At 47.2% G+C, this 72089-nt stretch overlaps 1 protein-coding gene and 1 pseudogene across 4 annotated transcripts in view; both read right to left on the bottom strand.

Moving 5' to 3' along the window:
* The window catches only part of LOC138764701 (zinc finger protein 135-like), a 19721-nt gene extending 9283 nt beyond the window's left edge, over nucleotides 1-10438 (bottom strand). The window contains exons 1-2 of one of the 4 annotated variants that reach the window (XM_069940949.1): nucleotides 10249-10438; nucleotides 8811-8937 (exon numbers count right to left, since the gene is read on the bottom strand). The gene's annotated coding sequence lies outside the window, so the exon portion shown is untranslated. Of the gene's footprint in view, nucleotides 1-8810; nucleotides 8938-10144 lie in introns of all 4 variants that reach the window. The other 3 variants (XM_069940946.1, XM_069940948.1, XM_069940947.1) reach the window with 3 other exon arrangements.
* A 20584-nt stretch (nucleotides 10439-31022) lies between these two features.
* Nucleotides 31023-68581, bottom strand: LOC138764735 (zinc finger protein 208-like; annotated as a pseudogene).
* Nucleotides 68582-72089: the final 3508 nt, after the last annotated feature.

Here is a 72089-nt window from a genome sequence, read left to right as displayed (position 1 = left end):
AGGAGGTGCATTGACGAACTCACCAGGTAGTGCCAGCGGCACACCTAGACCAGCTCAGCTGATGATGCCTGAAGATCTTCCTTGGGAGTGGAGCGGATGCCCAGGAGCACCTAAGGCAGTTCGTCTGTCCAGTTGGGACCGGTGAGGCGGACCATGAGCGCCGACTCAAGGTGGTGTTGCAAATGTTTGACCAGTCCATTGGCCTGCGGGTGGTAGGCTGTGGTGCAGTGAAGTTGTATCCCCAACCTGTTGGCGAGCTGTGCCCAGAGCGCAGGTGTGAACTGGGCGCCCCGATCGCTGGTGAGGTGAGCCAGGACGCCGAACCGGGCAACCCAACCATGCAACAGGGCTCAGGAGCAGGAGTCGGTGGAGGCATATGGCATCGGGATCACCTTGGCCAGCGAGTAGTACGGTCCACCATTGTAAAGAGGTAACGGTTGCCCCGGGAAACGGGTAAAGGTCTGATGATGTCAACGTGAATGTGGCTGAACCATTCCCGGACATGCTCGAACTCCTGTACAGGCACACTGGTGTGCCTGTGCACCACGGATGTCTGGCAATGGGTGCATGTTCTGGCCCAGCCTGCGATCTGCTTCCGCAGCCCATGCCATACGAACCATTCTGCCACCATCCGGTCCGTGGACCTGATGGACGGATGTGAAAGGTCGTGGATGTGACAGAAGACTTGCCTGCACCACTGCTGCAGAATCATTGGCCACGGGGTGCTCAAGGAGATATCACACAGGATGGTGCCTTCGCCGCTCGGAGTCGGGAGGTCTCGGAACCACAGGCTCCTGATGGCAGTCTTGAAGGCCCTCATCTCTTCATCAGCTTCCTGGTCCCGGGTGAGCTGGTCGAAGTCGAAGCTAGGCGTCAGCACACAGATGGCCAGTCGCAAGAGTGCATCGGCAACCACATTGTCCTTCCCCGCTTGTGCCGAATGTCGGTGGTAAATTCCGACACAAAGGAAAGGTGGCACTGCTAGCAGGCCGACCAGGGTGAGGGGTTTATGGATTGTGGTCGGTGAAGATGGTAAAAGTCCTCCCCTCCAAAAAGTAGTGAAAATGCCACACCGCCAGGTAAATGCCAAGTAACTCGCAGTCCATATAACCATAACCATTTATGGAGCGGAAACAGGCCATGATGGCCTTTCGAGTCCGCACCGGGTCATTGATTTTGTGCGCCCTCTTCAGGCATTGGTCCCGGTCGAAGGCACTATACTTGCGTTCCGGCGGGTGGAGCAGGCAGCTGAAGAATGCCAGCGGCTTCCAATGCCCATTCACCTGCTGCTCTAGGACGGCACTGACGGCTGTGGCAGAGGCATCAATAAAGAGCGCCATATGCAGGTCGGTGTGTGGGTGGGCGAGCATGGCGGCCCTCGCAAGGGCGTCCTTGGTGTCCTCAAATGCGGTGCTGGCTTCTGGGTTCCAAGCGAGTGTCTTGTGCTTGGCTGCGATGTAGGCGAACAGCGGCTGCATGATGTGCGCAGCTCCCGGGATGAAGCGGTTGTAAAAGTTGACCATACCCGCGAACTCCTGCAGCCCCTTGAGGCTGTTCGGATGTGGGAACTCCCTGATGGCGGCAACCTTCACAGCGGCAGGCATGGCTCCTTCGGCCGTGATGGTATGGCCGAGGAACTGCATGGACTCTTTCCTGAACTGGCACTTGGCCGGGTTGATGGTAAGGCCGAAGTCGGCCAGCCGGGAAAAAAGGACACGTAGGTGGGCCTTGTGTTGCGCCCTGTCCTTGCTGGCGACAAGGATGTCATTCAAATAAATAGACGAAATCCAAGTCCCTGCCCACAGAGTCCATGAGGCGCTGGAAGGTCTGAGTGGCGTTCTTGAGCCCAAACAGCATGTGCAGTGTCTTGGGTAAACTTGTACCTCTCACTTTGTTCGTTTTAGATTGGTCACAGTGTTCGAGCTACCGAAAGAAAATAGACCGAGAGCAGTTCAGTTTATACAAGTTTTTATTACTAAATCTAAAGCTGAATTCACACTGCAACATGCAAGCCATTCCCAATTATACTTATCAATGCCTGGACTGGTCCCAACTGCCAAAGCGAGGTGATGACCACACACTTGTAGTAGGTTGTCTGGGCGCCGGTAGCAGCTTCTCCACCTCCCCGGACTGGGATGTCGGTTTGGAATCTTGAAGTTCTTCTTCTTGTTGAGAGATGTTGCCACCTCTTGGAGAGTCTCAAACTTCAGCAGTGGGACCATGGCTTATATTACCCAAAAATTGTTTACTTCAGATCTTATCTCTTTGAACAAATGATTTAATTATCTTCAAGGTCTCCTGACAGTCTGCGACCAACAAAAGACAACTGCATCTCTTGGCCTCATGGTGGAAGTTGGATAATGTCTACTAATTCATATGCATCCCTGGGCCCCACAGTGTAATTTCGATTGTCTTCTGATGCAACTGCATCCCTTCTTGCATAAATAAGCTGGTCTAAATCCTCCATTACATGCAGTATTTCGAACAGGCCAAAGGGGTTGATGATGGCCATCTTGGGTATATCCTCAGGGTGCACCGGGATCTGGTGATATCCGCGCACCAGGTCAACCTTGGAGAAGACCCTCGCGCCGTGCAGGTTGGCCGTAAAGTCCTGGATGTGAGGGATGTGGTAACAGTCAGGAACGGTTGCCTCGTTGAGCCGTCAATAGTCTCCGCAGGGATGCCAGCCACCGGAGGCTTTCGAGACCAGGTGGAGCGGTGAGGCCCATGGGCTGTCAGATCGCCGAATGATCCCCAGCTCCAACAGTTGCGAAAACTCCTCCTTCGCTACCTGGAGCTTGTCAGGCGGGAGACGGCATGCCTTGGCTTGAACCGGCAGGCCTTCAGTGGGGATGTGGTGGAACACACCGTGGCATGGCGAGGTAATGGAGAACTGTGGCTTGAGGACTGTCGGGAACTTGTCCAGGATCTGATGGAACTTGTCTCTGGATGTGCTGATCATGGCCATCTGATGTTGCTCCGAGTGGGAGGCATCGATGCGTCCACCAGGTGCCTACATCGAAAGTCCACCAGAAGCCCGTGTGCGAGGAGGAAGTCTGCACCCAGGATGGCAGTCGGGAGGGACGAGATGGTGAACCTCCACATGAAATTCTGTTGGCCGATCTGGAAGTTGATTGTCTTGTCTCCATACGTCCGGATTGCTGTTGCGCTGGCCGCACAGAGGGGAGGTCAACGAGGTCGGTTCCTGGATTCAATGGCTGTGGCCGGTATGACGCTGATCTGGGGTCCAGTGTCAACAAGGAACCGTCAGCCGCTGACTGAGTCCCACAGATGGAGAAGGATGTGTCCTTGGCCAGCCGCCACAGCCATTAACAGCGGCCAGCCTGGTCGTTTTCCAGGAACGAGCAGGGCTGGCAACACTTCTGAGCCTTGGCTCCCCAGCGCTGGGTCTGGGTCTGCAGAGGTCTGAAGCAGATGCTGTGGCCTTGGTTATGCTCTTGGGGGCCGCTACAAGGGCCGGGTGCTCTACCGCAGCACTAGGGGCGGGCTTGGCATAGTCGTGCCCGTGCCTCATGACCTGCTGGACCACTGAACCTTCCGAGAATCATGCCTTCTGGGTGACCTTCCTCGGGTCAGTGAAGCTCTCCTGAACCAGCAGCAGGCAGATATCCCCGAGCACATGTTCGAGGAAGATGCGCTTAAAAAGTGGGCAGTTAGTGTGCTCACCCATGAAAACGAGCATCTCGTCCATCAATTCCATCTGGGTCCTGTCCCCCAGGGCGTCGAGGTGCAGCACGCGAGCAGTATGCTGGTGTCTGGATAGTCCGAGGGACCCGGTAAGCACTCGCTTGATGGTCTCATAATTGTCCTTGGCAGGTGCGTGCTGAACAAGGTGCACCATGCGTCTGGCAGTGGCCTGGTCCACGACAGCAACCACATGGTAGAATTTGGTCGTGTCGGACGAAATCTGGCGGAGGTGAAACTGTACCTCCATATGGCCGAACCAGGTCTCCGGTTCCTGAACCCAGAATTCAGGTAGTTTCATGGCTATAGCGCTGATCCCAGGCTCACTCATGATGGGTTCAAAGACGTTTGAACAAGTCAGGGGTCACCAATTGTAGCGGCGGCTACACTGCTCCTGCAATAACACACGCTCAGTGAGCAGACTTCTTTATTTCAGGCTGCTGGGCTGCACTTATACTCCCAGCCCGGACCTGGCTGAGAACTGCGGTGGAGGGCGCTGGTCACGTGGTCCCCAAGCGCGGGTTTCTGTGCCCCGAGCTGGAAGGAAGGGAAACCCCTGACAGCGCCATTTTGGCCGGCTGCCCCGCCGCGTGGCTTACAAGTGGGGCCGATTCGCCTGCCTTGTGGTGAGCCACCACACAGTGTTAAATATAATTTACATAACAAACCTATTGGTTCTGTCAAGTAGATCAAAACATCATCAGCAAATAAATTAGTTTTATATTCCTCTTGAATAACTTTAAATCCTTTAATATCAGGATCAGATTGAATCAATTCTGCAAGTGGCTCTATTGTTAAAATAATAAGAGCAGATGATAATGGACATTCTTGTCTATTAGATTTGGTTATCTGAAACCTGCCCATTTTTTACAACTTTAGCCTTAAGTTCATCATACAAGGCTCTAACCCAATTTGAAAATACCCGTTCCATCCTGAATCTTTCAAAAACCTTAAACAAAACGTCATCTGCAAACTTGATTACTCTGTTGGAACTGGATCTGGCGATGCAGTCGTGGGTCAGTAACGTGAACAGGATGAAGCTGAGCACACAGCCCAGAGGTGCTCCAGTGCTCAGCATGTCTTACTCCTGACCCAGACACTGTGTTCTGCACCATTTTAATGCCATTTTCCTGTTCAATAGTAACTGTAAATATTATCTCTTTTCACTTACATGGAACTTAAAATGGAAGATTATGCAGTGGGGATATTCTAGTCAATTTTACCGGCACAACACTGTGGGCTGAAGGGCCTATATTGTGCAGTAGCTTTTTTTTAAATGTAATTCACTGTATACTATGGTTTCATTATGAAGTCTCTGTTTGTCTGCGGCAAATACAAATTTCAGAGCATTTGTACATTGTAAATTACAATAGACATTTTTATTATCTCCCCATCTGTATCCAGAAAACTGGTCTCCACCTGGCATCCTGGTGTGAGGCCTTGCACCGTGAAGCCGCGTGCTGCACTGATGCTGTGGTTCCCTGCAGGACCTTGTCCGAGACTTGTTCTTCCACTCTGGTGACCTGCATTGTTCCACTTCTTCCTCTGAGTCCATAACACTCGATGTCTAGGCTGTTGAACCAAGGGCATGGCCATCCAGGGAACCCATTCTGTGGATCTTTGATGTTCAGTAAAACTGCTGCCAGCCCCATTCTACGGGCAGTTGAAACTTGCAGAGCCATTGATGGAAACACCCGGCAGTTGGACTCCGTGGAGGAATGCTAACAGATGCGTAACTGACTGGTATGGTCACCTCAACTCTCAGACAAGAATAAACTCCAGAAGGTTGTTAACTCAGCCTATGACATTAGAGGCATCAGATTTCACTCCACTGAGGACATCTACATGAGGTGATCTCTTAAAAACCAGCCTCTACCCTCAAGACCCCCACAATCCAAGCCATGCCCTCTTCACTCTGCTACCATCGGGAAAAGGATACAGGAGCATAAAGGTGAGTATTCAATGGCACAACGACAGCTTCTTTCCCGCTACCATCAGATTCCTGATTAATCAATGAACCAAAGACCCTGCCTAACTTTTCGTGCACTGCTATACATTTCTTTATTTATAGTAATGTTGTAAGGTGGTTATAATATGAATGTTTGCACTGTGACGCTGCTGCAAAACACTGAATTTCAAGATAATAAATTCTGATTCTGCTGTTCCTGCTCCTCCCGGATCTGTACCATCAACAGCAGTTGCAGTAGCGCTGCCATCCTGAGGTGTCCACTGGTCTGCTCACAAAACAACCCCTATCTCTGCCACTGGATTCCCACGACAATAATTTTGAACAGGTTCTGCTTTTTTTCCCTATTGTTGTGGAGGACATTTAACAAGCTCTTGGTCTCTGCTGTTCTGCAAGAGGGCGATGGCTTCAACATTACCCACAATGCCGGGTGCTCCGGAAACTGCTCCATCTGCCTTACTTTGGAAAAACAACATGCACTGCAACGTGGTTAAACTGGAAAGTCTGCTGTTGCTGTGATTGTAGTGCAACTCACAAAAGTGCTGGAGAAACTCAGAGGTCATCGCCTATCACCACATAGTATACAGCTCAGCTTTCAACACCACCATACCCTCAGTATTGGTCAACAAGCTCCAAACCCTGGGACTCTACACTCCCCCTCCCCCCGCAACTGGATCCTTGATTTCCTCATCAGAAGTCTGTATAAATCAGAAACAACATATCCTCCTCACTGACAATCAACACAGGTGCACCTCAAGGGTGCTTGCCCACTGCTCTACTCACTCAACACACATGTACGTGGGACTAGAGACAATTCAAATGCCATCTACAAATTAACCGATGACACTACAGTCGTCGGCAGAATCACAGAAGGCAACGAGGAAGTGTACAAAGAGTTGTGAACTCAGCCAGCACCATCATGGGCATCAGTCTTCACTCTATCGAGGATATCCACAAGAGACAGTGTCTTAAGACAGCAGCCTCTATCCTCAAGGACCCTCACCACGCAGGCCATGCCCTTTTCACTGTTTCCATCAGGAAGGAGGTACAGGTCCCTGAAGACACGCATCCAGCTCCTTCCCCTTGGTCATCAGATTTCTGAATGGACAATGAACCACAGACACTACCTCACTTTCTCTTCTTTTAGTATTAAATGTATTTATTTTTAAGTGTAATTTATAGCAGTATTTGTACCTGTGATGCTGCTGCACAGCAAAGACTTTTTTGACATTTCTGATTCTGACCCCTGCACTGTCCTGTGAGGGCACAAACCAATAGAACACACAACCCTGGACAACAAAGCATTACAATGCACGGATCCTGACCTCAGCAGCCCCAGGACTGCACTGTAGGGATACTGATTTATAGCAGCAACTCCTTGCAGGACAGAGAAAGACATGAACAAGCCCAGCACTGCAGTGTGAAGTCACAGACCACTCTAATCCCACTGTGGACTGACAACTCTGGACCAGTCAACCCCACACTGGAGTGGGGGGTGGGGGGGAAACGACACAGACTTGTACAACCCAGCTTGGGACACAACTGCACTGCCCAGTCCAGCTCCAGTACTGTACAGCAGAGAGATACGACAAGGAGAAACAAACCATAGTCCTTCAAGGACACGGAATGATTCAACTTCAGCACAGGGGAGGGGCAGGTAAATCTCTGGAATGTTCTATCCTTGTGGGTTGGGAAGGACAGATCACAGAGGGATTTGGAGAGAGGGATGATCATGTTGTGAATGATCGAGAAATGTGAGTGAAGTGGAAATGACAGGGAAGAGGAGGTCAGTCCTGGGGCAGATCAGCAATGATTCCACTGAATGGTGAGGCAGATCTGAGGGCACAGGAGGAAAACTCCTGCTTCTGTTTCTGTGGTGATGAGTGGACACAGGACTGTGTCAGTGCCCATCCAATTGTGGGTGGAATTGGGAAACCATTGTGGAGAATAGTCAGGGAGATGACCGACAGTTTGGTTAAAGTGGGAGGGTGCAAGGACATCTCAAAGACCAAGGAGTTTTGTGAGGCAAGCTCAAAGCTGAGGATCCCAGCCACCAAAGCAACTGCAGGCAGGGGTGGAGTCTCATCGTCAGAGAGTTGTAGAGTTGAGAAACAAACCCTTTGGCCCATTACATCTGTGCTGATCATCAACCTGATCCACACTTATCCTGGACACCAACTGCTTTGTGAGAAACATTTATCCCTCAGTTTCCCTTTAAACCTCCTCCCTCTCACCTTTAACCGATTCCCTCCAGTTTTACACACTCCCCCCCATGGGAAACAAAACCCTGTCTGTCAACCCCATCTGTATCTCTCATTATTTTATATCCCCCCTTGCATTTCTTCCCCCTTCCCCCCCCCCCCCAACCCCCAAACCTACTCAGTCTCCTTCCCTCTTGGGTAACCAGGAAAATCTGATCCAATTCCTCTTCATAACCCAGGCCCTCCAATCCAGGCATCACTTGGTGAATCTTTTCAGCACACTGCCCAATTAGATGCAGTGTGTCAACCAGAATTGCACATCACACTCCAAGTGTGGACCAGTGGACCAACCAGTAGTTTGTACAACTGGAAGAGCACATTCCAATTTCTCCACACATTGATTTAGCTGAAGGCAAGTATGCCATTCACCTTCTTCCCCACCGTATCCCCTTGTGTCACCACTTTCAGGGAAATGTGAACTTGCATTCCAAGGTCTCTATGTTCCACAACACCCCAGCTCTGATTTAAATTCACAAAATGCATAATTTTGCACGTCTGAGTTTAATACCATCTGCCATTCCTTTGCTCACATTCTCAGTAAATTTCTATCCTGTTGACACTTGAGACTTCACTGTCCACTGTGACATTTTCTGCAAACTTATTGATCCTGTCCCCTACATTCTCATGGAAGTCATTAATTAATCAATAGAGGACACAACACCAATCCCTGCAGAACACAACTGCTCACAGGCTCTAATCCAAAAGGAGAAATAAAAAGAATGCAAACTGGGGTCACAGATCAGGGAGGAGAGATTTCAGAAGGTCACAAGACTGGGGAGGTTGAGGGGATGAGCTCCAAGGCAGGATGTGAACACCAACATGGGAATGCTAATATAGAGGAAGGGAGCTGGAGGAGTGAGGCCATGACAGATACTCACTGTTCAGTGCCCAGCAGGCAGAAAGAGCAATCACTGGGGTCCACAGTGGAGGGGCAGTCAGGTCACAGATCCACATGGGAATGGCAGAGAGCAAAGACTAATTGATATAATCGCCACCTCTCCACATCTGCAAAGCACAAGAGAAGCCGATTAGATCACCTCTCATCATTCTAAATTCCTGCAAGTGCAGACTGACTCCACTTCAGTTCAGATCTTAACCTCAGCTCTGATATTTAGATGAAAAATAAAAAACCTGCAATTGCAGGCAATGTCTGTGAAGAGGGAAACAGAGTTAAGACATGTATCTGAAACCCTGCTTCTCTCCCTGGAGATGCTGTGCGACCTGCCCTGAGTTTTTCCAGACTGGTCTGCCCCTACCTCTAGATGCAAGTCCCTGTCGGTTGATCTTGGAATCACCAACTAGAGGGAATCGTTTCTCCAGATTGATCCTTACAGTTCAGCTGAAGATGAGTCAATGCTTCCCTTCCCAGCCCATGGGATCAGATCCCAGTGTGGGGTATAAACCCCACGGCCCTGTATCCTCAGGCTGAGATTAGGACCAGACCCAACACTTCAATTCCAGGACAGCTATGCTCCAACCACCCTTTGATCAATGCCCCAGAACCTCACTGATTTTCTCCACTTTGCCCCGATAACAAAGGGGAGGATCTGACTACCTTCTTTCCCACCCATGTCTCCCTTCATAGTGGTGGAATCCCAGAGACAGACAGCACAGAAACAGACCCTGCAGCCCAATTCATTCCAACCAAGATGCCTACCTGAGCCAGTCCCAGTTGTGTGTGTTTGGACCAGGAACCTCTGAACCTTTCCCATCCATGTGCCTATTTATATATCTTATTACCTTTGCATTTTCCCCTGGCAGCTCCTGTCAGATCCACACCACCCTCTCTGGGCAAAGTTGCCCCTTGTTTGTCCATGATCTCCCCAACACTGGGGCAACTGTCATCACTATTCACTGTTTATTGGGATCCCCCCTCCCCCTAAAGGTCACCGTCACCCTCCAACAGTTCAGGGAATGCAGTCCCTCCTCATGACACAACCTCTCCCGGTGCCATGACCAGGACATGTTTGCAGCCAGTTTGGCCCCTCACACCCTCCTCGCTGCTTCACTTGTCGCTGTCTGTGCTGCCCACTGAACAGCTTCCATTGCACCTGGATGCTGCCCTCACTCCCTGCCGGACTCGCCCCAGCCCGGACCTTTGTGCCGCTCGCCCCCCCTCCCCGAAGCCGCTGATCGCCAAAGGCCGCACTGAACCCCCGGCAGCGCGGCTCAAACCAAGGCCGGGCCTGCGCCCCCAGAACACTGAACTTACCTGCTCCCCAGGCCCCGAGAACATGGCACTCACCCCCCTCCCCGGGTCCCGAGAACGCGGACACCCGCCCACTCCGGGCCCGCAGAGCCCACGGGAAATCTCACCTCCACGACCAGCCTCAGTGGGCCGGCCCGTCACTGAGGGAACGGCGCTCATGACGCTATGTGTCTCTATGACGTCAGCGCGCACTCCTCTGCCAGCGGCAGGGCGGCCGCGACCCGGGAAGAGACGGATTGAGCTGTCAATCAGAGAGGAGCGGCCCGGGGCAACTCGAGTTTGGGCTTCACAGAGACATTCCTCGTTAAATCTGCAACGGGAAGCGAAGTATTAATTCCAACTGGGAACAAGATGGAACAATGCAGCGAGGAAGGGGTGACAGTCTGAGCGACAGTCAGGAAGGGGAAGAACAGCAGTCAGACAAGGGCACCGCTGTGGCCATTCCTCAATAACATGTGTCCCATTTCCATCCTGTATGGGGGACGCAGCGGCCAGGGACAAGTCCTATCTCTCTGGGCGCTCTTCGCATTGGTGTCTCAGGAGAGATGGTGGCAGCCAAAAGACTGGTTCATGTATAAAATCACTATTATGCCTGTGTTGTGACTATCACTGACAATACTTTTCCTGAGTAATCAGGGGGGCGTACCTGCCCCAGATCGACGGGTGGCGAGTACCATTTGTTGCATCTTTTAACTGTTTTTAATAGTAATGAGTGCTGGTTGTTAGTGCGGTCGGATGAGTTTACTCAGCTGCCCTTTCCCAACCCCGAGGCCCAAAATCCCTGTTGCAGTTCAAAGAAAAGTGACTCTGACGACTTGTGACCCCGGAAAATCTGTCAGAAGTGGGGTTTCCCACTTTCTGGACATGCCGTTTGTAGAAAAGTTAAAGATTTAGCAGTTTCCCCCTTCCCAGCCCTTCCCTTGTTGTTCTCTTTCCTCTCCCCCTATCCCTCAGTCTCGGGAAAGGGCCCCGACCCGAAATATTTCCTGTCCGTTCACCCAAGGGACAAACACAGGGTCAAGTTTATTGTCACATGAATCCTAAAGGGAGAAGACAAATAGACATCTCGTTCATAGTACAAGAAGACACAGTGCATGAGTGCAAAATGCAGAGTTACAGAAGGATCAATTGATTTGGGGCAAAGGCAACATAATGTGGGGATTTGTTGGTGAGTCTGATGACGGTGGCAAATAAACTGTCCTTGAACCTGGTGGTGTGTGATGTCAAACTTCTTCTGAATGGCCAGGGTGGGAAATATTTAATTCTAAATATTTCTACAGACCCAGGCACCAGGTCTTCGTACTTCCAGCCACAATCAGACACTGTCCCCAGCCCATAAAAACAAAAAACAGTCTCCCCTTCGATAAGGCCCCAGCAGCCCCTGACACCCCCCAACCACCCCTCCCACACACATACAATACTCGGGACACATCACTAACCTCCCAATACTGAACCTTCCCAGGACCGAAACTGTTCCCACAACCAGGCTCCGACCCCAATCCTCGCCCATTCCCCCCTCCCCCCCCCTCCCACACACACACCTTGAATGACGACAATGAGAGTTTATTATCATACACAGAAGTGACACCAAAATTCCTACTTACTGCTTCCACACAAGTACACAAGGCACAAAAGAGGTATGTAGACAAAGTACCGGCTAATTCCAGCCTAATTAACGTTCAACCCCGTTGGAGGTTGAAGGAATCCAGAGCACCTGGGGAACCCCTCGCAGACTCGGAAACGAACTCCTTTCAAACAGTGCCGGATTCGAACCTGATTCGACAGTAATGTACCAGTGTCGCGCTGACAGCCACGCCAACCGTGCCCCGTGTTTAGGAATCGTATTTCTGAAAGTGTGGTCCGTAGAGGAAAAACCAATGGCTCTGAACGCTGCTGTAATTTGTGCCTCTTCATAAAGCTCGCAATCTTCATTTACTTTTACCCCCTCTCGGGTCTCTCCTTTTCTCTGCACCATTTTATGAATTCTGCTCTCCAGATGAAATCTTTCTCTCCACTTTCTTCACAGCAAAATCGTTCCCTCGTGGATTCTGTAACGTGCTGATCAAGGAGATGAGCGCGGATACATTCCATCAACCCCTCGTCAGGGCTCCTCAGACTATATCTCTCTGTTCCCCATGTTTCATCCCCCACGTCTCCGCCCGTCCCACCAGACCATTCGACTGGTCTACAACTGGGCAGAACTGGGATCAATGTCTCGGCTGGATTGTTTGCCAGAGCTGTTGGGGTTGGTGAGACGACTATGGCAGGGGAATGGCATCATCTGCAGGATGACAGAAGGAAATAAAATAGAGACAGAAGCAAAAAGTAGAAAGGGAAAAATCAAAGTGAAGAAAGGAAAAAAAATCAATGCAATAAATTTTAAAAAGGCCACATTGAGGGCAGTTTATCTGAACACCCAGAGTATTGGAAACCAGGTCAATAAACTGTTGGCACAAATCAGTCCAAATGGTGTCATTTAGTTGTCATTACATAAATATGGTTGCAGGTTGGAGATGATTGGGAATTAAATACCATGGGGTATCAGGTAATTCGGAAGGAGAGGCAAGGTTGGGGAAAAAAACATGGCGGTGCTGCTGTAACATCAGTTTTGCCGATGGTGCGGACCCATGGAGAGCGGGCAGCGGAGACACGTGGATCTCCCGTGGAGTCCAACCACCCAGTTCAACTGCTGTCAGCTCCGTACAGTCTTTGAACGGCCCGTTAAAGAAGCCGGCGGTAGTTTTAATCAAAATCCTACGACTGCGAGGTCTGGACCCAAGATGGCGGCACCGATGATCGGCAGCAGTACAAGGGGCTGCAGATTCCAGGGAAGTGGAGGACTGGCACAGGTACCAGAAAACAGGGAGACTCCCCCCCTCCCCCCCCCCCCCCCCCACTACACAACCCCCGTCTGAGAAGGAGAAGCAGAGGAGACAACCTGTGGGACGGTGACCATGACAGCGGACCAGTGAGGGGTTCTATGGCTGAAGGAATCATACAGGTGGTGGGCTGCTAGTGACTGGAGGAAAGAAACTCATGGAGGCTGCAGGCTGCTGGAGGCTGGCTCGAAACTGGTTGAATGGGTACCATGTATCAGAACCGGGATGCCAAAGGGTGCCGAGGGCATTGAAGGGTTGCTAATCGTATTGGAGGTTCAGATCAGGAGCTCGGATTGCCGATGGGTTTGGACTGCACTCTGTGTGGCTGCTGAAGGCAAATCCATGGACACTAAGTGACTCTGGGGAGAGCTCCCTTTTATTTCACTGAAAAAATGACGAATCTGTTTGCCTTACTCAGACAAAGCAATTTAGTGTAATATGACACTTGCTTCAGAACAAGACAATAAATTGAATCTGGAAGATGCGGGAGGTGGAGTAGCACTGTTGATTCAGGATGAGATCAGGGTATAGTGAGAGATGATGTAGTTTTTAGTGAGCAGAAAGTTGACCGATCTGGGGACAGATTAGAAATGAAGTCACTTTATGGGCTCGTGGGGTTCGCAGTGCCACCTGCTGGCCGGCTGTTGTATGTGCTGTTCAGGTTTAGGATCAATCTGATTGGTCAGTTACACTCACGTGTTAGGGCAGCCATGTTGGAACACTTCAGCGCTGTGTGCATAGGAAATGTTTGCTTGAAAGTTCGTTTATTTTGCTAAATTATGTGTATATGGAAGAACATGAACTTAATATGTAAGTAAATAAACTTAACTCTACCTGGGGTGGGGAAATGGACAGGGAGTCAGGGGACTCAGAATATTGGGGGTGGGGAATTAGACAGGGAGTCAGGGGACAGTCTATTTGTGCTAGAAAGTTGGACAGGGAATTAGGGGATTTAGTCTATGGGGGTGGGGAACTGGACAGTGAGTCAGGGGGCTCAGTCTATGGGGATGGGGAACTGGACAATGAGTCAGGGGACAGTCTATGGGGGGTGGGGAATTGGACAGGGAGTCAGGGGACAGTCTGTAGGGGTGGGGAGTTGGACAGGGAGTCAGGGAACAGTATGGGGAGGTGGGAATTTTGGATAGAGAGTCAGGGGACAGTTTATTGGAGGTGGAAAATTGGACAGGGAGTCGGGGGACAGTCTGTAGGGTTGGGGAATTGGTCAGGGAATCAAGAGACAGTTTATATGGCGTGGGGGATTGGACGGATTCAGGGGATAGTCTATGCGGGTGGGGAATTGGACAGTGAGTCAGGGAACAGTCTATGTGGGGGTGGGGACTTGGACAGGGAGTCAGGGGACAGTCTATTGGGTGGAATTGTGTAATGAGTCAGGGTGATAGTCCATTGGGTGGGGAATTGGACAGTGAGTCAGGGGACAGTCTATTGGGGAGGTGGGGAATTGGACATTTTCTCAGGAGTCCGACTATTTATGGAATTGGGCTGAGCACTCGGTCTATTCACAGTGGAGATAACTGATCAGCGAGTTCATATCATTCGGTGCAGTGTAGTTATTAGATTAAAGAGGAGATGGTACAGATGCAGATACAGAGAAATTTTCTGTGGCAGCCAGGGGAATACAGAGCTAAGTTCAGCACTGACTAGCTGGGTTCAGAAGAATGGCCTGTGGGAAGGGAGAGCAAGCTGACCGACCTTGTTGACAAAGATCAAAACTGGAAAGAAAAAGCACAAGAAAGAAAGGGCCGGTTCATGCTAGTAGGAAAGATTGCCGTGGGATCCATACTCCATGGCTGGCTTACTGACATTGTTTGAGGGAAGTGATTTTGGAACAGACTGATGATTGTATTGCCCCATCTCCACGAGGTGTTTGTGATTTCCCTGTTGTATCTCTGGTCCCCTGGTGCTTTCCCTGCTTTGACAGCTTCAGTTTCCCCTGTTCCTTCACACACAGAGAACTTTCCTCCAACTGCATCCCACTGTGTGACTAATTTAACCCTTTATGTGGATGGCAGCTCTTTAATTGATGATAGCGGTCAGCGATGCTTTGTGCTGTTGTTACTGATTCTGAATGTCCTGAAAGTTTTTTTTCTGCTCAAAAATCGGAACTTTTTGCCCTCACCCATGCTTGCATTTTAAGTGCCGGTTGTTCTGTTAACCTCTATACTGATTCTCCTATTAATAATGCCCCCTTTGTCAAAATCTTTTAAAAGCTCTTCAGCTCCCTATAAAACTAGCTGAGAATATGTTAACTGAACACACAAGAGCCACTTTCTAAATTCATTAAAAGTTGTTTTTGGAGCAAATTCAGGCCCACCTTCAACAAAATTCTAGCATTACAGTGGCACAGGGACTGGTTGAGGTGTTTTAAAGGACATTCAGGGAGTGACATGATGTTGGGTGTAGAGATAATGTCATCCAGAAGGTGCTGTGGAGGTCAAGAATGAGGCCAAAATTTTCCAGTCACAACCATTTTTATTCGATGTCCATCAAGGTACAGGTCAGACAGGGTCCATTCGTACCAGCTAGCCTAGCAACTCCTGTCAGAGAGAAACCCTCTGCCCTCTCCCCTGTCACTTCTCGGCTTCTTTTTCTTCTCCCCTCCCACCTGTATTCACCTCTTACCAGTTTGCCAGTGCTGCTCCTTTTCATTTGGGCGACTGCCTATTTTTCCACATTCCTATAGAAGGGCCCAAATCTGAAACGTCAACTGCTTTTCACTCCCTGTGGCCGCTGTGTGTCCTGCTGAGTTTCTCCAGCACTATTATGCATTGCATCTTATATTCCGTCCTGACACTCTCCAACCAGGTGGCATCAATATCAACCTGTCCAGTCTCTGTTATCCCTATGTTTCATCTCCTCTAGCTCCCCTCCCCCTTCACTTCCTTCTCCCATCAGAGAGCTACCATTCTTAGCCCTCTCACTCAGCTTCTCCCACTTTTACCCTCCCACCAGTATCCACGTCAGCCCATACTCCTCCCCTTTCCCCTCACCTTTTCATATGGACATCTGTCTCATATTTGACACTCCTTAAGGGCTTAAGCACAAAATGTCGACTGCCTTTTATTTTCTATGGATGCTGCATGACTTTGAGTTCCTCCAGCACTCGGCAGCACAGTTCGTATAGCAGTTAGCGCAATGCTGTTACAGCACCAGTGACCTGGGTTCAAATCCCATGTTGTCTGAGGTGTTTGTTTGTTCTCCCCATGTCTGCGTGGGTTTTCCCCAGCACCTTCAGTTTACTTCCACCATTGGAAACTTACCAGGGGTTGAAGGTAAATTGGGTGCAATTGGGCAGCACGAAATGTAAAATATATATTTAAAAATTTTAATGTATTTTCTGTCCTGCATTAGATCCCAGCATCACCATGCCCTTGTCATCTGAAAATCCAGAGGTTGCAGCGTCGAGGTTCAAACTTAATCAATTGCAAACACCAAAGGGTGAACTCTTTCCTACACACACGGCAGGTGAACTCCTTCCCATACACATGGCAGGTGAACGGACTCTCTCTCCCCAGGGAGAACTCACCCAGTCCTTGGAGGTTTGAAAGCTCTTCCCACAGTCAGAGCAGGGGAATGGGCTCCCCCTAGTGGGGACACACTGGTGCTGCAACAGGGCCTCAGAGCTGGTAAATCCCTCCCCACACTTGGAACGGGGGAAAGGTCTCTCCCCAGTGTCACTGCACTCATCATAAGGGGTTTGTGTGCAGCCTCACTGGTCAACAATCGTTTTGGACCTCAGCGCTTCTTCAAGGTATGAGCAAAAAGCCAGCAAGTGCTTGAATTAAAAGGCTGAACAGAAGGAAAGGAAAAGCCAGAGGAGTACAGTCCAACAGACAAAAGGTGTTGATTGCATATGGAATGGTGAGAATTGATGGGGGAGGGTACTGAGTTTTGTAAAAGCAGAGATGGGTGGAAAGGAGAAAGAGAAAAGGGGTTCCTTTTAGGCACTCCAACCATATTGTATTAACATCAATTTCTCCAGTTTCCCCTAAGTCCACCCCCCCCCCACACCTCTATCTATCCCTCCACCAATGTTTTGCTTCTTGAACTCTGTCTCTCTCTCTCTCTCTCTTTCCTTTTTCAACTGTCTCCTTCCAGACATCTGCTTGCTTTTTACTCACACCTTGAAGAAGGGCTCAGACCTGAAGTGTCAGTGATATATCTTTACCTCCTGTGGATGTTAAGAGTCCTGCTGTGATCCTCCAGCATTTCAAAGTTCTTATTACAGTTGTAACATCTGCAGACTTTAGCGTTTCACTCCAAGTCTGGCCTATTCCCATGAGGACCTGTTTTGTAGCCGGAGGTGTCAACATCCAGGTCTACGTATTCTCCCCATACCTTTTCCATTACCCATCCCAAATCTGACTTTACTCAGCTGTCGAACACAGCTGAATTCCTGCCGCCAACACCATCTTTGCAAAGGAATTCCCCCCCCCCCACTTTCCCATCCTCCCACCATTGATGCTTGGGGAATCCTGAGCAGTTATGAGCGAACGTGATTGACACATGGACAGTGTCTCATGGGATGACAGCAGTTGAGTGACAGGTCTCCAATGTGGGTCAGGTGGTTCTGATTGGTTGGAAGTTATTCATCCTTTTGACGTCACAATGGAAAGTTGATGTGGGGATTTACTTTATCTGTATGTTATTGAAGCTCGTTGGACAGAGCGGTTTCTGGATATTTGAGGATTCTGGATAATAATGTGGTTATTGACCTCAGAAAGAAAAGTTGCCATAAGCATTCTGCTTAAAAGTCTGAAACAAAGCATTCTGCTTAAAAGTCTGAAACAATTCCTGTGCTCTCTCTGATCATCACATGTTTACTAAAATGTGGTTCACAAAACTAGAACCCCTATAACAGTTAATCCTGGGTTCATCATAAGTTGTTCTCCACTTTGTGTTACCTCTCCTCATTTCCATCAAAACGTATCACACACTGGCTATATCGATGACCTCTCGAGCAGCTTTCTCAACCCCATAATTTTTGGGAAAAGGATCATAGAGTATCATTCGGTTTTGGAAATAGCTCATTTCCTTTTTGTCAGGATTATTGAGTGATTAGCTATTTCCCAAAAGTGACAGATAGCATCCCTGCCAGTGAGGGCAACCAGGGGTAAGGCCTTATCCAATTATTTAAAAATAGCTTGCATATGTACAATATGGGATGTTTACTGTCTTCTGTTTGATTATTGTGACATCTCCAAGCTTGGTGCTCCATTTGATGAAATTGTATTGCTATCATAGGAACTCCCTGACTACTCTGGAAAGGTAACTGGATACAAGCCCAATACTGAGACACTCCCATGGTCTTAACATATAGGAGAGATGTACACAAATATGTGTTGTCATGCCATTCTCGCTTGGACTCATACGGAGGGACCCCGTAATCCCAATTACCTGAAGTATAACAAAAATCCCAGAATAAAACCCCACAAACCATCATGTTTATAAGCGACTCTGGTTTTGGTGACATCATGAATTCTCCCTTCTCTCGCGGATAAAATGTATCTGCTGGGATTGCCCTTTGACTTTTACTACCATGGATGTGGTAAGTAATACCTGGAACAGACCCTTCCACATAGGTACTAACTTCTGCTCCCAATTCCTGATCAAAACATATCTCCTGGCTGGATACCAGGTAATGTTGTTTCAGGTTGGACTTCCTTCCTTTAAGCATTCCAAACCTGTAAATGTAAAGTCTCAAGAATTTCAGTTAGTTGTCGAACATAGCTAATCATCTTTTAACTCAGCATTTAAATCCAAATAAGCTTCTATATTCTTAGCAGCTGTCCAAGAGGTACGTAATGGTTTCCCAAATAAAACTTCAGATAGTGTTAATCCTGTACCGCTGTGAGGTGTAATTCTCAATTCAAAGAGAACCAAAGGAGTACCTTTAGCCCAAATGGTTTTCAAACTGCACTTCCTAAACTCACATTCCACCTTAAGCATTCCCCATGCCATAGGTACTTTGTGATTGGTAAGAGATTGCTTAAGGTGATATGTGAATAGGAAGGGAAGGTTGAGAACCATTGCTCCAGACCCAATTATTACTGAAATATTTTGCTTGAGAAAAATTGTCATTGCCCATTTCCTTTGGAGTTATGGAACTGTGTATATAATGAGTCAATTAGATACGATTAAAACAATGGTTTTCAAATCTCATGATCTTGACTGCATTCACCCCTTCCGAGAAAGCTGTGACTTCCACAGTGAAGACATCCAAAATATTCATTCATTCTGCCATCTTCTTGTCTTCCATTACAATTTCTCCAGCATTGTTTTCTATTCCTCCTATGTCTCTCTTTTACTCTTCATATATTAAAAAAAGCTTTTCAGATTTATTGTCAGAGTACATACATGGCATCACATCGACCTTGAGATTCCTTTATCCTGTGTACATGGCAGAATTTACCACCAAATGGTAATGCAAAAAATAAACTACACAGTGTTAGTGAAACAAAGTAAAGGTTTTAATTGAATATGGATGGAAGGATAGGTGTGAAAAAGGTGAGAATTGATAGGGGGAGGGGGTTGGGGAGGGGTATTGGCTGTGTGAAAGCAGAGCTGGGCGAAAGGAAACAGAGATAAAAAGGAAGAGAGAGGGAGATTCTGCTGGGGGTGCCAACATCCAAATCTGTGTACTCTCTCCGAACCTTGCCTGTCTCCGCCCCTGACCGTACTCAGCTCTTGGATGCGTCTGAATTCCTGCCAGCACCATCTTTACAAAGGAATACCCATTCCCAAACCCCCCCACCATTGCTGCTCAGGGAGCCCTGAGTGCTGTTGTGAGCAAACGTGATTGACACTAAGATGTTGTCACAAGGGTGATAGCGATTTAGTGACAGGTTTCTAATGCGACTGTTGGTGGGTTCCGATTGGTTGAAAGATGTATATCTTTTTGACATTACATTGCAAAGTTGACGTGGGGGGGGCGGGGGGGGGGGGGGGAAGATGCAGTTTACATGCTCGTTGTTGAGCAGTTTCTGGACCGTCAAGGGTTCTGGCTAATAATGTGGTCATCGTCCTCTGAAACAAAAACTACCATGAGCCTTCTGCTTAAAAATCTTAATTCCTGCTATTTCTCATCATCATCTGTTTAATGTTGTTCACAGAACTGGACCCCATATAACAGTAAATGCTGGGTTTATAATAAGTTCCTTACGCTGTAAAGTTTATTACCTCTTTTTTTCAACAAAATGCATCCCGCTTGTTTCCTTGTGCTAAATTTCACCCACCATGTGTCCACCTGTCCGTACTGATCCTCCTCCAGTTCAGGACACTTCCACGATTTGTCATGTTGCTGGCCCTGCCTCCAGGGTGTGTCGTCCTGGAACATTGGCTGCAGAAAATGCCTTTCCCCTGCTCACTCCACCATCTTCTCTTCACAGGGTAAAGAAAGTGGTGTGTTTCCAGACAGGAAGCATCGAAAAATGGCACATTGAGGTCTGACACTCCGACTGGATTCCTCGGAGTTGTAGTTTCAGCCAGCCTTATCGGTGGATTAGAAGCACAGGGATCACAGCACAGAGAAACCCGACACTATTGAATGCATGAAGTGGACTTCAGCTGATTGGCCAAGATGGAGGGTCAGGTGACCAGTGATACGGCAGATAAAACACTCCAAAGTGAAGTGTGTGGTGAGGCGGGGCTTTCTGTGGACTTGATGGAAACACATCCCTGCGCTCACACTGGGGAGAGAACATTCCCCTGTTCTGAGTGTGGGGAGGGCTTCGCCAGCTCTGAGGCACTGCTGCAAGACCAGTGTGTCCCCACTAGGGGGAGCCCATTCCCCTGCTCTGACTGTGGGAAGAGCTTTCAAACCTCCAAGGACCTGGTGGAGCACAGGTGTGTTCCCCCTGGGGAGAGTTCATTCACCTGCCGTGTGTGTGGGAAGGGGCTCACCCAGTCCTCCAGCCTTCTGCAACACCAGAACATTCACTCCGGGGAGAGAACCTTTAAATGCTGTGCTTGTGGAAAGGAGTTCACTCAATCCTTGCACCTGCTACAACACCAGAGAGATCACACCGGGGAGAAACCATTCACCTGTTCCCTGTGCAAGAAGCAGTTCACTCGAGCATCGCATCTCCTGAGGCACCAGAGAATTCACACTGGGGAGAAACCGTTCACCTGCTCCCTGTGCGGAAAGGGGTTCTCTCAGTCCTCCGGCCTGCAGGCACATCAGTGGGTTCACAGTGGACAAAAACTGTTCACCTGCTCCCTGTGTGGGAAGGGGTTCTCTAATCCCTCCAGCCTACAGGCACACCAGCGGGTTCACAGTGGGGAGAAACCATTCACCTGCTCCCAGTGTGGGAAGGGGTTCTCTCACTCCTCCAGCCTACAAGCACACCAACGGGTTCACACTGGGGAGAAACCATTCACCTGCTCCCTATGTGGGAAGGGGTTCTCTCACTCCTCCAGCCTACAGGTACACCAGCGGGTTCACACTGGGGAGAAACCATTCACCTGTTCCCTCTGTGGAAAGGGGTTCTCTCAGTCATCTGGCCTGCAGGCACACGAGCGGGTTCACACTGGGGAGAAACCATTCAGTTGCTCCCTTTGTGGGATCAGATTCACTCATTCCACCAGCCTGCAGGCACACCAACGTGTTCACACTGGGGAGAAGCCATTCACCTGCTCCCTATGTGGAAAGAGATTCTCTCAGCATTCCGGCCTGCGGGCACATCAGCGAGTTCACACTGTGGTGAAAGAGTTCACCTGCTCCCTGTGTGGGAAAGGGTTCTCTCAGCCCTCCGGCCTGCAGGAACACCAGTGGATTCACACTGGAGAGAAACCATTCACCTGCTCCCAGTGCGGGAAGTGTTTTTCTTGGCCTTCCCAGCTGCAGGTACATCAGCGGGTTCACACTGGAGAGAAACCATTCACCTGTTCCCTGTGTGGGAAGGGATTCTCTCACTTCTCTGACCTGAGGATACACCAGCGGGTTCACACAGGGGAGAAGCCATTCACCTGCTCCCTCTGTGGGAAGGGGTTTTCTCAGTCCTCCACCCTGCTGAGACACCAGAGAATTCACACCGGGGAGAAACCATTCACTTGCTCCTTGTGCGGGAAGCGTTTTTCTCGGCCCTATGGCCTGCAGGTACACCAACGAGTTCATACTGGGGAGAAACCATTCACCTGCTCCCTGTGTGGGAAGTGTTTTTCACGGCCCTCCGGCCTGCAGGTACACCAGCGGGTTCACACTGGGGAGAAACCATTCATATGCTCCCTGTGTGGGATCCGATTCAATGATTCCCCCAACCTGCGGAGGCACCAGAGAGTTCACACTGGGGAGAAACCGTTCACCTGCTCCCTCTGTGGGAAGGGATTCTCTCAGCCATCTAGCCTGCAGGCACACCAGCGAGTTCACACTGGGGAGAAACCATTCTCCCCCAGCAAGTGCAGAGAGGGATTCACCGATTCCTCCTCTCTGCAAGCCCATTGTTGAATTTGCACCAAGGAGAGACTGTTCACCTTCTCCCTGTGTGAGGAGGTGTTCATTCTGTCCTACAGTCTGTGGCTGGGCTTTTGTGCTGAGATCATAAACCAGACAACAGACATCAATGTTATTAACTGCTGGACGAAACTTAGCTGTGCAAGTTCCCTTTGGTGTTTTCAATTGATTAAATTTGAAACTGCGCTGCAACCTCTGGATTGTCAGATGATGAGGGAAGGTCACACAGCATCCATAGAAAGGAAAAGACAGTTGACATTTTGGGGCTGAACCCTTCGCAAAGAGTTTCAAAAATGAGGCAGGGGCCGCAGCGAATAAAAAGGTGAAGGGGGTAGCAGAAGCTTAAATGTGGACACTGATGGGAGGGTAGAAGAGAGAGAAGCTGAAAAGTGCAGGAGAGAGGGTTAAGGACATCTGATGGGAGAAAGAAGTGAAGGGGTTGAGGAGCTGGAGGAGATGAAAGAGGGATAACAGAAACTGGAGGATGCTATTGATGCCACCTGGTTGGAGAGGGTTGGGACGGAATATAAGATACAATGTACAATAGTGCTGGAGAAACTCAGCAGGACACACAGCGGCCACAAGAAGGGAAAGGCAGTCGACGCTTTGGACTTGGGCCCTTTATCAGGAATGTGGAAAAACAGGCAGTTGTCTGAATAAAAAGAAGGAAGGAGCAGGGGGAGCAGCACAGATGAACTGTTAGGAGGTTATAGGTGGATACAGGTGAGGGGAGAAGAGAAAAGCAGAGAAGTGACAGGGGAGAGGGCAGAGGGTTTCTCTCTGACAGGAAAAGGCAGGGAAGGGGGTGGAGGAAAGGAGACAGAAATGAGGGAAAGAGACTTGGAAAAGGTGGGGTGAACAGATAATGGAAGTTAATGTTCTTGGAGATGGGATACAAGGTGTCCCTTCAGTTTCAACAATTAGGGTTCCGATGGGGATTTTCCTTGCAGCTCCAGCTCTCTGTGTTTGTACAATCCCCAGTTGACCTATTACACCTGTTCATCAGATTTTTCATCTAAACTACATCAGATCTCCTGGGTCACTTCCCCTTTGTACTTACTGGGCTGGCTGGTACGGATGGGCCCTGTCTGACCCGTACCTTGATGAACATTGAATAAAAATGGCTGTAACTGGAAGATTTTGGCCTTGTTCTTGGCTTCTGAAGCACCTTCTGGGCAACATTATCTCGAGACCCAACAGCACATAGAAGCCTAAATGTCCTATAAAACTCCTCAACCAGTGCTGTGCCACTGTAATGCTTTTATTTGGGACCTGTGGACTTCTCCCACCAGCAATTTATGTCCCCTTATTATTCCTACTCTCTACCCAGATCAATTTAATATTCTGCTCCTTTGAATTCCCTGATATTCCTGGGTATTTACTGCATATAGTCATATAATCATTAATACCATGTAATATGCGACCCCCTGCTTTTTTTTGTGCCCAAAATCGAGTGTTTTTATATAACTCATGTAAGAGTGCACTCCTCTGTTTTTGACACTGACCACCTAGCCAAGCTCCCAAGGAGCAGTGGAGTTGGCCTCAGTAAATATATTTAAGACAAGGTTGAATAGTTTTTATGCATAGTTGGGTAATGAAGAGTTATAGGGAAAAGGTAGGTAGGTGGAGATGAGCCTAGCATCAAATCAGCCATGATCTCTGTGATCTCGGCTGGATGGCCGACTCCTGCTCCTATTTCTTATGTTATTAGAAGGAAGCACAAACAAGCTGACTGTACAATACAGAAAATAAATGTTCAATCGCAAATAAAATGCAAAGTAAGAGTCTTTAAATGAGTCTGTTGTTTAATGCTTCTAAATCTGCTGGCATGAGTCTAATGGCACTGGTATATGACCAATGTGTTGGACCTGTGCCACTGTACTGCCCAGCTGAGGCTGCCCACAGATTGGAAGAACAGAACCTCCTATCCCTCTGGGCACCCTCCAACTCGATGGCATTAACATCAACTTCTCCAGTTTCCATTGGACCCAGTCTCTCTCTTTCTCTTACCTGTCTCTTCCAGTTCTGCATTCACAGAATGAGCCCCCTCCCCAGCCCAATTCTCAGCTTTTCTCCCCTGCCCTGCTCTCCATGTCCATTCTGGCTTCTTGGCTGTTGTCCTTTGCTCCTCCCTCTGCCCCTTCTTCCCTCCTCCCTCCCACCTTTTTATTCAGGGGTCTACCTGTTTTTTACTCATACCATGATGAAGGGCTCAGGTCCCAAACGTTGGTCATGTATCTTTGCCTCCTCTGGACGCTGCGGCCCCTGCTGAATTTCTCCAGACCTTTTGTGTATTTACTACAATCACATCGTCTGCAGACTTTGTTTCACACTTTGATTAACGGTTGCTTTGACCATAGTAAGTGAGGACTCGTTGAGTGAGAGTTTAGGGGTGGGGTGAGGGGGGGAAATAAAACACCTAGTCGGGACTACCACTTGCAGCACTGTTGAGGGGACGGGGTGCACTGGCATTGGTGGGGAGGAGAAGTTAATTGTGACGTACTGAAGGCAGGAGCACAGCATGAATTGGAATTTGTTTATTTTAAGCCGGGACAGTGAGATTTCTGACTCATTGCACTGTGGGTAATATCACCGCCATTAACCTGTTGGACAGCAGAAAACGACATTCTGTTGCCCACCTGGACAAACTGTGGTCTATCCATGAGGAAGTGCAGAATCCAGTTACAGAGAGGGGTGTAGAGTCCTAGCTTCTCCACCAGCCCATCATCTGAATGACTGAGCTGGTGGATGAACAGCAAGCAGCATGGACTCTGAGGTGTCGTTCTCCAGGTGGTTCAGGACAGAGTGGTTGGACAAGACGAGCATTATCAGAAGAACCTTTTCATCTGTTGGTGAATTGAAATAGGTCAAGTGCCTCTGGGAGGTGTGCTTTGATGCATTTCATCACCAGATGCTTAAAGCATTTCATAATGGTGGAGGTTAGTGCCACAGGGTGGTAGTCACTGAGGCCCTGACTGTCGCCCTCTTTGATACCAGAATGAAGATGGCTGTCTTGAAACTCAGGGATATGGACTGATGTAGTGATGTGTTGAAGATGTATATTGTTTGTCTGTGCAGTCCTTCTGTAATCGACTAGGTATGTTGTCTGGTCCCGGTGCCATATGTGGTTCAGCTTGGAGAGGGTTCTCCTCACCTTGACCGTGGCTATGCAGGGGCCAGTTCATCAGGGAATACTGAGCTTTCTTCAGCATTGAACCATGCAGAGAAGATGTTTAGTCTTTCCGTAAGGGAGGCTTTATTGTCTTTAACTCACCAGGTTATCTTGTGATTTGTGGTCTTGATCCCTTGCTGCACGAGACTCGTGTCGCTGATGTTGTACAACTGTCTTTGGATCTTCTGTACGTACCCATGCTTTTCCTTCTGGATTCCATGGGAGAGTTCAGCCCTGCCTGTTCTTAGTGCCATCTTGCCTCATGTGAGCTGTGATAAGTGCTCGGACCTCTGCATCCAACCATAGTTTCTAGTAAACCCTGGTTGTGAAGCATTTGATCTCGGTGACATTCTCAACACATTTACTGATGTAGCCGGTCACATGATCAATGCGCGAGAGAGAAGTAGAACAGAATCCCAGTGCAGGGCCATCGATGGAAACACCAGGCAGTTGGAACCCGCGGAGGAGCGCTGACAGATGGATCTCTCCCGTTCTGCTTCTCCCAGGTCTGCATCAACGACAGCTGCTGCAGTAGTGCCGCCATCCTGAGATGTCCACTGGTCTGCTCTCAAAACAACCTCTGTCTCTGCCACTGGATCCCTGAGGCAATAAACCTGAACAGGTTGCGCTTTGTTTGGTCATGGATGTTATTTCCATTGCTCTTGGTCCCTGCTGTTCCGCAAGAGGACGATGGCATCGTGCTATGGACAATGACTGATTGGACAGCGGACTGTGACTTTAACAGAATGGATTTCTCTGCAGCCTCCTGTTTAACAAAGCTGTACTAACTGCTCAAGGTCAGGCTGCTCTCATAAGGGAGAGAAAAAGGCTTTAACAGCAGCAATTGACTGAGTCGCGAGAAGAAACCCGGAGAAAGGAAGACGAGAGAGTTCACCAGTCTAGCCGAGATGGGAGGGAACTCAGAGAAACGGGTCTCCCTGGGTTGAGAATGGTTCTGGCAGACTGAACTTGAGTGTGACAAAGAAGGTCATTTAAACGTCTTCTGGTTAAAGAGCCATTTGCAAAGCCCATTTTGGAAAAAAGACCCGTGTAAGAGTCATAAGTCTGAGGCTCCATACCCTCCTGTTATTTTCTGTGTTCAATTTTAGATATCCTGCTCGGTAGTTAGTCGAAGATCTAAACTTTGGTCTTTGAACAGGAACTCTGAGGACAGTGTTTTTTGTTTTGTTTTGACTGACTTACCTGACAGGACTGTACCATTGTGGGGTTTTGGGGGGGGGGGGGGTTCCTTTGTATTTTGGGCACAGTTTTGCCTTTTTGCACATACATTGTTTGAAAATATATTTAATTCTGGACTATAGGATAATTATGTGGCCAGGTTAATTTGGGGAAGACTATTATTAATTGTTGTTAATAAATAGTTAAAATTTAACCTAAATTGTGTTTTCCTTTGCTGCTGGTTTGGGGCGATGGTAACATCATTACCCACAATGCCAGGTGCTCCAGAAACTGCTCTGATTTCAGATTTATTGTCAGACTACACACATGACATCACATACAACCCTGAGATTCCTATTTCCTGCGGGCGTGGCAGAATTACCCCCAATTGGTATTGCAAAAATAAACTGTACACAGCATAAGCAAAACATGTAAACAAAGAAAGAACTTTAAAGAAACTAACTGTTCAATACAGAGAGAACTGAAGGATTATCAGCCAAGTGCACAAGTATGAGTTTCTGGTTGAGTTTGTTGTTGAGGAATCTGTTGGTAGAGGGGGAGCATGTCTTCCTGAACCTGGCGGTGCGAGTCTTATGGCAATGACACATCGTTCCTGATGGCAGCAGTGAGAACAGAGCGTGTGCAGGGTGGTGCGGGTCTTTGATGATCGCTGCTGCTCTCGGACTTCAGCGTTCCCTGTAGGTGTTCTCATTGGTGGGGAGGGTTTTGCCTCACTTAAAAAAAACCCAATGCAAACTGCAACATGGTCAAACAGGAAAGTCTGCGGACACTAAGATTGTAGTGCAATAGAGACCGAAGTGCTGGAGAAATTCAGAGGTCATCCAGCCATGTCCTCAGCTCAGCTTTCAACACTATCAGAATCAGAATTTATTGTCATGAACAAGTCATGAAATTCGGTGTTTTGCGGCAGCATTATACTGCAAACATTCGTATTATAACCATCTTACAACATTACTATAAATAGAAAATAAATAAAAATAGTAGAGCATGACAAGTCCAAGTGAGGCAGTGTCTTTGGTTCATCGATCATTCAGGGAGAAGCTGTCCTTGTGCCGTTGAGTGCTCGTCTTTAGGCTCCCGTACCTTTTTTTCGATGGTAGCAGAGTGAAGAGGGCATGGCCTGGGGGGTCCTTGAGGATAGAGGCTGCTTTTTTTTAAATCACCGCCTCATGTCGATGTCCTCGATGGAGTGAAGTCAGATGCCTGTGATGTCGCAGGCCGAGTTAACAACCCTTTAGAGTTTATTTTTGTCCTGAGAGTTGGTGCTTCCACACCAAGCAGTGATACAACCAGCCAGAATGCTTTCCATGGGGCACCTGGTGAAGTTTTCAAGAGTTTTCGGTGAAATATCTCAGATTGAGTTCACAGCATTCTCAGGGTGAACAGCCAGATGTTGTGGTCCATGTAGGAACCAATTATGATGAGGTCCTGTAAAGAGAATTCAGGGAGCTATGCTGAAGGACAGGACCTCCAGGGTTGTGATCTCAGGATTGTTACATGTGCCAGGTGTTGGTGAGGTGTGAAGTAGGAGGATAATTATGTGGCCAAAGACATGGTGCAGGAGGGAGGGCTTCAGGTTTGGGGATCACTGAGCTCTCATCCAGGGAAGGGGGGACTGGTTCTGATGAGATGGTTTGCACTTGAATTGTTGGGGAACTAATAACCTCGCAGGAAGGTTTGCTGGTGCTGCTTCGGGCTAGTTTTAACTAGATGTGCAGGTGGATGGGAACCAGAGTGCCAGAGCTAATAGTGGAGGAAGAAAAAGATGAAGAGAAGATTGCAGGTAACGTCACAAGTCCAAGGGTTGCATGTGGTGGACATGTTCTCAGGTACATCTATTTCAATGCAAGTATTGTAGGAAAGGCAGATGAGCTTAGATCATGGATTGGCACGTGGAATTATGACATTGTTGCCATTGGTGAAGCTTAGTTACAGGTGAGGAAGGACTGGCAGCTCAATGTTCCGGGCATCCATTGTTTCAGATTACCTTAATGAACGGCTCAAGCCCAAAATGTCGACTGTGCCTTTATCTTTACTATTTGGAGAACACTGTTTAGCCTTCAGAGTTTCTTCAGGATTGTGCTTTTACTTTTTTCAAGCATGTTCAGAGGTTGTGTGACACCAGAACGAGGACATGGAGTGTGGATTGGTTCTGGGGAACACAAGTGGGAGCTTCTTCTCTCAGAGGGTGGTGGAGTGAGCTGCCAGCTGAGGTAATGGATTCAGGTTTCTTTTTGACATTCAGGAGATGATTGTACAGGTACTTGGATGAAGGAATGTGGGTGGGGGGGGGGGGGTTGATTCTAAGGTCCAGGTGAAGTAAATAGTAAGCCATAGTCAGCCAAAGGGCCTGTGTGTTCTATGGTACATTCAGTGGAGGGTGGTATGTGTTTGGCACACTGTCCTTCATTGGGCAGGGTATAAAGTTGAATTTGTGATTTTGATGTACAAGGAGTTAGTAAGACAACACCTGGAGGACTCTGCAGTTCTGGATGCCCAGCCATAGGAAAGACATCACTAAATAGGAAGGGGTACAGAGATTTACCAGGATGTTCCTTGAAATGAAGAAGAACGAGGGGAGATTTGATGGAGGTTTACAAGACTATTGAGAGATATAGACAGAGTGGATGTGAGTAGTCTTTTTTCTCTTAGATTGGGGGGAGATAAGTATGAGAGGACATGGTTTTAGGGTGAAAGGGGAAAAGTTTAGGGAGAACATTAGGGGGAACTTTTTCACTCAGAGTGGTGGGAGTGTGGAACAAGCTGTCATCTGACGTGGTGAATGCGGACTTAATTAATTTAAGAATAAATTGGATAGATACATGGATGGGAGAGGTCTGAAGGATTATGGAATGGGAACAGGTCTTTGGAACTAGTGGAACAATGGTCAGCACAGACTATAAGGACTAAATGGCCTGTTTTCTGTGCTGTAGCTTTCTGTGGTTCTGATAGAGCAAGGGGAGGGGGAGATGAAAGGGAAGGAGTGGCTTTGCTTGTCAGGAAAAATATCACAGCTGTGCTCAGACAGGACAGATCAGAGGGCTTGACCACTGATGTTATATGGGCAGAGCTGAGAAATGGGAAAGATAACACTAATGAGGTTATATTATAGATTGCCAAACAGTGAGAATTGAAGGAGCAAATCTATAGAGAATTAGCAAGAAACATAAGGTTGTGATAGTAGGAGATTTTAATTTTCCACATATTGACTGGGTCTCCCATACTGTAAAAGAGCTGGATGGCTTGGAATTTGTCAAATGTGTTTAAGAAAGTTTTAAAAATCAATATATATAGGTACAAAGTAGAAATTTCTACTTGATCTCTTATTAGGGAACGAGGCAGGAGAGGTGAAAGTATATGTAGGGGAACACTTTGTGTCCAATAATCATAATGCCATTAGTTTCGTTAATTATAGAGAAGGATCGGTCTGGGCCTTGAGATTCTAAATTGAAGGCGGATTCTGAGGAAATGAGAAAGGATCTAGAAAGAGTGAATTAGGATTATTTGTTTTCGGGCAAGGGTGTACGAGATAGATGGAGGACCTTCAAAGGTGAAAATTTTAGAGTACAGAGTCCTGTCAGGTTTAAAGGTAAAGTTTAACAGACACAGAGAACCTTGGTTTTCCAAAGATATTGGGGATCTGGTTCGGAAGGTGTATAACAGGTATAGGCAACATGGAGCAAATGAGGTACTTGAGGGGTATTAAAAAATGCAAGAAAAATCTCAAGAAAGAAATCAGGAAGATTAAGACATGAAGTTGCTTTGGTAGACAATTTTAAGTGTTTCTACAGATATATTAAGAGCAAAAGGATAGTAAGGGACAAAATTGGTCCCCTTAATGATCAGAGTGGTCGGGTATGTATGGAGCCAGAGAGGTGGGGAAGATCTTAAATGGGCTTTTTTGCATCAGTATTTACTCTGGAAACTGGCATAGACTCTAGGGAAGTGATGAAAACAAGCAGTGAGGTCATGGACCTAAATATGTGAAGAAAAGGCTGTGGATGTTCTTTTTTTTAACATTTTATTTAAGATTTTTTTCCCACACATGTAATTAGTAAACAATTATATGAAACAGTAAGAATTTAAATTTAAGAGAGTTTCAATCATTACATGATGGTTATAACCCCTCCCTCCCATACCCTCCCTCCCTCAAGCCCCCACTCCCAAAGAAAATGATATTTATAAAAAGGATATATAGTAATATAGAGTAGAGGAAAAAGAAAAATATCTTCATGGATTGCTCAGAGGATCGCTTTTCATCACGCAGGACTCCAGGAAGGTTGACATGATCAATTTGGAGAAGAGGAATGACGCAGGTCTCAAGAGGCTGGAAGAACACCACTACGTACTTATACCTAAAATGTGCATATACAGGCTCCAAATTCACAAAAATATACCATATTTGTGGATGATGGCTTCATGGACTTTAGTCAGGCCTTTAACAAGGTCCCACATGGGTGGTTCAGTCAGGGAGGTTCAAAAGCTCAGGATTCATGGTGAGGTAGTAAACTGGATTTGACATTGGCTATACTGGAGAAGCCAGAGAGTGGTAGTGGATGATTGCTTCTCATACTGGATGCCTGTGACTAAGTGGTGTGCCTCAGGAATCAGTCCCAGGGCCATCGTTGTCTGTCATCTATATCAATGACCTGGATGATAATGTGGTAAATTGCATAAGCAAGTCTGCAGCTGAAACTAAGATTGGAGGTGTTGTGGACAGCGAGAAAGGCTTTCAAAGGTTACAGAGGGGTCTGGACCACCTGAAAAAATGGACTGAAAATCACAGATAGAATTAAATGCAGACAAGTGTGAAGTGTTGCATTTTGGAAGGACAAACCAAGAAAAGATATATATGGTAAATGGTAGGGCACCGATGAGTGCAGAAGAAGAGGGACCTGGGAATACAGATGCATAATTCCCTGAAAGTGGTGTCACAGGTAGATAGTTGTAAAGAGAACTTTTGGCATATTGGCCTTTATACATTAAGTATTGAGTATCAGATTTGGGATGTTATGTTAAAGCTGAATAAGACATTGGTGAGGCCAAATTTGGAGAATTGTGTACAGGTTTGGTCAGGTAACTACAGGGAAGAAATCAACGTTTGAAAGAGTGCAGAGAAGATTTAGTCGGATGTTGTCTGGACTTCAGGAGCTGAGGTACAGGGAAAGGTTAAACAGGTGAGGACTTTATTCCCTTGAGGGGAGAGTTGATAGAGGTATTTCAAATTTTGAGGGGTATAGGCAGATATGTTTTTTTTAACCAGAGGGTAGGTGAGATATAAACCAGAGGTCAGGGGTTAAGAGAAAAGGGAAACGTTAAGATGAACTTCACACAGAGGGTGTTGGGAGTGTGGAATGAGCTGCCAGCTGAAGTGGCTCAATTTTTGGATTTAAGAATAATTTGGACAGTTATGTAGACAAGGAGGGGGTATGGAGGGCTGTGGACTGGGTCAAGGTCATTGGGACTAGGCAGAATAATAGTTTGGCACAGACTAGAAGGGCCAAAGATTCTTTCTGTTCTGTGGTTCTATAACAAGAAAAACCTACACTGGTGGTGAGACGGAGGGATCCAGATTTGATCGACAGAGCCAGATCACAGGGATTTAAGTCCAGGCATCCAGAACACAAGGCACAGGTACAAACTACAAAAAGCTATCTCCTGGGCAAAGTGGAGATACTGAACAAGGATGGAAACAAAGAATACCCAACAGCTGTGGCAGGGCCCAAATGACATCACCTGCTTCCAAATCTGGTGACACAGTAGACAGCGTCACTCTCAGTTGACTTCAATCCCCTCTACGCCTGATTTGACCATCAGAACAAGGAAGAACCACTCTGCACCCAGGACATGCTCTGTTCTCGCTGCTGCCATCAGTGAAGGGGTACAGGTGCCACAAGACTCATTACACCAAGTTCAGGAAGTTCCTACCCCTCCAACATCAAACAAGTGAACAACAAACAGAATCATTTAAGAACTCTTACTTTGCACTTTATTTGTTATTGAATATTTATTTTCTATATTGCAAATTGTTTGCACTTCCTTGTTGTAAACATTTCTCTCCTTTATATACTTATCTCTCTTGAGTACAGTTTTTTTCACACCCAATACGAAGAAAATCTGCCTGCCCCACATGAAAAACAATCTCAGGGTTGTATGGTACTCTAAAATCTCAACTGTAAGTCCAGAATGCAGATGCAGAAGATGGTGAATGAGTTACCATGGAATGGACAGGAACAGGCTAGAGCAGGAGGACCTTTAAATTCGAGGGAGATGGAGGCAGGGTTAGATGCAATTGTTGTGAAGATGGTTTAATATGATGTCATAAAACCAGCTCACATGATAGTTCTCTCAGTCAGAGTTCTTTCTGGACCACAATGCACTGTGGGTAATAATATCACTTTAGAACTCATTGGGAGTGGCAAAACATTATATTTTTCCCCATATAAATCTCATATTTATTCTGATAAATTATTTTCACTCTCCCTAAGACTATCATATGTTCTTGAAAGTATGTCCTCAGTGTAAAATCAAGGCCTTCTAGACGTTTATCATTACTCGCTCGCCACTGTAATCTGTGCCTCTTCATTAAGATCACAATCCTCATTTTCTCTGCACCATGTTATGAATTCTGCTCTCCTGGTGAAATTTGCCTCTCCACTTTCTTCCCAGTAAAATAGGTTCCTTGTGGCTTATGAAAAATGTTGATCAAGGAAGCGAGCAGATACATTCCATCAACCCCTTGTCAGGACTCCTCAGACTGTACCTCTCTGCATTCACCTCCATGTTTCATCCCCCATGTGTCCGCCCATTCCACCAGCCCATCCGGATAGTCTACACCTGGGGAGGACTGGGATCGATGTCCCAGGGGATTATTTACCAGTGCTGTCGGAGAGGGATAGACTACTATGGCAGGAGAAATATCTGGAGGATAGTAGAAGGAAGTAAAATAGAGATGGAAGCAAAATGTAGAAAAGGGGAAAATCACAGTGAAGAACAGAAAAAGATCAGTGCAATAGATTAAAAGGCCACATTATAACTTGATTGAAAAAGACACTGAGTGAGAGGGCACTTTATCTGAATGCCTCGAGCACTGGAAACAAGGTTAATAAACTGTTGCACAAATCAGTGTAAATTGGTGTGATTTAGTGGCCATTACACAAACGTGGTTGCAGGTTGGAGATGATTGGGAATGAAATATCCAAGTGCATCAGGTAACTTGGAAGGAGAAGCAGGAAGATACGGGAGGTGGGGCAACACTGTTGATTCGGGATGAGATCAGGGTGATAGTAAAAGCAGAATGTTGAATAAATCTGGGTTGAGATGAGAAATAATAAAGGGACAAAAATCACTGGTGGGAATAGTCCACAGGTGAGCAAATAAAAGCATTACAGTGGCACAGGCACTGGTCGAAGTGTTTTAAAGGACACTGAGGCACCTGGTCAGAGGTCACCACCACAATCACCTCAGCAGTGACACACAAAATGTCGGAGCAACTCAGCAGGTCGGGCAGCATCCACAGAAGGCAACAGACAGCAGGAACCCCACACTCAGAATAGCAGGGAAAGAGGGTAGAAGCCCAAATAATAAAGTGGGGAGAAACATATTACAAGGAAAATCCCCATCAACAAAACAATCCTTAAACCTGGGGCCTCTGAAACATTGACCCTTCGGCCCATGTTTCTGTACAGAACAGAATGCCCAAATTAAACTAAACCGCTGCCCCCACATGAACTACCTCCCTCCATATTTATGGGTTTGTCAAGAACCAACTCCACCTGGTAGCCTGTTTCAGATGCTCACTGCTCTATGCGTAAACTATTCGCCCCAAACATCCTCCTTAACCTTCTTCCCTCTCCCCTCAAACACACACCCTCCAGTGGAGGGGAAAGATGCTGACTGTCCATGGTGAACTTGCTGGTGTCCCCACAGACTGGAGAGCTGAGGGAACTCCGTCCCGCACAGAGAGCAGGTGAACGGTATCTCTCTACTGCAAATTCACCAGTGGCTCTGCAGAGAGGAGGACTGGGCGAATACATTTCCACACTTGCTGCTAAGGAAAGGTTTCTACCTGGTGTGAACTCTCTGGTGTGTGATCAGGTCAGAGGACTGAGTGAATCTGATCCTACAAAAGGAGCAGTTTCTCCCCAGAGTGAATCCGCTGGTGTGCCTGCAGGCCAGAGGGCTGAGAGAACCCCTTCCAGCACAGAGAGCAGGTGAACGGTTTCTCTCCAGAGTGAATTCGCAGGTGTGCCTGCAAAGAAGTCAAATGGGCGAATCCCTTTCCACACTTTCTGCAAGAGAATGGTTTCTCCCCGGTGTGAACCCGGTGGTGTGCCTGCAAGCCAGAGGGTTGAGAGAAACCTTTCCCACACAGAGAGCAGGTGAATGGTTTCTCCCCGGTGTGAACCCGCTGGTGCGCCTGCAGGCCAGAGGGCTGAGAGAAACCTTTCCCACACAGGGAGCAAGTGAACGGTTTCTCTCCAGTGTGAACCCGCTGGTGAGCCTGTAGGCCGGAGGGCTGAGAGAAACCCTTCCCACATACAGAGCAGTTGAACGGTTTCTCCCCAGAGTGAACACGCTGGTGTGCCTGCAGGCCAGAGGGCTGAGTAAAACCTTTCCCGCACAGGGAGCAAGTGAACAATTTCTCCCCGGTATGAATCCGCTGGTGTGCTTGCAGGCCAGAGAACTGAGAGAAACCCTTCCCACATAGTGAGCAGGTGAATGGTTTCTCCCCAGAGTGAACCCGCTGGTGTGCCTGCAGGCCAGAGAACTGAGAGAAACCCTTCCCACACAGGGAGCAGGTGAATGGCTTCTCCCCGGAGTGAACCCGCTGGTGTGCCTGCAGGCCAGAGAACTGAGAGAACCCCTTCCCACACAGTGAGCAGGAAAATGGTTTCTCCCCGGTGTGAACCCTCTGGTGTGCCTGCAGGCCAGAGGGCTGAGAGAAACCCTTCCCACACAGGGAGCAGGTGAATGGTTTCTCCCCGGTGTGAACCCGCATGTGTACCTGCAGGCCAGAGGGCTGAGAGAACCCCTTCCCACACAGGAAGCACGTGAACGGTTTCTCCCCAGAGTGAATCCGCTGATGTGCCTGCAGGCCGGAGCGCTGAGAGAAACCCTTCCCGCACAGGGAGCAGATGAACGGTTTCTCTCCGGTGATAGCCCGTTGGTGTGTCCGCAGGCCGGAAGGCCGAGCAAATCCCTTCCCACACAGTGAGCAGATGAATGGTTTCTCCCCGGTGTGAACCAGCTGGTGTGCCTGCAGGCCAGAGGGCTGAGTGAAACCTTTCCCGCACAAAGAGCAAGTGAACAGTTTCTCCCCGGTGTGAACCAGTTGGTGTGCCTGCAAGCCAGAGGGCTGAGAGAAACCCTTCCCACATAGGGAGCAAGTGAATGGTTTCTCTCCAGTGTGAACCCGCTGGTGTACACGCAGGGCAGAGTGCCGAGAGAACCCCTTCCCACACAGGGAACAGGTGAACGGTTTCTCCCCAATATGAATGCTCTGGTGCCTCAGCAGGTGTGAGGATCGAGTGAACTCCTTCCCATTCACAGAACATTTAAAGGCCCCCTCTCCAGAGTGCATGTTCTGGTGTTGCAGGAGGCTGAAGGACTGGGTGAACGCCTTCCCACACACACGGCAGGTGAACTGACTCTCCCCAGGGAGAACACACTCCTGCTCCTCCAGGTCCTTGGAGATTTGAGTGCCCTTCCCACAATCAGAGCAGGGGAATGGGCTCCCCCTAGTGGAGACATACTGGTGTTGCAGCAGTGCCTCAGAGCTGGCGAATCCCTCCCCACACTCGGAACAGGGGAACGGGCTCTCTCCAGTGTTAGTGCAGTGATGCGTTTCCAGCAAGTCCAAAGAAAGCCTCTCATCACCACGTGCTTCACTTTGGAGTGTTTTATCTGATGTATCACTGGTCATCTGATCCTCCATGTCGGCCAATCAATTCAAGTCCAGTTCACGCACAATGAGTGCAGTTTCTCCATGTGGTGATCTCCGTACTCCTAAAACATTGATAAATCTGGCTGATACCATGGTCCCGAGGTATCCATTTGGAGTGTCAGACCATAATGTGGCATTGCCTGAAGCTTCTTGCCTGGAAATGCACCGCTTGCTTAACCCTGTGAAGAGAAGATGATGGAGTGAGAAGCAGCAAGGCATTCTCTGCAGCCAATGTTCCAGAACGACACACCCTGGATAGGAAGAGAGGCAACAAACATAAGGGAGCCAGGAACTGATTATGAACCCAGGATTTACTGTTATGTGGGGTCTAGTTCTGTGAACACACGATGATAGGAGGGAGAGAGCAAAAATTCTTTCATACTTTTATGTATAAGCTCATGGCAGCTATTGTTTCGGAGGTCAATGATCGCATTACCTGTATTACCTAGAATCCTCAACAGTCCAGAAACTATTCTAAATGAGTTTCAAAAACATGTTGTTGCATCCCATGTCAACTTTCCAATGTGATGACCAAAGGATTGCCAACTTCCAACCCATTGTAATCACCCAACCCACCAACAGTCACATTAGAGACCTGTCACTCAACCGCTATCACCCCACGTGACACCGTCCAAGTGGGAAACAATGAGGCTGGAGGCCATGTTATGAAAATAACTGGAAGTGGTGAGTTCAGAGATGGCGAGTGATACAGTGGTTTAACAAGTTTTGGTGGGGTCCTGTTGGAGGGATAAGAGGAGGTCTTAGAGTCGCTGTCTGGCTTCGCCCAGATACAGGTCTGTGTGCCAGACCACAGCAATGCCACCCTTGTCTGCAGATTTGATGGTGAGATTGGGATTAGTGTGGAGAGAGTGGAGGGCCAAAGAGGGAGCGAGATCGAAATGGTGAATTTGAGATGGTTGATGTCTCAGCGGCAGTTGGAAATATAAAGGTCCAGAGGAGGCAGAAGGCTTAAACAGAGTGTCCAGGAGGAGGAAGGTTTAAACAGGGAGAAAAGGTCTGTTGTGAGGTGTGGAGAACCTGCCGGTAGAAGTGGGCACAGAAACAGAGCCGACAGTTCAGCATTTTGGTGTGTGCAGATCTCTTGAGATATGAGCGAAGGGGGATAAGGTAAGGGGGGAGGTTTAAGAGGGACTGGAGGGGCAACATTTTCACCCAGAGGGTGGTCCGTATCTGCATCAGCTGCCAGAGTAAGCTGCAGAGGTGGGTCCCCATGTCAACCCCAGGAAGCCACTATCATTTGAAAACCACACATCATTCCCACACCAACATGTGGCTTCATGCATTGCCAAACCAAAGCCACCCAGACTGGAAGAACAGCACCTCATATTCTGTCTGGGCACCTTCTAATTGGGTAGCATTAACATCCGACTCCTCCAGTTTCCACTAGAACCTCCGTCCCGTCTCTCTTTCCTTCCCTACTCCTCTGTCTCCTTTCTTCCAGTTCTGCATTCACAGAGCGAACACCCTCCCCAGCCCAATTCTCAGCTTTTCTCCCCTTCTCTGTTCTGCATGTCCATCTCTGGCTTCTTGGCTTTTTCCTTCCCTCCTCCCTCCCATCTTTTTATTCAGGGGTCTACCTGTTTTTCACTCATACCATGACGAAGGGCTCAGGTCCCAAATGTCCCTCCTCTGGATGCTGCGGCACCTGCTGAGTTTCTCCAGACCTTTTGTGTATTTAGTACAATCATAATGTCTGCAGACTTTGTTTCACACTTTGACTGACAGTTGCTTTGACTATAGTAAGTGAAGACTTTGTTTGTGTGTCACAGGGTGGGGGGGATGAAACACAGCAGTCGGGATTACCAATTGCAGTTTTGTAGAGGGGACGGGGTGCACTGCCATTAGAATTTGTTTATTTTAAGCCGAGGAATGGGTGAGAGTTCTGACTCACAATGCACTGTGGGAAATATCACTTCCATTAACCTGCGGGACAGCAGCAAACAAGTCTTTTTCAAGTTCAAGTTTATTATCGCCCAATTGTACAAGTACAACCCGACCTAATGGTCCTTGGTGCAAAAACACGCACACAACCAGACATAACGCATATACATACAAGCAATATATATGCAGTGCATACATAAAAATTATTTAATAAATAGTAAAGTCTCGGAGGATTAGTATGAGCAGTTCATTCAGCAGTCTCACTGGATGTTTCACAGTCTCTCAGCTGTTTCTCAGCCTGGTGGTGCTGGCTCAGACACTCCTATATCTCTTTCCTGATGGGTATAGTTGAAAGATGCTGTGTGCAGGGTGGATGGGAGGGGTCCTCCATGATTTGCATGCTCTCTTCAAACAACAATCCCAATATATCATGTTGATTTGGGGGTGGGGGGGGGGGGGTGGGGTGGGGAGACCACAGTGATCCTCTCTGCCGCTCCTACCATCCTGTGGATTGACCAATGGTCTACAGAACTGTACACTATGATGTAGACAGTCAGGATGCTCCTGCTGAGACTCAGATTGTAATTCCCACACCATTTCATGAGGATTTCCGCATCTTCTCTGTAGTGCATCTCATCGTTGTTGTGTCATCTGCTAACTTGATGACTCTGTTGGAGCTGCATCTGGCGCTGCAGTCATGGGTCAGTAGTGTGAACAGGCGCGGGCTGACCACACAGCCCTAAGGGACTCCAGTGGTCAGCGTGACAGTCTCTACGTTCTGCTGCTGACCTGAACAAACTGCTTTCTGGACCATTTCAATGCCACCTTTTTCCTTGCTCAATAGTAACTGAATATTTAGTTAGATCCCTAAGTACAATATCCCAAAATACATTATTTCAAAGTTACAATAGTTACATTCTCATGTTTTTAGTGAAATCTCATGTTTTCCCACCAAATCTCATGCTTTTTACCTGATTTCAACTTGCGATAATTTCAACCTATGTTGCGAGTCCTGGAACCGAACCCATTGTTGGGGTTCTACCAGTATTATCTCTCTCTTTTTCGTACATGGAACTTGGGAAAAACATCTAAGGATTTTGCACATTCTCCTCATGTCTGTGTGGGTTTTTTCTGGGGGTTCCTGTTCAAAAACGTGTATCAGGGGTGTTGGTTAATTGGGTATAAATTGGGCAGCATGGACTCATGGGCTGAAATGGCCTGTTACCATGCTGTAGACTAAATTTAATTTTAAATTTAATGACATCACATACAACCCTGAGATTCTTTTTCTGCGGGCAAGGCAAAATTACACTTATTGTTAGTGCAAAAAAACTGTACACTGCATATGCATGTAAACAAATAAAGAACTTTGTACAGACAACGAATGTAAACAAACTGACTGTGCAATACTAAGAGAATTAAAATGAATCAATAAATAAAGTACACAATAGTCCTTAAATGAGTCCCGATTGAGTTTGTCATGGAGGAGTCTGATGGTGGCGGGGTAGCAGCTGTTCCTGAACCTGGTGGTACGAGTCATGACACCTATACCTCTTTCCTGACGGTAGCAGTGAGAACAGAGCGTGTGCTGTGGGTGTTTGATGATTGGTGCTGCTCTCCAGTGGCAGCATTCCCTGTAGATCAGTGGTTCTCAACCTTTTTCTTTGTGATTAGTACGGATAGTTATGTAGGTGGAAAGAGAAAGTTTGAAAACCACTGTTTTAATTATACCTGACTAGTTATGTGCACGGTTTCAGAAAGCCAAAGGAAATGGGCCAATGACAATTTTTTCCAGTGATTCTCAACCTTCCCTTCCCACACACAGAACACCTTAAGCAATCCCTTACTAATCACAGAGCACCAATGGCATAGGGATCATTTAAACTGGTATGTGAGTGGAAATAAAAGGATTGAGAACCACTGTTGCAGATGTTCTCAATAGTGGGGAAGATTTTGCCTCTTATGTCCTTGGCTGTGTTCACTACATTTTGCAGGGCTTTACCCTCATGGGTACTGGTGTTCCCATACCAGACCGTGATCACACATCTTCAGAAATTTGCCAGGGTTTCTGGTGTCATACCAAACCTCCACAAACTCCTGAGGAAGAAGTGCTGATGTGTTTTCTTAAAAATGCATTAGTGCGCTAGGTCCAGGAAAGATCCTTTGAGAACATTATATCCAAGAACTTAAATTTGCTCAACCTCTCCACCTCAGATCCCCAATGATCACTGGATTGTATATCTCTGGCTTTCCCTTCCTAAAGTTAACAATCAGCATCTTAGTTATGGTGACATCGAGTACAAAGTGGCTGTTGGTGCACCATTTTGCCAAGTTTTCAATCTCCCTCTTGTGTGTTGACTCATCCCCTTCCTTAATACAACCCACTATTGTTGGCAAATTTGTAGATGGTGTTATTGTCGTACCGAGCCACAGAGACGTAGGAGTAAAGTAGGTGGCTAAGAACGCAGCCCCGTAGAGTTTCAGTACTGATCGAGATTGTGGAGATGTTACCAATCCTCACGGATTGTGGTTTGGAGGTGAGGAAATCATGATCCACTTACGCAGCAAGACATTGAGTCCTACAGCCTTGAAGTTTGCTGATCAGTTTTGAGGGGATGATGGTGTTAAATGTGGAACTGTAGTCAGCTGTAGACCTGATTAATGCATCTTTACTGTCCAGGTGTTTGTGCAGACCTGTTCCTGATTGGCACAATACTGTGGGCCAAAGGGCTTGTATTGTGCAATAAATTTTAAAAATCTAAGTCACTATATATTATGGATTTATGCTAAAGTATCTGTTTAGCTGTGGCAAGTATGAATTTCAGAGCATGGTATATTACAAAAAACATTATTATCTCCACATCTGTGTCCCAAAAACTGGCCTCCCCAAAAACTGGCCTCCCCAAAAACTGGCCTCCCCAAAAACTGGCCTCCCCAAAAACTGGCCTCCCCAAAAACTGGCCTCCCCAAAAACTGGCCTCCCCAAAAACTGGCCTCCCCAAAAACTGGCCTCCCCAAAAACTGGCCTCCCCAAAAACTGGCCTCCCCAAAAACTGGCCTCCCCAAAAACTGGCCTCCCCAAAAACTGGCCTCCCCAAAAACTGGCCTCCCCAAAAACTGGCCTCCCCAAAAACTGGCCTCCCCAAAAACTGGCCTCCCCAAAAACTGGCCTCCCCAAAAACTGGCCTCCCCAAAAACTGGCCTCCCCAAAAACTGGCCTCCCCAAAAACTGGCCTCCCCAAAAACTGGCCTCCCCAAAAACTGGCCTCCCCAAAAACTGGCCTCCCCAAAAACTGGCCTCCCCAAAAACTGGCCTCCCCAAAAACTGGCCTCCCCAAAAACTGGCCTCCCCAAAAACTGGCCTCCCCAAAAACTGGCCTCCCCAAAAACTGGCCTCCCACACCTGGCATCCAGGTGTGTGACCTTGCACCACTAAGCCCTGTGCTGCACTGATGTTGTGGTTCCCCGCAGGACCTTCTCCGAGACTTGCTTTTCCACTCTGGCGACCTGCGCCAATCTGTTTCTTCTTCTGAGTCCATAACACTCGAGGTCTGGGCTGTCGAACCAAGGGCATCACCATCCAGGGAACCCACTCTATGGATCTTTGATATTAAATAAAACTGCCACCATCCCTGTTCTACAGGCAGATGAAACATGTACAGGGCCTTCGATGGAAACACTGGACAGATACAACTCTACTGTTCCATTCCTCCCGGGTCCGCATCAATGACAACAGCTGCAGTAGCACCACCATCCTGAGATGTCCATTGGTTTGGTCTCAAAACAACCTCAATCACTGCCTCTCCGTGACAATAAACTTGAACACGTTTGGTTTTTTTGCTGTTGAGGTTATTAATGAACTCTTGGTCTCTGCTGTTCCACAAGAGGGGGAATGGAGTCAACATTACCCGGCACTCCAGAAAGTGCTCCATCTGCCTCACTTTAAGAAACAATATCAACAGCAACATGGTTGGGGCAGAACAGTTGGTGTAACAGTTAATGCAACACCTTTACAGCACCAGTGATTGGGACCAGAGTTTGAATCCCATGCTGACTGTAAGGAGTTTATACGTTCTCTACATGTCTGCATGGGTTTTCCCCAGGGGCTCCAGTTTCCTCCCACTGTTTGAAATGTACCGGAGTTGTAGTGTTATTGGTGTAAATTGGGCAGCATGGGCTTAAAGGGACTGTTACTGCACTGTATTTCTAAATTTAAACAGGAAATGCTGCAGACACTAAGATTGGAATGTAACACACAAAAGAGCTGGTAAAATTCAAAGGTTATCCATCTATGACCTCAGTCTACAGCTCAGTTTTCAACACCATCATACCCTCAGTATTGGTCAACAAGCTCCAAAACCTGGGGTTCTGCACCCCCTCCTTCCCTGCAACTGGATCCTTGACTTCCTCATCGGAAGACCCCAGTACAAATTGGAAACAATGTCTGCTCCTCACTGACAATCAACACAGGCAAACCACATGGATACTTGCCCACTGTTCTACTCTACACCCATGAATGTGGAGCTAGGCACAATTCAAATGCCATCTACAAATCTGCCAATGGCACTACGGTCATCAGCAGAATCACAGACGGCAAAGAGGAAGCGAACAAAGGGTTGTGAACTCAGCCAACACTACCATGGGCATCAGTCTTCACTCTATCGAGGACATCCACAAGTCACAAGTATGAAGTCACAGACCACTCATCCATCTGTGGAAAGACAGCTCTGCACCAGCCAACATCACACTGGAGGGACCCAAACCTGTTCAACCCAACTTGGGACACACCTGCACTGCCCAGTCCAGCTCCAGTAATGCACAGCAGGGTGATGGACAAGGAGAGACAAATCACTGCCCTACAAGGACACAACTTCAGCACAGGGACAGGGGTAGATGAATTTCTGGAATGTCTATCCCAGTGGGTTGGGAAGGCCAGATCACAGGAGAAATGATCATGTTGTGAATTATCTGAAAATTGTGAGTGATGTGGAACTGACAGGGAAGAGGAGGTCAGTCCTGGGGCAGATCAGCAATGATTCCACTGAATGGTGAGGCAGGTCTGAGGGGACAGGTGGGAAACTCCTGCTTCGGTTTCTGTGGTGATGTGTGGACACAGGACTGTGTCAGTGACTGTCCGATTGTGTGTGGAATTAGGGAACCATTGTGGAAAATACTCAGAGAGATGATCAACAGCTTGGTCAAAGTGGGAGGGTGCAAGGATCATCTCAAAGGCCAAAGGGTTCGGGGAGACAAGCTCAGAGCTGAGGGCCTCAGCCACTGCAGGCTTATCATCAGAGTTGTTCAGCAGAGAAACTGCCCTTTGGCCCACCACATCTATGCTGACCATCACCTCAATCCACACCAACTCCATCTTCCTGCATTGATTCCATGTACCTCCATGTCCTGTTCATTCAAGTACCTGTCCATTTGCCTCTGTTCCTGCCTCCACCATCTCCTCTGGTAGCTTATCCCAGACACTAACTCTTCTGTGTGAGACACATTTATCCCTCAGTTCCCCTTTAAACCTCCCTCTCACCTTCAACCCATTCCCTCCAGTTTTACACACTTCTCCCAGGGGAAACAGACCCTGTCTGTCAACCTGATTGGTGCCTCTCATCATTTTATACCCCCCTGGCATTTCCCCTCCCTCGGCCACCTACTCAGTCCCTCTCCCTAGGGAAACCTGCAAAGGCTGACCCTATCCCTCTTCATAACTCAGGCCCTCCAATTCAGGCACCATTTTGAGAGTCTTTTTTGCACACTGCAGTTTAATGGCTCCTTTGTTGCAGTGGGACAACCAGAACCTTACATCACGCTCCAAGTGTGGAGCAACCAGTATTTTGTACAACTGGAAGATCACATTCAAAATTCTGCACGCAATGATTCATCTGATGAAGGCAAGCATGCCATTAACCTTCTGCCCCACCCTGTGCCTCTGCGTCACCACTTTCAGGGTACTTGCATCCTAAGGTCTCTCTGTTCCACAGCACCGCTGGCTTGGTTTAATTCCCCAAAATGCATCATTTTGCATTTGTCTGAGTTAAACTCCATCTGCCATTCCTTTGCCCACTTTCTCAGTAGGTTTCTATCCTGATGTCACTGTCCACTGTACCCACCCAGTGTGATATCCTCTGTAAACATGCTGACACTGCCTCCTACATTCTCATGAAAGTCATTCATGTATCAGTAGAGGACCTAACTCCGATCCCTGCAGAACACAGGGTCTAATCTGAAAGGAGAAATGATTGGAGTGCAAACTGAGGTCACAGATCGGGGAGGAGAGATGGGTCACAATACTGGGGAGGCTACAGAGAGGGTGAGGGCCAAGGCAGGATTTGAACATCAGCATGAGATTGCTAATACTGAGGAAGGGAGCTGGAGGAGTGAGGCCATGACAGATACTCACTGATCAGAGTCCAGCAAGCAGGAAGAGCAGATACTGAGGTCCACTGTGAAGGAGCAGTCAGGTCACAGATCCACATGGGAATGGCAGAGATCAAAGATTAGCTCATTTGATACAATTGCCACCTTCTCCATCTCTCCACGTCAATCTGTAAATCACGAGAAGCTGATTAGATCATCTCTCATCCTTCTAAATTCCTGCAAGTGCAGACCGACTCCACTTCAGTTCAGACCATAATCTCAAGCTCCGATATTTAGATGAAAAAAAAAACAAAATCTGGAGTTGCTGGAAGTCTGAGACAGTCAAAAACTGCTGAAAATCCTCAGCAGCTCAGGCAGTGTCTGTGGTGAGGGAAACAGAGTTGACACATGCTTTGGAAACTCTGGTTCTCTCCCTGGAGATGTTGCCCAACCTGCTCCAAGTGTTTACAGAATCTTATGCCTCCATCTCTAGATTGGAGTTCCTGTCGGTTTGTCTTGGAATCACCATTTGGAGGGATTGTTTCTCCAGACAAAGCCTTACAATTCAGCTAGAGTCAAATCCCAGTGTTGGGTATAAACTCCATGGCCCTGTGTCCTCAGGCTGAGATTAGGACCAGACCCAACACTTCAATTCCAGGACAGCTCCAGTACCTCGCTGGTTTTCTCTGCTCCGCCCTGTTAGCATAGGAGAGGATCCAACTGCCTTCTTTCTCACCCATGACTCTCTTCATAGAGGTGGTCGCAGAGACAGACAACACAGAAACAGGCCACTCTGCCCAATTCATTCCAACTATTTGAGTCAGTCCCAGTTGTTTGTGTTTGGACCATGAACCTCTGAACCTTTCCCATCCATGTGCCTATTTAAATATCTCTTATTGGCCATAATTGTCCCCACCTTTGCATCTTCCCCTGGCAGCTCCTTCCAGATCCACACTATCCTCTGTGGGTAAAAGTTGCCCCTTGGTTGTCCATGATCTCCCCAGCACTGGGAAAATGTCATCACTATTCACTTTGTTTATTTTATCTTTTTTTTTTAAATATCTTTATTGAATTTAATAAAAAGCACACACATAGATTAATACATATGCTGGAATTTTAAAAAAGACCAAAAAATTGAACATTTCAAATAAAACCTTGATCATACATGGTATAAATTGTGTGCACCCTTTCAAATCAAACCATTATCTCCAAATATTGGGAAAAAAAAGAAAAAAACCCTGTTAATCAAATCCCTCCCTCTAAACAAGGCAAACTTGCATATCTAATATCTTTGGCTTGGCTTCGCAGACGAAGATTTATGGAGGGGGTAAACAAAGGATGATATTCGGAAACCAGACAACGCTGTTCAGGAGGATCCAAACACCCTAATTATGATAAAACTCTATGAATGGGCCCCACGTCTTGTAAAAAAAAAAAATCACCTTTACATTTTTCACATTATATCTGATCTTTTTCTAAACTTATGAAGGACATGACCTCCTGCAAGCATTGAGCATGGGTAAGTGAGTGCTGTCTTTCCATTTCATCAGATTTGCCTGTCTACTCCTGCTTCTGAGATGAAGTCAATAGTATTTCCTCTTTTTGAGAAAAAACAAATTGACCAATTTGACCTAAAAAAAATGGATGATAAAGTTGGAAAGTATTTTTTCCAAAAATTTTCTAAACTGGGACAAGACCAGAACATATGTATCAATGAAGCCCCCCCAAAAAATTTACATTTAATCACATAATGGATCAATATCAGAATAAAAGCAAGATAGTTTAACTTTTGAAATATGTATTCTGTGTACAACCTTAAATGGCAACAATGTCACATACATTGATTCATTAATCAAATTTAGAACAATATCCCATTCCTCATCTGGAAGTGACAAATCCAAATCTAAAACACTCTTAATCTTAACTAGAAAAATTGTTCTCAAATCCATCAAATTACTCATTTGATAAAAATTACTTGACTGGCCTTCTTGGGTGGAAATGGAACTGATTTTTTCTTTAAAAAAATCCATGTTGGCAGCCCTTGGGTCCTTCTTACTTTTTCCCCCCTAAATTAATAAGTAGCCCAATGATGAGAGATAGATTGATAATATGGGCACAATTTAGAAACATATTTGGAATCAATATTATTTCTCTTGCGAGTTGTATTATAACTAATAATCTTTTTTAAAAACCTTCTTTGTCAGATGCAAGTTTCAGAGAGTGGTGTGGACAGGTGATTAATCACTTTAAAGATTTTTTTTTCAAAATAATTTTGGTTCTTTTGAACAACTGAGGGCTAAATTTAAATTACTCAAGTCATCTTTTTCAGATATCTACAAGTCAGACATTTTAATCAGTCCAATCTTTCGGAATTTCCACTGATTTCTGAAACAAACGTTTACTTTCTTTGACACAATTTTCTCACAGAGGCTCAGTATCAATGTGCTTTTTAGGGAACCCCCCCCCCCCTCACCTCCCTCCCCCTGAAGGTCACCGTCACCCTCCAAAAGTTCAGGGAACGCAGTCTCTTCTCATGACACAACCCCTCCCGGTGCCATGACCAGGACATGTTTGCAGCCAGTTTGGCCCCTCACACCCTCCTCGCTGCTTCACTTGTCGCTGTCTGTGCTGCCCACTGAACAGCTTCCATTGCACCTGGATGTTGCCCTCACTCCCTGCCGGACTCGCCCCAGCCGACCTTTGTGCCGCTCGCCCCCCTCCCCGAAGCCGCTGATCGCCAAAGACCGCACTGAATCCCTGGCAGCGCGGCTCAAACCAGGGCCGGGCCTGCGCCTCCAGAACACGGAACTTACCTGCTCCCGGGCCCCGAGAACACGGCACTCACGCCCCCTCCCCGGGCCCCGAGAACAGGCACTCACCCCCCACCCACCCACCGGGCCCCGAGAACACGGACACCCGGCCGCTCAGGGCCCGCAGAGCCCAAGGGAAATCTCACCTCCACGACTAGCCTCAGTGGGCCGGTCCGTCACTGAGGGAACGGCGCTCATGATGCTACGCGTGTCTATGGCGTCAGCGCGCACTCCTCTGCCTGCGGCTGGGCGGCCGCGACCCGGGAAGGGACGGATTGAGCTGTCAATCAGAGAGGAGCGGCCCGGGGGAATTCGGGTTTGAGCTTTACAGAGACATTCCTCGTTAAATCTGCAACCGGGAAGCGAAGTATTAATTGGAACTGGGAATAAGATGGAATAAAGCAGCGAGGAAGGGGTGACAGTCAGGAACGGGAAGAATAGCAGTCAGTCCAGGGCACCTCAATAACATGTTTAGCAATTTGCATCTTGTAAAGGGGGGGTGCACCGTGCACCGGCCCTGTGGCTCTTAGAAGAGGTCAGCTATTGTGATAAAGGATTCTATTGCCAGGGAACAGATCAGAGGTTCTCTGGAAGGGAATACCACAAGATCATTAGCGGGATAGTCCATTGCACCTGGCTAATTTACTACCCTTTTCAACCTATTCTGCCTTCTCCTCCCAACCTTTGATTGCTCAAGGCAACGAATTTCACAAATTCACCCTGTCTGCATAAAGAAATTCCTCCTCTCTTTTCTAAAGGGACGTTTTGTATTCCGACGCTGAACTCTCTGATCACAGACTCCCCCACCAGTGGAAACCTCCTCTCTATGTCCACTATATCAGTATTCTATGGGTTTTGATGAGACCTCCACCCTCATTCTTCTAAACCTTGGTGAATACAATCCCAGAGCCTTCAAATTCTTACATGAAAAAGATTCATTCCAGGATTAATCCTTGTAATTAAACCCTGTGCCCTCTCCCCCATCCTTTCTTTGATATGGAGCCCAATGCTTCATAAAGCCTCATTACATCCCTAGTTTTATTTAGACATACAGCAAGGTAACAGGCCTTTTTGGCCCTCAAGCACATGCCGCCCAATTAACCTACAATCCCTGATACATTTCAGAGGGTGGGAGGAAACCTAATTTAGGAGATCTAAAGGAAATGGAGTTTTAAACAAATTTTGAAGAAAAATCCTAATTTTAAACCCATGTAGACATGAAACTTATCCAACGCCAAGCCCACTAATGGAGTAAAATAACCTAACAAAAAATTTATGGGATCTAAAGGAAATTGAATTTTAAACAAATTTTGAAGAAAAATCCTAATTTTAAACCCATGCAGACACATGGAGAACATACAAACTCCTTACAAATAGCGTGGGATTCGAACCCTGGTCCCTGTTACTGGCACTGTAACATTATTGCCTAACCACTATGCTAACCGTGCTGCCCAGTTGAGTGGGCAATTCACATCAGAGTAGTGTGACAGATTATTTTATATTGTATATAAATATGTTTTAAAGAAGATAAATTGTGGCAGGGTTTTTTTTTAGTGTAGGTCACATTCAGATCTCATTTAAAATGCCAGAGCTCCGCTCAAGCCAGACAGTCCCCGCTCCAGGTGCCTTTGCAAAAACTTTGAAGGATGCCTATAGGGACTTCACAAGTAGGTGTTTTTTTTTAACTTTATTTAGTATTTTTTCAATAAAAATAAACAGACTTTTACAGAATAAGTAGTCTAATAATAAAACAGTAAAACAAACCCATCCCCTCCCCCCTCCCACAACAGATCCCTAAAGGGAAGCATTAAAAATAAACAAAAATATTCAATAATTTACAATGTTACTAAATTCATATTCTTCATATACGGTGTCCACATCTTAACAAAAATATCATAATTATTATGTAAGTTGTATGTTATTTCCTCCATATAAATACATGACTTCAACTCATTATCCCATCAAACTACATTTAATTCCGCTTCATCTTTCCAAGACACAGCAATACATTTACGAGCAACTGCCAATGTTAGATGAATAAACGCTGTCTGAAACGTATCCAACCCCAAGCCCACTAACGGAGTAAAATAACCTAACAAAAAATTTATGGGATCTAAAGGAAATTGAATTTTAAACAAATTTTGAAGAAAAATCCTAATTTTAAACCATAAAAAGATGAACTTTATCAAAAAAAAACAAACGGAAGGTAGAAATGTTCCAACACATAATCCACACGTAAAACACAAACCTGAATTTCTAAATCCATAGTTTTTCAATTTTTCAGGGGTTAAATATAATTGATGCAAAAAATTATAATTAACCATACTATATCTTACATTAATTAATTTAGTCAACCCATCATAAAAGAGGAGAGGACTGGCTGCCTAATGTTTCACTTGGAATAAGGGAAACTAAAAGGAACTCTGTAGTGAGCTGAAAGAAAGAGGTTATCATCTGGAAAACCCTGATGGGGCAAGTTTCTTTGGCAAGACACTGAAGTGGCTGATCTAAAGGAATCAGTTGTAGGTGTCCAACGAGCAACAAATCTCTCTCTGAAAACTGATGAGAACCTTCCTGAGCAGTTACCATTTACTTTTCAAGCACAAAAGCCTGGTGAAATTCATAAATGTTAAATTCTATGCACAGTATAAGAATTGCCTGCAACCAGTGAACTTGGAGGAGTGAGAAGTGAGATTGGACTGTGAATTAAAGAATTTTTCTGAACTGACACGCACATCACATACACGTGCGCTTAGAATTAGAAGGAGGTTAAGTTAGGCTAAGTTAATAGTAATAAGTTAATGATCCTGTTAATATATTTAAAGAAAATTAAAAGTAACTTTTGGGGTCCTCTGGGCTCATAACAGTGGTAACAATGTTCTCACAGAAAGTGGTCATTCTATTGTTATGAGCCTATAGAACTCCAAAACCCAGCAGCAATAGAAATTCACCAAGACAATGGTTACTTAAACAAAAGTTGTTTTTTAATTTTCTTTAAACATAATAGGATCAATCTTTAGCTTATGACTATCAACTTAACCTCCTTCTAATTCTAAGCTCATGTGTATGTTTAAGTTATCTGTTTCACTGTCCAACCATTCATTTTTCACTTCTCCTAGTTCACTGGTTTCAGGCAATTCTCATCCTGTGCACAGAATTCAACATTTATGAATCTCCACCAGGCTCTGATGCTTAAAGTTAAATAGTTGCTGCTCAGGAAGATTCTTGTTGGTTTCATAAAATTTGTTTCTTGTTGGACACAAACAAACTGATTTCCTCTTATCAGTCACTTCAGTGTTTTGCCGAAGAAACCTGGCCCATCAGGGTTTTCCACATTATAACCTCTTCTTCCAGGTCACCATAGAGTTCCTCTTCTTTCCCTTATTTCAGGACAAACACTCTTGCCAGGCAGTTCCTCTTGTAAGGACTACAAGGGTTTTGAACAGGCTGAACTCAGAACTCACAACCCATCTTCAAAATGGGGTTTTCCACAAGCCTGCCAGCTTACCATGTTGCAGCCTCAACTGGTACTGTAGAACTGACTTCTGTCTCTCTCGCTCTCTCCAAAAGAGAAATCACCTGTTTGTTTTTTTTCCCCTCTCTCTGCTTGTAAAAACCAAATGACCTCTCCCAAGGCTCCAAACCCAAATTTTGAAAGATCTTATCAGTATTTGAGCCTGGACATGATCAACATTATATTCCATTTGCACCTCCTTTTGAAGTCCTTTGCAAAGCAGTTCCATTGTCTCTGCAAAGTCACTGGGACACAATGTCTCACTTCAGCAAAGCTCTAGCATTTTAAATGAGATGACTTTTGTGAAGTGTAACCTAAACTAAACACCACAATCTATCTCTTTTAAAGATATATTTTACCCATAACTATTCTAACATATCCCGTAACACTGGCTTTGGAGACAGTGTCAAGAAGTTTAACCAGGTTGATTCCATTGAGGAGGGGGGTTTGATTGAGTAGGATCTTAATGGAGACAATATGAAAGGGAGTTTTTTTCCAAAAATACTTTTTATTCACAATAAGTTATTTACAAAATAAGAAACTGGTCAAGACTTTTTACATTTATAATATCAATCATACCAATACATTCTCATCATATATTTTACATTCTCCATACCCTTTACCACCTTTTCGTTACTCCCCCCTCTGTTGGTTGAGGGGCTTTCCCTCAAGTCTCAGCCCCTCAGCACCCAGTAATGGGATGGCTCTAGACTGTGGTCCTTCCCTGCAGTGCCCTCGCGTTGGCGGCACCAAGCCTCAGTATGTCCCTCAGCACGTACTCCTGCAGCCTGGAATGTGCGAGTCGGCAGCGTTCCCTGACCGATATCTCCGTGTACTGAAAAGACCAACATGTTTTGGGCCGACCAATGTGCGTCTTTCACTGAGTCGATGGTCTAGATGTTGGAGTGTGTCTCCAGGAACAGAGTCCTCTGTCACGCTGTTGCTAGTGATGAACAATGACATGGACCCTTGCATCCTTCTCCACAAACTCTTTACAAATCTGCCTTCAGCAAAGAGGTGCATGACAGTCTCCACACCACTGCAGCCATTCCATGGACAACATGCATGGAGGGTGATGTTCCAGTTGTAAAAGAATGATCCGACTGGGAGGGTTCCTCTCACCGCCAGCCAGGCCAGGTCCTGATGCTTGTTTGTGAGCCCTGGCGATGAAGCATTCCACCAGATGACCTGGACGGTCGGCTCAGGGAACCATCCCACCAGATTTATCGAGTCCTCATCTCTCAGTTTCTGCAGAACATTCCAGGCTGACCACTGCCTGATGGACTTGTGATAAAGAGAGTTGTTCTGGAAAAACTTTTCCGCGAAAGAGGCATTTAAAATTATGAAGGGAATAGATAGACTAGACGAAATAGACTTTTTCCCCTGAGGGCAGGGGAGATTGGAACAAGACGGCATAAGTTAAGGGTAAGGGGGCAAAACTTTAGGAGAAATATTGGAGGATGCTTCTTCACTCAGAGAGTGGCGACAGAATGGAATGATCTTCCAGAAGAGATAGTTGCGACAGGGTCCTTTCTGTCATTTAAGAGAAGGTTGGATGTGTACATGGATGTGAGGGGGTTGGAGGGTTATGGGCAGAGAGCAGAAGGAGGGAGCTAGTGGAGTTGTTCAAGTGAAGTGGCATGGACTTGAAGGGCCGACGTGGGCTGCTTCCATGCTGTAAACGGTTATATGGTTATATGGAAATGAATAGATAGGAATAGAAGCAGAGAGACAGTTTCCACTGGCAGTTGAGATCAGAACTGGGGACAGAGCCTCAAGGGGAGTAGGTTTAAGACAGGAATAATGAGGACCCCAATTTGTTAAGTCTGGCAATCTTTTCTCTTCCATTCTCATCTTGAACACTGGTGTGCCCCAAGGCTGTTTACTGAATCATCTTCTGTATTCCCTTTTCACCTGTGTTCTTGTATATGGTTCTAATTCCATAATCAAGTTCGTAGATGACACTGATTCCTTGATGTTCCCATACGGTGGAACACACTCCTCCGAAAGCAGAACTTGCCTTTGCTATTCTACAGTTAACTTCTGTATCAATAGTCAATGCTCAAGATATGGTGCTGCCAGGGTTAGTGAACAGGTCCACTGCCTGTAGTTTCTGTCCTTTGATTGTGATTTTGGGTTCTGTGTACAGAGCACGAGGAGCAGGCTGGTGCATGACTGCAGTCTCACACATGCGCGCGCGCGCGCGCGCGCACACACACACACACACACACACAAATACATACACTCACACACACACAAACAATACACACAGACAATCTCACAATACACTCTCACAGACACAAATACACACACGCACAATACACACACATAATAATGGCACATATACAAAAATATGTATAAAGTAAAAATATAAAGATATTGGCAGGAGGTTGGCTGGGGTTAGATTGTTGAGTAGGTTTATACTGTATAGCTCAGCACAAGGTTCTGGGCTGAAAGGCCTGAATTGTCCTGGAATATTGTATCTGACATTCCCAGTTTTCCGCACTCTGACCCTGGGACTGGGGGCTTGAGGTGGGAATGGCTGGGTTTTATCCCTATGAGGGGAGGTGTCTGAGGGTGGGCGAGTTACACATGTTAAAAAAAAATGGGGGTGGGGGAGCTTGGATAAGGAAGGGTAGTCACAATATCTCCTCCAGGGGAGATGATACTAAAACTCATCCAGGGTGCATGTGGGTAACCACCTCAATCCCAGGCACAACTGTGGTTTCAATACCACACACTCTTTCCACACGGACATATCTATCTATGGCCTTGTGCTCTACCAAACCAAGGACACCACCAAACTGGAGGAACAACACATTTTATTCTGTCTTGACCCTTTCAAACCAGACAGCATTACATCGAACTCCAGTTTCTGTGAACCATTTCCCCTAGTCATTCTGCATCCTGATCCCTCCATCTCCTTTCCTCCTGTTCCCCACCCTCTTCCCTTCCTCCTCCTGTCAGGCAGCTCCCCTTCTTATCCCCCTACTCTCTCTCCCCCATCACCTCAGCTTCTTACTCTTTCCCCCCCTCCCCCCCAACCCACCTGCATCCACATCATCCTGTGCTCCTCCTCCTTCCCCTCCCCCACCACTTATTAAATTTAGGCCTGATTTTCAGCATGACTGGCAAAGGGCTCGGTCCCGGATCGTCGACTGCCTTTGACTTCCTGTGGATGCTGTGTGACCTGCTGAGTTTCTCCAGCACTCTTGCAATCCTGCATTGACCACAGCATCTACAGATTGTCCTGTTTTACCCAAGTGACTTGATCTTTGTGCATCCTGCTCAGCGAGGTTGGGCTTTGCAGTAGGAGAGTCAGTGTCCAGGTCTGTGTGTGGTGCTCCATCCTTCCCCACCATCCAGCACCCAGACCTTCCCCAGCTCCCGGATGTGACTGAACTCCTGCCACCAGCACCGTTTTTGCAAAGGAAATGCCATCCCCATCCCTTCCCCCACTGTTCAGCCAATGTTCTAGAGTCCCCAATGGTCTGAAAGGCCAGAGGTTCATTGTTTTGCTTTTTTGTAAAATGTTTTCTTGTGGTTAATAAATTAGTCATGATCACTTTGTGGAGTTTTCTGTCTCGCTTAATCACCATCTGGATCTAAACTATCATCAGAATGGGAACGGTCCAGACAACCCAGGGAGGATCTGGAAGAAAGCAGAGAACTCCAGTATTCTGGGATGGACCTGTGACTCAACAACTTGTGACCCTGTGAAATGTGTCAGCAGAAGTGAGTTTCCCACTTCTGGGACACCCTGTTCGAAGAAAAGTGAAAGATTTGGCAGTTTCCCCTCCCCAGCTTGCTCTCTCCTCTTCCTCTATCCCTCAGTCTCAGGAAAGGGTCCCGAACTGAAACATTGCCTGTCCGTTCACCCAAGGGACAAATCCAGGGTCTAATTGTTAAAGTTTATTGTCACATGAATCTTAAAAGGCAGTGACAGGTTGTTCAATGAGCAGACAAATAGACATCTCATTCATTGCCCAACAAGACACAGTGCATGAGTGCAAAATGCAGAGTTACAAAAGGATCAGTTGATTTGGGACAAAGGCAACATAATTTGGGGAATTGTTCATGAGTCTGATGACAGTGGGAAAAAAACTGTCCTTGAACCTGGTGATGTGTGATGTCAAACTTCTTCTGAAGAAAGTTTGGCTGGGATGGGAAATATTTAATTCTAAATATTTCTACAGACCCAGACACCACAGAACCTCTCCAGGTCTTCGTGCTTCCAGCCACAATCAGACACTGTCCCCCAGCCCTTAGAAACACAAACAGCCTCCCCTTCAAAAAGGAGCCAGCAGCCCTTAACACCCCCCAACCACCCGTCTCACACACATACAACACGCGGGACACATCAGCAACCTCCCAATACTGAACCTTCCCAGGTCCGAAACCTGTTCCCACAACCAGGCTCCACCCACAACCCCGACTCATTCCACACACACACACCTTGAATGACGACAATGAGAGTTTATGATCATAGACAGAAGTGTCATCTACAGATTCACTGAAATTCCCATGCCAGACACAAATGAGGTAATGTGGACCAATTACAGCCAATTTAACCCTCAACCCCGTGCATTTTGGAGGGTGTGAGGAATCCAGAGAACCCATTGAAAATCCGGACAGACACGTGGAACATATAGAAAATCTTTACAAACAGCCCAGGATTCGAACCTGATTTTGCTGGTGCTGAACTAGCTCATACTCACACCTACGTCAAATGTGTCACCTGTGTTTCGGAACTGAGTTCCTGTAATTGTGGTCCCCAGTGTAAAACCACGGCCTTTTGAACATTACTCATTACTCCCTCGTTGCTGTCAACTGTCCCTCTTCATAAAGCTAAAAACCTTCGATTTCATTAACCCACTCTCCATTTACTTCCCAGCAAAATAGTTCCTTTGTGGATTCTGTAACGTGCTGATCAAGGAAGTGAGCATGGATACATTCCATCAACCCCTCATCAGGGCTCCTCAGACTGTACCTCCCTGTATCTACCACATGTTTGTCCATTCCACCAGCCTGTCCAGATAGTCCACACCTGGGCAGATCTGGGATCAATGTCCCCCGGGGGATTGTTTGCCAGTGCTGTTGGAGAGGGTGAGGCAACTATGGCAGGGGAATGGCATTATCTACAGGATGACAGAAAGAAGTAAAATAGAGGCAGAAGCAAAAGGTAGAAAAGGGGAAAATCAAAGTGGAGACAGAAAAAAATCAATACAATAGATAAAAAAGCCACATTAAAAACATTAATAAGCACAAGCGCAATTTATCTGAGCGCCCAGAGCATTGGAGAAAAAGTTAATACCAGTTACCAGTCCAAAGGGGTGTGATTTTGTAGCCATTATACACATATGGTTGCATGTTGGAGATGACTGGGAATTAAATATCCATTAAATAATTTGGAAGGATAGATGGGAAGATACGGGAGGTGGGGTATCACTCCTTTGTGGAGCAGAATGTTGAATTGATCTGGGTAGAGATTAGGAATAATAAGGGGGAAAAAAATCACTAATGGGGTCATCCACAGATCACCAAATAATAGCAGGGGCACAGGCACTAGTCAATGAGTTTTAAAGGACATTCCAACAGCTACATGCTGTTAAATCTGGAGATAATGTCTCTCAAAAGATGCTTCAGAAGTCAAGAATGAGGCCATAGTCCGTCGTAGCACAGAGCAGTGTCTGCACTGAGTGGGGGGGGGGGGGGGGGGTATATGTGTGTGTACGTTTTTCATCCCCGGTGTGATTTTCCCACACACATCTATAAATTGTGCATGTATGTTTTATTCCCGTCACCACTTTCCCATCACAGCCATTTTTATTCAATGCCAATCAATGTACAGATCAGGGGAAGTGACCCAGGACATCTGATGCAGTTATGATGAAAAAAATCCAAGATTAAGTTTGAAATATTGTGATATGTTTATTAAGTAGTTTTATGTTAAATAAAATTATATTTAAAAAATCCGATGAACAGGGGTAGCAGGCCGACTGGGGATTATACAAACACACAGAGAGCTGGAGCTGCAAGGAAGGCCCCCATCAGAACTGCAATCTGGACCCCAATCATCAACACCACCCACAAACTGGAGGGACACCACCTTATATTCCGTCTCCACAGTCTCCAACCAGACGGCTTGAATATCGACTTCCAACTTCCACAAACCCCCTTTGGGAATCGTAGAACGTTATTGTACAGAAACAGGCCCTTAATCCCTTCTCGTCTGTGACAAACTATTTTTCTGCCTAGTCCCATTCACCTGCTGTGTTGTGAAAGGTCATGGCCGTTACATGACAGCACTGCCCACTACTGGTTGAAAGACACATCTCCTGCCAATCAAGGTTTGGACCTGCCCCACCCATTAATGCACCCCTTGCCATTGACTAATTTAAATACTTTTGTACTTGGCCTTGGCTATTGTAATTTACTTAACCTTGCTGGCACTGAGCCATTGGCTCCCTGTAAGTTACCTGGGCTGGACCCCTAGCCCTCCAGCACCAAAAAGGGTCCCATATGGACTCAGCTCTCCCTCTTTCCTATCTTCGAGGGACCACGCTGCTTCACTCCAGACCGAGTACCGTGGAATGGCACTAGAGCAATCGTTGGTGAGATGTGCACTGTTTTAGGGTTGGGAGCATTTTAGTTAGCGTCCGTAGTAGCACAGAGCAGTGTCTGCACTGAGTGGGGGGGGGGGGTATATGTGTGTGTACGTTTTCCATCCCCGGTGTGATTTTCCCACACACATCTATAAATTGTGCATGTGTGTTTTATTCCCGTCACCACTTTCCCATGCTCGTCTTTTATAAATAAAATCATTTACTACCAGACGGGGTTCAGAGTCCTTGCTTTTGAGACCCAGTAAATCTGTTTTCTCACAACACCGGCACCATTTCCCTCCACATCTGTACCATCCATGTACTTGTCCAAATTCTTCTTAAATGTTAAAATGGAGCCCACATTCACCACTTCAGTTGGCATCTTGTCCCCACTCCTACCACTGTGTGAAGTTCCCCATAATATTCCCTCTAAACCTTTCCCCTTTCACCCTTAACCCATGTCCTCTGGTTTGTATCTCACCAACCCTCAGTGGAAAAAGCCCATCTACATTTTCTCTGCTGGAACCCCTCAGAATTTTAAATACCTCGATCAAAGGGTAAAAAGTCCTAATCTGTTTAACCTTTCCCTGTAACTCAGTTCCTGAAGTCTGGATATCATCCTTGTAAATCTTCTCTGCACTCTTTCTATGCTTGTAGTTAGTTGACCAAAACTGCACTCAATACTCCAAATTTGGCTTCACGAATCTTTTCTACAACTTTACCACAACATCCCAGCTCCTACACTCAATCCAGATAACGGGGAGTTTACGGACTTAGATTTATGAAAGCCAATATGCCAAAAGCTCTCTTTACAGCTCTATCCATCTGTGACACTGCTGTCAGGGAACTATGTATCTGTGTTCCCAGATCCCTCTGTTCTACAACAATCCTCAATGCCGTACCATTTACTTTCTTGGTTTGTCCTTCCAAAATGCAACACTTCACTCTTGTCTGCATTAAATTCCATGCCATTTTCCAGCACATTTTTTACAGCTGGTCCAGATCCCTCTGCAAGTTCTGAAAACCTTGCTCGCCTCCAATCTTTGTGTCATCTACAAACTTCCTGATCCAATTCATCATATTTTCATCCATATCACTGATATAGATGAGAAACAACAGTGGTTCCAGCACCAATCCCAAAGGTACATCACAAGTCACAGGCATCCAGTCTGAGAAGCATTCATCTCCCACCACTTTCTGGCCTCTCCTGTATCACCAATATCAAATCAGTTTACTACTTCACCATCAATATCGAGCCTCAACCTCAACTAACCTGTGGTGCTGCCCCTGCCCCCATCCCACCCCCCACACCTTTTCATTCAGGTGACTGCCTGTTTTTCCATGTTCCTAATGAAGAGCCCAGGTCTAAAATGCTAACTGCCTTTCCCTTCCTGTGGCCGCTGTGTGTCCTGCTGAGTTTCTCCAGCACTAATGTGCATTGCATTTTATAATCTGTCACGACCCTCTCCAACCAGGTGGCATCAATATCAACCACTTTCTGGTATCCCTGTTTCCTCTCCTCCAACTCCCCACCCCTTCACTTCCTTCTCCCATCAGAGAGCTACCCTTCTTTTTTCCACCCTCCCAGTATCCACCTGTAAGCCTGTGCTCCTACCCTTCCCCTCACCTTTTAATTCAGACGTCTGTCTCATTATCAGCACTCCTGCGGAAGGGCTCAGGCCCGAAATGTCGACTGCCATTCACTTCCTATGGATGCTGTGTGACCTTCTGAGTTTCTCCAGCACTTGTGTCCTGCATTAGATCCTAGCATCTGCACACCCACATCTTCTGAAAATCCAGAGGTTGCAGCATCGAGTCACAATTAAAAACACCAAAGGGAACTTGGACAGCTAAGTCGTTTCCAGCAATTAATGACACTGACATCTCCTGGCTGGTTGATGATCTCATCACTAAATCCCAGCCACACAAGCACCAGGTCAGAGGTCACCATCACAGTCACCTCAGCAGGGTGGCACAAAATGCTGGAGCAACTCAGCAGGTCGGACAGCATCCACGGAAGGTAATAGACGGCAGGAACCCCACACTCAGAATAGCAGGGAAAGTGGGCAGAACCCCAAACAATGGTGGGGAGAGCGAAACAGGGAGCTCAGGCTACAGGGAAAATCCCCATCAACAGAACAATCCATAAACCTGTGGCCTCCGAAACATCAACATTTCAGCCCTCGTGTCTTTACTGAACAGGATGCCCAAGTTAAACTAAATGCTGCCTGCACGTGATCCACCTCCCTCCATATTCATGGGTATGTTAAGAATCATTTACACCTGCTTGCCTGTTCCAGATGCCCACTGCACTCTGAGTAAAATATTTGCCCTGAACTTCTCCTTTAACCTTCTTCTCTCCCACCTCTTGAACCTCTCTCACTATATGAACTTGCTGGTGTCCCCACAGACCGAAGGGCTGATTGAACTCCTTCCCAAACAGGGAACAAGTGAACGATCTCTCCTGGTGCAAATACATAGGTGGCCCTGCAGAGGTGCAGTGGACCTGTCCCTTTCTGAGAGAGAATGTTTTCTCACCTGTGTGAACCCTCGAGTGTACCTGAGGCAGGATTGCAGAAAGAAGCCATTCCCACACAGGGAGCAGGTGAATGGTTTCTCCCCAGTGTGAAATTTGTGGTGTGCCTGCAGGGCAGAGGTCTGAGAGAACCCTTTCCCGCACATAGAGCAGGTGAATGATTTCTACCCACTGTGAACCTGCTGGTGTACCCAGAGGCTGGAGGGCTGAGAGAACCCCTTCCCATACAAGGAGCAGGTAAATGGTTTCTCCCCAGTGTGAATTTTCCGGTGGTCCTGCAAAGAAGTCAAATGAGCAAAACCCTTTCCGCACTTTCTGCAAGAGAACGGTTTCTCCCCCGTGTGAACCCGCTGGTGCACCCGCAGGACAGATTGCCGAGAGAACCCTTTCCCACACAGGGAGCAGGTGAATGGTTTCTCCCCAGTGTGAACCCGCTGGTGTACCCACAGGCTGGAGGGCTGAGAGAAGCCCTTCCCGCACAGGGAGCAATCGAACGGTTTCTCCCCAGTATGAACACGCTGGTGGGCCTGCAGGCCAGAGGGCCGGGAGAACCCCTTCCCACACAAGGGGCAGGTGAACGGTTTCTCCCCGGTGTGAATTTTCCAGTGACTTTGCCAAGAGGTCAAATGGGCAAATCCCTTTCCACACTTGCTACAAGAGTATGGTTTCTCCCCAGTGTGATCCCACTGATGTAGCCACAGGACAGATTGCCGAGAGAACCCCTTCCCACACAAGGAGCAGGTGAACGGTTTTTCCCCACTGTGAACCCGCTGGTGTACCCGTAGGCTTGAGTGCTGAGAGAACCCCTTTCCGCACAGGGAGCAGGTGAATGGTTTTTCCCCAGTGTGAACCCGCTGGTGGTCCCGAAGTCTGGAGGGATGAGAGAACCCCTTCCCACACACGGAGCAGTCAAACGGTTTCTCCCCAGTGTGAACCCGCTTGTGTGCCTGCAGGTCCATTTGCCGGGTGAACCTTTTCCCACACAGGGAGCAAGTGAATGTTTTCTCCCCAGTGTGAAGCCGCAGGTGTGCCCGAAGGCCAGAGGGCCAAGAGAACCCCTTTCCGCACAGAGAGCAAATGAACGGTTTCTCCCCACTATGAACCCGCTGGTGTTCCCGCAGGCCGAATTGCCGGGTGAATCCCTTCCCACACAGAGAGCAGGTGAATGGTTTCTCCCCGGTGTGAACCCGCTGGTGGTCCTGCAGACTAGAACTCCGAGAGAACCCCTTCCCACACAGGGAACAGGTGAACGGTTTCTCCCCGGTGTGAACCTGCTGGTGTATCCGCAGGTTGGAGGGCTGAGAGAATCCCTTCCCACACAGGGAGCAGGTGAACGGTTTCACCCCAGTGTGAACACTCTGGTGCCTCAGCAGGTGTGAGGATCGAGTGAACTCTTTCCCGCACACAGAGCATTTAAAACTTCTCTCCCTGGAGTGAATGTTTTGGTGCTGCAGGAGGCTGGAGGACTGGGTGAACCCCTTCCCACACACGCGGCAGGTGAACAGACTCTCCCCAGGGGGAACACACCCGTGCTCCTCCAGGTCCTTAGAGGTTTGGAAGTTCTTCCCACAGTCAGAGCAGGAGAATGGGCTCCCCCTAGTGGGGACACACTGGTGTTGCAGCAGTGCATCAGAGCTGGTGAATCCCTCCCCACACTCGGAACAGGGGAACGGTCTCTCCCCAGTGTGAGGGCAGGGATGTGTTTCCAGCAAGTCCTCAGAAAGCCCCTCCTCACCACACACTTCACTTTGGAGTGTTTTATCCGGGGTATCACTGGTCTTCTGACACTCCATGTTGGCCAGTCGCCTGAAGTCCAGTTCACACACTCAATGGATCCCCTCTGTGCTCCCAATCCACTGATAAAGATGGTTTATACCACAGTCCCGAGGAATCCAGTTGGTGTGTCAGACCACAATGTGGTGCTGTCTGAAGCGCTATTCCTGGAAATTCTCTGTTCTTCACCCTGTGAAGAGAAGATGGTGGAGTGAGAGGGAGCAAGGCATTCTCTGCAGCCGATGTTCCAGGACAACACACCCTGGAGGCAGGGCCAGCAACACGACAAATCGTAGAAGTGTCCTGAACTGCGAGGAGAATCACCACGGACAGGTAGACATATGTTGGGTGAAATTCAGCTCAGGGAGGCAATGACCACTAATGAGTAAGGAACTGGTTATGAACACAGGATTTACTGTTGTACGTGATCCAGTTTTGTGAACGAAATTTTAGAAAACACATTATGGTCTGAAGGATCGTGCAGAAATTATTTCAAATTTTTATGCCAAAGGCTCATGGGAGCTTTTGTTCGGAGGTCAATGACCGCATTATTATCCAGAATCCTCAACGGTCCAAAAACTGCTCTGTTGAGAACTGTATCCACACGTCACCATAAAGAGTAGCCAGGTGCCTGAACAGAAATTGTAGGGGGTGGAGCACAGAACAGGTGATGAAGGGCTCAAGCCCAAAATGTTGGTTATGTATTTTTACCTTTGGTTGGTAAAGGACACTGTTTGACTTGCTGAGTTTCTCAGAATTGTGTTTTTACAGAAAAATAGCGATAATTGCATACAGAGAACAGGCTCCAAAATGGAGGAACAACACCTCAAATTCGGTCTCAGCATCTGTTATATGTGGATTGTGGAGGAGTTCGTGGCCTCTCTGTCTGGAACAATGTGGATTGCAGTGGTTATGTGTCCCCCCTGTCTGAAACTTATTTGGAGTTCCCATCACCTGCCAATCAATTAGTGCACACCTTACCATTGGCTAATTTAAATGACTCTGATGGTCATCATTGGCCAAATGCCCAGCTCAGAATGGTATAAAACATCGACGCACACCACATTTCTTCCTCTCTGCCTCGTGCTGTAAGCCCTAGGCATTGCTCCATGCCAGGTTGGTACTGTGGATATAACTAGAGGACTCGTGAGTAAGGTGTGCATGAGACTTAAGTTGAGCTGTAGTACTGCAACAGATCAGTGCTTGCAGAGAGCCACCTCCTGCCCCCAACCCTGCTGGTGCAGGGAATGTGTTTGAAAGTTTCTTTCTGTGAAGTGTGTACACGTGCAGGAGAGTGTGGTAGGGTAAGCAACCACTAGTATTGGAGTCTCTCCTCCCCGACGTGCACCATTATAGTTTTGTTTCATACTGTGGGGAAGTTAGATGGCCACTGGTATCAGAGTCCAACCTGGGTCTGATTTGAATATCCATATAATTGTTTAGTAGTAGAATAATTAAGTTTCATTTGATGTTCTCCCCTACTTGTCTCCAGTGTGTTAGATAAAGTTTCCTTTGATTGCAACATTTGTGTAAAGACTCATCTGTCTGTAAATCCACTGAACCTGACACTTCCCAAACACAACAATTGGTGCTGCGAGCAGAGTTCAAAGCGTTTTGGCTGGACACAAGTGGAGTATTAAGAAGTAAATCACAAAAATCCGTGGAAACCGTGGTTGAATTAAAAACAAAAAATGCTGGAGAATCTCAGCTGGTCAAACAGTGTCCTTTAAGTTGCAAAGGCAAAAATACATAACTGATGTTTCAGACGAGCCTTTCATCAAGGTATGGAAGAAAGAGTGGGGGTACGTGGGAAATTGTGCTAATGAGTGTGTGTGGGTGTCCTGTTGGCTGCATGTATTATTGTGTTCCTGCTCACCAATGGGGGCAGCAGGAGGTGACCCATAGCTAGTAAAGGAACCCCAGTGTAACAACTATTTTACTTTATAATCATTTGGAGGATATTAGAATGTTGTTGTTGTTGTCTATGACTCATTCAAACAAATCTGTACTAAAGTTGAGTCTTCCAGAATTTATTAAACACTGTTCATGCTATTATCAGTTGCTATACATTGTTACAAGCTGTTAAATGTTGTTAAACTATGATAAAACTTGGTTAGACCTTCAATAAAAATTGAATGACATTCTCATTCCTTACCATTTCTTGGAACACAGGAAACTAAACTAACATTTGAAATTATTCCAACAAACCATAAGACCTTGGCTTGAAGATGTTGCTAGGAGACACTCAAGGAACATGTAAACAATCGCTACTCACAGGCAACTTGCAATTCATTTTAACCCTTACACCTAGGTTCAGAATATAAGATTCCCTGATGGACTATCGACCGCCAGGGGTTCAGGCTTTAGGTGGCATGGCTGGTAAGCCATGCCAGTCAACTGTATCAATAGGCTGGACCCCTGCAGAGAAAAGATAGGGCATCACATGATATCCGTCCTTGAAAAAGCAGGATTTCCAGAGACCAGGTGGAGTCATGGAGGGGCCCTTTGGCTTATGTGTCTGCCCTGAGACACCAACATGAAATTGCAGGAGAATTAGGCCAACAGGGTGCACAGAAATATAGGGAAGTAGAATCCCTGCACTGCCTCAGTGTGAATGACCAACCTAGGAATGAAAGTCAAGGAGGCAGCTTCCAAGCAGATTGAAACACAGCAGCTGCAAGCAGCTCACTGGTCTGGCTGGAAGCTTGACCCAGGCAAAGTCTGAGCCATTGTCCAGCAGGAGGAGGGGAATGACATGTGGTAGGGAGAAGGGCATATTTGGGTAGATGAATCCTATGACACAAGTCTTTCCCCGTGTGCCTGAGACTTTGCAATCCTGACCAGTGACCACACGGTCTGCCACGAGAGCACCCTGCCGACCCTCCAAAATGGGACACTTTGGTTGGGCACATATGTGGTCAGTGTGAGATGATGGAGACCTGGGACTACTTAGCCAAGGAGCTAACCTGGCTAGAGGACCACTACCACCAGTGGCTGGGCAAACACTTAGCCATGCCACTGCCACTGATGTGGGACGAGGAGGCCCCCAATGTCCGCCTCTCTTATTGGGAAGCAAGAGCCCTGGGCGGTGTGTCTGAACAACAGATGATTGGCAGTGCCTTGTGGGCACTGCCCGAGGGGTCGATTATAGCACTACCCAGTGGGAGCGGTCAGTGACTACGGTCCAGGCCAGGTTCCCTGCCTCCTAAAATGGGGCCTCGATGGCCAGCCGTAGTGCAACACCATTGATGAGGGGACACAGGTTGTTAGGGAATGGGCACTGATCATGGGTATCTATAGGGGTGCCTGCAAGCACCACTTCCCAGGGAGCACAAAGATGACTGGTGCCTTGGTGGGCTATTTAGTCACCATTGCACATCCGACCTTGCAGGTGGTCTTGCCCCTCATGGGACTTGTGACTGGGAAAACTGCCTGGGAAGCTTTAACCCTCCTGGAGGGATCAGAGTACACTGAGCACCCACTCAAGTTTGCAGGGCTGAGGCGAAGTTGGGCAACATCATCCTGCCGGTGACTCCCGGAAACATGTATACTCTCTGGAGAGAACATTGCAGAGGGAAGCCCCTTGGGGGTGAAGCTTCCCGTGTGCCACCCACTCTGATCTGGACCAGCCTCCCCTCTGGTCCTTGCCCTCGGGAGGTGGCCCCTGACTAATCTATCTTGTGATCTCTCCCAAACATCAACCCCCTCCCCCATAGGAGAAGAGCTCGCCAGAACATTCTGATTTTAAAGATTAAACTGGGAGGAGGTAAAATGAAACAAAATAATCGCAATTAATTTAACAACCAGAGGAAAATGTTCACAGAACATTCAGTAAAATGCAAAGCAACGCCCCCCTGGAGTTAAACAAGAAAACCTGCAGATGCTGGGGTTGAGGGCAGTTCACCAAAGTGCTGGAAAAACTCAGCAGGTCACGCAGCATCTACAGGAAGTAAAAGCTGAACCACGTTACGGGCCTGAGCCCTTCGTCACGAATCTGCACAAACAGGTAAAGGCCTGAATAAAAAGGCAGGGGGAGGAGCACAGAATAAAACGTCAGGGCCAATAGGTGGATATACATGTGGAAGGGGAGAAGAGAAAGAAGCTGAGAAGTGATGGGGCGAGGACCGAGGGACCAAGGAGGGAAGAGCTGACAGGAGACGGGAAGGAAGGGGCTGCGGAGATGGAGGGAAAGAGATGGAGGAGGAGGAGGGAAAGAGGGAAAATGTTCCAGGATGTCAGTTCCCTTCACTCCCTCTGGATGCTGCGTGAGTTTCTCCGGTGCTTCCGTGTATTTGCTTCTGGTTCTAGTGGCTGCAGTTGATTTTGTCTCTGATTGACACCCGCCCGCACTCTGTTGCTCTGTGGTCTCCTCATCATCAGAGAGGCTGGACGCAGACTGGGAGATCACTTCCAGATCTCAGGTCTGCCTGCCACAAATGCATGGATCTCCCAGTGTCCATCCAATCCTCTGGCCGACATGTTTGTCCATGGTCTCATGCACGACCAGACCGAGACCCCATGTAAATTGGAACAACACCTAATCTTCCAACTGGGCACCCTCCAACTGGATGGCATTAAGATCAATTTCTCTGACTTTCATTAACCCCTCTCCCCCGTCACCTTTCCCAGCTCCCACTCCATCTCAGCCCCCTTCATGAACCACCCTTCCCTTCTCACCTTTCCCATTTCTCTTCATCCCAACTCCTTTCATTAACCTCCCTTCCCGCCATCTTTCCCACCTCTCCAATTTGTCTCCTTTCATTAACCTCTCCCTTCCCAGTCTCCTTTCCATCTCTCTCTCCAATTCGTCTCCTTTCATTAACTGCCCTTCTCCCTCAATTTTCCCATCTCTCTCTCCATCCCGTTCCCTTTTATTAAACCCCTTCCCCGTCACCTTTCCCATGTCCTTCTCCATCCCGTCCCCTTTTATTAACCCCCCTCCCACTTCCCTCTACATCCTGTCCCCTTTCATTAACCTGCCTCCACCCGTCACCTTACGTTAACTCCCCCTTCCCCTTTCCCATCTCTCTCTCTCACTCCATCTCGTCCCCTTCATTAACCCCCCTCTTGCCCAGTTATCTTACCCATCTCTCTTTCCTTATCCCCCCTCCCCTGTCACCTTTCCCATCTCCCTTCATCCCATCTCCTTTTGTTAAACCCCTTTTCCCATATATCTATCTCTCTCGCTCCATCCCATCTCCTTTCGTTAACACCACTCCCCTTTCCCATCTCCTTCTCCATCCTGTCCCCTTTTATTAACCGGCCTTCCCCTCCCCATCTCCCTCTCCATCCTGTCCCCTTTTGTTAATTCCCCCTCCCCCTTTCCATCTCCCTCTCCATCTTGTCCCCCTTCGTTAACCCCCCTTCCCCATCTCCCTCTCCATCCCATCCCCTTTTATTAACCCCCTCCCCCTCCCCTTTCTCATATCCCTCTCAATCCTGTCCCCTTCGTTAACCCCTTCCCCTTTCCAACCCATCCCATTTTGTTAACCCCCCTTCCCCTCCCCTTTCCTTTCTCCCCTTCCATCCCTTCCCCTCCCCATCTCCCTCTCCATCCTGTCCCCTTTTGTTAACCCCCTCCCTTTTCCCATCTCCTTCTCCATCCCACCCCTTTTATTATACCCCTCCATCCCCTCACCCCCTTCCTCTCCCTCCCCTCCAACACAAACCTGACAGATCCTTACCTCTCCCCTCACCATATCCAATTAACCCCTTTTGTTGGTCTGGATTCCTCCCCCGGCCACCACTGTCTGAATGTTGACACGTTCTGACAGTTCCTGCTCCTGCCTCATCCTGCTTGTCCCTTGAAGAGGGGCTCACGCCCCAAATGGATCTTTGTCTCCTACAGAGGCTGAAAAGACCGGCTAATTCCTCCAGCATTTCACTGTGTTTGCACGGCTTCATCTGTCAATCTGCTCATAGGGCGGGCCTAACGGCCAAGGGTGGCACTGATTGGCCGGAGTTGTATGTGACGTCATTTCCTGTCTGCCATCCCGTCGCCATTTTGAAGCGGGGTCAATGCACTTGGTGCTTCTTTCTCCATCAGATTCCACTTTGCAGCCGCCAACTTCCAGGTTTGTGTGTTCTTCCCCCGTCCTTCCCCACCACCTCACTCTGTCCTCACTCGGCTCCCGGACGTCACAGGATTCCCGCCGCCCCCATCTTTGCACCCAATCACAGCCATGCCCAAGGCTCCAGCTCTGGGGATCAGGAGGAGCACTAGCAGGGCTCCCCAGGGTCCTAAATAATCAGTGAGCTCACCAGGGAATGATTTTCCTGCACTCTTAGATGGGCCAAATCTTCTCAAAACACTGATGACGTTTGAAATGTTATCTTTTCCATCTGGAAACGTCACACATATATAACCTGTCAAATTTAGTACAATATAAGATTCAATTTATTACTAGTAATAAAGCAATGTCATATTACATGAAATTTCTTTTTGCCTGCTGCAAGTCAGACAGATTTGCCACCGATAAGAATTGCCTAAGTGCGTCTTACAGTCAGACAGAGAGAGAGAAATAAGGGAGTTCCCACCAGAGTCACTGAGTGTCTGTAGATTCGCCTCCAGTGCAGAATTTCTTCAGCCACATGGAGCCCAGTCCAAGCCATTGGCAACTTGAGCTCCAGATCTGAACCTACGACATGGTCAGGAACCCTTCAGCGCCCTTGGCACCTCTTCACGTCCAGGTTCCGATATCTGATACCCATCCAGCCAGTTTGAGCCAGTCTCCAGCAGCCCCCAACTTCCACGGGTTGCCAGCAGGTCACCGCATGCACTTTCCCCTCAGCCAAAGAGCCCCCTCACCGGTCCACCTCCATGGTCACCGTCCCCGCCCCCGCGGGTTGTCTCCTCCGCTTCTTATTCTCAGACGGTGGTGGGGGAGGGGAGGGGGGAGATCTTCCTGTCCTCTTGTGCCTTGCTCTCTAGTCCTCTGTTTCCCAGTAGTCTGCAGCTCCTTGTAGCTGTTGCCAGTTAATAAGCGCTACCATCTTGGATGCAGACCTGTGGTCGTGGCTCCCTCCACGGGCTGTTCAAAGCCCGTACGGAGCTGATGGTCGTCGACTGGTCGGCTGGACCCCGCAGGAGTGCTGCATCTTTGCTCCCTCGCTCCAAGCGCTGCTACTACAGAGGCTCCGGCAGCAGCGCCATCTTAACATTCTCCTGCTATTTTAACTTTCACCCTGTTCTGCCAAAGTATGGACTGTTGCCATCTCTTACTTTAAAGGTGGTCAATCTGTGACTGTTCTTAGTACTGTAAAAATCTGAAATCCTTTATGAGTGTGCAGACCCTGTGATTGAAGAAAAAACACATAGAAAAGTTGGATGAACTTGGCTCATCTTGCGCGTTCAGATGAGGTAAAGATATATTACTGACATTTTGGGCTTGAGCCCTTCGAGGAATAAGCAGAGAACGGGAAGGCTCAGAGTAAAGACAATGCTGACTGGGGAGGAGTCCACACCATCAAAAGATGTTCATTAGCTATGATAAGAGGAGAGGTGGGAATTGATTTTGGCTCTATGAAAGGAAACAAGGAAAGGGGAAGAGAGAGAGGCAGAGTTGGGGAAAGTGACGAGGAAGAAGGGAGGGGGGTGTTTAACATAAACCAGAGATTCCATTTAATGCCATCTGTTATCTATGCGATCAGCTAAGGAAATTTCTCCATTCCAAGGGAACAACCCGATTTCCCATTTTTCTCCAAGTTTTCCATTGAAATCATTCTGTTTATGGAATTGAGCCATCTCCCTTTTTTCCCATCAAAATTCTGGCATCAAATTTTCCTTTGCCTGTGGGATTGGTGTAACCCTTGCTTTTCAGATTCTGATAAATCCACTTCATTCTTTATGGTTTCTTTCTGATAGCCACTGATTAAATCTCCATCAGCTATTATTTCTCACTCATCTCTTAAACTGAAGATTTCTGCATTAAACCCCAACAGATGCCATTTTGTCCCTATTTTCCCCTTTTTCTACTGGGGATCCACAATCCCCTCCTGTACCCAATAAAACAATAAACATAAATCATAGAATATAAAAAAGTAATCTTAGTTTTGTGGCGGATAATGTTTATGCTCATAGACCATCATGTTGAAGTGTTAGGAATAACAAGACCACACCTGAATTTGTCAGCCAGAGAAGAGTAGAAGCATTTATTGACGTGCTGTCAGGCTTAATAGAGATACACAACATGTGACCTGGCACAATGGCATCTGAAGTGCGAACGACCTTGTGACGTAGCTATGTTAGATAGGCCTGGGCTTCTCAGTGGACCTGCGGGTTCTGCTGAATCGCTATGCCTCGTGGCTGTAATGGCTGTTGTGTCTAGCCATCACGAGGGATGTGTTAGTGCTGGTTCTGCCCTCTCCCTCCAAGTGTACAGTCTGACATTTCCGTGTTCTCTGCAAGATGCTGTTCATGCCGTCCACTCCTCTCTTCTCCTCCTCTTGCTCCCTGGCTGATCGGACTCTCTGGCAGTGGTTGAGATGAACATTGACCTCCACGGGTGTTGACAAAATCGCCTGGAATTGTCAGATTTGCCTCTTAAACTTCTTCATGTGCACCCAGTTCCGGGGTTCACTACCAGTTCAGTCTTTCAATGGGGATCCTTGTGCTTCCTGAACCTGGAAATAAACAAATCTGAGAGCCAATGTTAGTCAAGTACCTTCCTAGTTCTTCTGTCACTTCTAAGCTTACCTCGTTGCTACTGGGCTTAGTCATTGGCATTGATCTCACCCTTCCTGTAACCATCTCATGCAGTGTTAAGTGGGTTAGGGTTAGGGTTCTACTGTTTCTCATGGACATGGAGCTAATGGTAAATTGTACCTAATTTAGCCCGGACTCTCTGCAGATTTTTGCCAATTTAACTTTCAAGCCACCATTATGGATGTTGTGCATTTGGACTTATAAAAGGTCTTTGACGGGGTGTCGCACATAGGCTGCTGAACAGGATGAGAGCCCATGGAATGACAGGAAGGATACTTGCATGGCTAGAGCATTGGCTGGTTGGCAGGAAGCAGAGAGGGGGATAAAGGAATCCTCTTCTGGTTACCAGTGGACTTCACAGAGGTTGGTGTTGGGGCCATTTCTTTTTATGTTGTATATAAATGATTTGGATTATGGCTTTGTGACAAAATTGACAGATGATACCAAACTAGGTGGTAGGGCGGGTGATGCTGAGGATACAGAAAGGCTGCAAAGTCTTGGAAGGATTAGGAGGATGGATAAAGAGGTGGCAGATGAAATACAATGATGGGAAGTGTATGGTTGTGCACTTTGGTAGAAGAAAAGGTCAGGCAAACTATTATTTAGATGTAAGAAAATTCAAAATTCACAGGTGCAAAAGGACTTGGGAGTCCTCGTGCAGGATTCCCTAAAGATTAACCTCCAGGTTGAGTTGGTGGTGAAGAGGAGTATCATGTAAGAGCAGGGATGTAATGTTGAGACTCTAGAAAGCACTGGTGAGACCTCATTTGGATGTCTGTGTACATTTTTGGGTGGCTTGGAGAAAAGGGACGTTGGTGTTGGAGAGGGTTCAGAATGATCCCAGGAATGAAAGGGTTAGCATATGAGGAACGTTTGCTGGCTCTGGGACTGTAGTTGTTGGAGTACAGAAGGATGAGGGAGACCTCATAAAGACATTTCGAATGGCTTGTAGATGTGCCAAGGATGTTTCCTATGATGTGGGAATTCAGGGCAAGACCAAACAACTTCAGAATAAAAGGCCATCAATTTAAAGGTAAAGGTTACATTATTGTCACGTTACATTTAGAATGTAACA

Source organism: Narcine bancroftii, chromosome 5 (assembly GCF_036971445.1).
Source record: "Narcine bancroftii isolate sNarBan1 chromosome 5, sNarBan1.hap1, whole genome shotgun sequence".
Lineage (NCBI taxonomy): Eukaryota > Metazoa > Chordata > Chondrichthyes > Torpediniformes > Narcinidae > Narcine > Narcine bancroftii.
This window is presented reverse-complemented; position numbering and strand designations above follow the sequence as displayed.